The following is a 60,948-nucleotide window of genomic DNA, read 5'->3' as shown; positions in this document are numbered from 1 at the left end:
TAAACCCAGTCCATTTCAAGCTTGGGGAAAGTCAAATCCATTCCCATCAGAAAGCCCTTTGGGACCTGAATTAGTATTTTAACTCCTGCTAAGGCAATAGACCTAGTGAACCAGGGCCCCTAATTTGTGTTGTTCCAGAAAAAGAACCCAGAGGACCAGAGGATCCCAGCTGCAGTGTGAGGTGATGTGCAGGTTAGGACATTGAAATTTTGGCTTCAGGTTCTGTCTGATGGAAGGGGTGAAAGAGAGGCTAAAAGGCAAGCCCAGAAACAATCCTCACAGTGCTACTCCCAAAAAAGTGAAAATAATGGTGCTACTACCTTTCTCCAGGAGCCAAAATGGCACCAGGGAAAGGCGGAGTGATAAGACATTTGGAGAGTGCAACACGATATCTAAAATATCTCCAGTGGTTATTTTTGGGTGTGGGACTATGAGTAATTTTTATTTTTTTACTTCTCTAAATTTTCTAAATTAAAAGAAACAATATGTACATACATGAATTCATAATAAAATTCCTATCCTTTTCTTTTTAAAAATGAAAGCATAACATATTTAGTTAATTACATAACTTTCACTAACCTTAAGTATAGGTTTCATGATTGTGTGTGTGTGTGTGTGTGTATCCATGTAACCAGAATCTAGATCAAGATGGAGAACATTTCTGCCTCCCCAGAAGGCTCCTCCATGCTTGTAGTCAATATTCCCCGAGGGTAGCCACAGAGTCATTGACCTCTATCATTATGGACCAGCTTTGTTTACTATTGAACTTTAGAGAAATGGAATCATATAGTATCTATTTTCTATCTAGTCTCTCTAGCTCAATCTAATGTTGGTAAGATTTATCCAAATTGTCTGTAATAAAAGTCTACCCTGGCCAGGTGGCTCAGAGGTAGAGCATCAGCCGGCATGTGGACGTCCCGGGTTTGATTCCCATCCAGGGCACACAGTAGAAGTGCCCTTCTCCTTCTCCACCCTTCCCCCTCCCCTTTCTCTCTCTCTCTCTTCCCCTCCTGAAGCCAAGGCTCCATTGGAGCAAAGTTGGCCAGGGTGCTGAGGATGGCTTCATAGTCTCTAGCTCAGGTGTTAGAATGGCTCCAGTTGCAAGGAAGCAATGTCCCAGATGGGCAGAGCATTGCCCCCTAGTGGGAAGGCTGGGTGGATCCCAGTTGGGTGCATGCGAGAGTCTGTCTCTCTGCCTCCCCATTTCTCACTTCCAAATTGTTGTCTTCTAGTCAAGAAAAATACAAAAAAATAATAATAGTCTCTTCCATTTTATTGCTAATTATAATTCCAGTGTATGGACACACCACAATTTATTTATCCATTCTGTTGATGAACATTGAGTTTATTTATAGGTTTGGGCCAATGAATGTAGAGTAGAAAAGTTAGGATGCAGCAGTGGAAATTATAAACTTCCTAGTAGTAATAGCACCCTTTTATTGAATGGCTACTCTTTGCCAAATATTTCACATATATCTGATCCTCCTAACAACTGTGGGTGAGACAATGCCATTATTCTCCTTTCACCAGGGAGGAAATTGAGACTGAGAGAGACAGGTTGGGTTCTCTGGAAATCAGGTGCTTTGTTAGGAGTACAAATAGTTTAGTGAAAATTAATACCTGTAAAATAGAAGAGGAAAAAAACAGAATTGGGCAAGAAATCTGTCAGACCATGGTGCAGATTAATCAAAGTCTACCATCCCAAAGGGGAGCTCCAAAGCAGACTGCCTTCTAGAATAGTTTTTTGTGTGTGGTGGAAATAGGCCTTGGATCGCCTCCTTGATCAGTTGTTGGCTGGGGGCCACCCCAAGAACAGCATGACCTTGGCCCTAAAGCTGAGACAGTCCCTGAAGGAGCTAGCAGCTGGAGATGTCAACTAACCACACTCTTCACAGCTGGACAGCGGGTTCTTTCTTAACAGGGATTCTGAGAAGTGTGCCTCCATGTCTTTCACAGTAAATAAATAAAGAATCAAGGATTCAAACTCAAGTTATCTGGAGCACAGGTTTGTCCCCCTTTCCACTCTGGCACACTGCCTCTCCCAAGTCAAGGAACTCTTTTAGTCAAGAGGTAAAGAATATCTTCACAGCATGAGCCAAGGTCATCAGGTACTGGGTAGGACCAAAGCTAGGGGAAGGTCAAGTTACCTTTCTGTCCTCCACAGTCTGCTTCAACTGTCAGGTGCTCACTGTTAATTCGAGTCCCACCAGCAAAAGTGGAAAGGACATGTACAGAATAAATCCATTTCCACTTGCTGGGGTGCTTCTCAAAGTGTGCAGCTACATGTGAGGCAAATAAGGAGCATGCAAGAGCATTTTCCTTTAAAAAAAGAAACAAATCCAAGTTTCTGTGCTTTCTTATGTCTGAGGTCTAACTATAGCTTGAACTCAGAGTGGGCAGTATTGGGAGGGTTGACATTGGATCAAGTGTCCAGCTAAAGGAAAAGGGGCATCAGTCAGAGGAAAATACTTTTGATAAATTCAGGGTATCAGGCTCACAAAGAAAAATCAGGTCTACATAAAGAATACTTTCCAGAGAAAGGAAGGTTGATTATAGAAATATATGTAACTTTGAACATGATTTGTTCCCAGGTTGTCATTAAACCCAATTTCAATGACTACTGCTTCCCTGGATGCCTCCTTTCTCTACAGAGTAGAGGGATAAGAGATCTCTGAGTGTACTAGCCTGAGACATTGGTACTATTGTGGGCCCTCCATATACAACCATTCTTTTCTGCCAGTTAAAAATGCAATGGACCAGAAACAAACCCTCACATTTATGGTCAATTTACTTTTAACAACAGTACTAAGACAATCCAATAGAGAAAAGAATAGTCTCTTAAATAAATGGTGCTATAATAAATGGATATCCACATGCAAAAGAATGAAGTTGGACCCTTACCTTATACCATTAAAAATTAAATCAAAATTGTCAAAAGGTCTAAATAGAAGGACTCAAGCTATAAATATTTTAGAAACAAATGTAAGTGTAAATCTTTCTGAACTTGGATTAGGCAATGGTGTCTTAGTTATGACCCCAGAAATACAAGCCACGAAAGAAAAAATAAATGGGACTACATCAAAATTAAGAGCATTTATTTGTGCTTCAAAGCAAACAATCAAGAAAGTGAAGAGACCACGTACAGAATGGGAGAAAAATTTTTGAGAATTACAATTTGATAAGAGATTTATAACTAGAATATATATATATAGAACACTTACAGCTCCATCATAAAAACACAAATAAATCTAATATGATCAAAGCATGTGAATAGACAGGCTTCTAAGGAAGATATATACCAATAATGGCCAATAAATATATGAAAAGATGCTCAACATAACTAGTCATTAGGTAATTGCAAATCAAAACCACAATGAGATAGCACTTCACACCCACCAGGATGGCTATAATAAAAGGTAAGTGAAAAATAACAAGTGTTAGGATGTGGAGAAATTGGAACCTCTAGAAACTGCTGATGGAATAACACTGTGCAGCCACTTTGAAAAAAAACACAAGTTGGCATTCAAAAAGTTAAACCTAAAGTTAGTTTCCCTATAACCCAGATGTTCCACTCCTAAGTATATATCCAAGAAAATTTAAAACAGATGTCCACACAAAAATTTGAACATAAATGTTCATAGTGGTATTATTCACAATATCCATAAAGTGAAAACAACTCAAATGCCCATTTCAACACATGAATAGATAAACAAAATGTGGTATATCCACACAATGAAATATTATTTAGCTATGAAAAGAACTGAAGTACTGACACATGCTTCAACATGACAAACCTTGAACACATTATGCTAAGTGAAATAAGCCAGCCACAAAGAACCACATATTTGTAAGATTTCATTTATATGACATGTCCATAATATGCAAATCTATAGAGACAGAAAGTAGATTAGAGGTCACTAAAAGCTAGAAGGGAGGAGAACTGAAGTGACTACTAACGACTGCAGGCTTTCTTTTTGGAGTGATGACAATGTTTTTAAATAGTGATGATGGTTTCACAACTATGTGAATATACTATGGTAGGTGAATTATATCTCCATAAAGCTGCTATAAAAAATGCTGTGAAAATAATCACTTGGCACTCACATCCTTGGATTACTCTGAGCAGCCCTGAATGGGTGGTCAGTTTTATTCAATTTTAAATTTCTAGGCCTGTACAAACAGCCAGAAGTTAGAAATTAAGGTTGGAGCTGCTTTTATATTTTGCTCCCAAGCAACATTTTTCTAAATGATGTTAGTACAATGCAGCCTTTCTTCTGAAGCAGCTATTGTCAGAAGGCCAATTTGAGCATATGCCCCTTGGATATTTTTTTACCCTGAATGTAATATTTGCTTCAGAGGTTATGCTTGGGATGGTTTCCTTTTTAAAGATCCACATCTGGCTAGTCACAGACAAACTGAAATGATACTCATGTGTTACTATGTCTATAGCAACATAGATAAAGCTGTAGTCAAGAATACGCACACCAAAATGGGTAAAACAAAATAACTGATACTACTTAGTAATGGCAAGAATGTATAGAAAGGGTAACTGTCATACATTGCTGGTGGAACTTTAAATTAGTACAACCACTTTTATAATGGTTCACGAATACTTATTAAAGCGGAGAGACAAGATGGCGCTGGAGTAGGTGGACGTACCAGCATCTACCTCCCAGAAACAAAGTGGATTAAAAACTAATTTTATGAACTCTCAGCTGGAAAAACCAACTTTGGACTAAACTAAAAGGACTCTTCAACCAAGGAATGCTGAAGAAGCCACACAGAGACTGGTAGGAAAAGCGGAAATGCGGAGAGGGCTGCCCAGCTTCTCGGAGCGAACGGCAGCAGGGAGAGGCTCGCGTGGCGGGAAGTGAGTTTAGCAGAGGGGAAAGGGTCCTGAGCCCCAGGAACAAAGCCCCAGCCTGCAGCCCCAGGGCCCAGAAGAAGCGTAAGGACAGTATTTAGCTGGAAACAAGTCAGGATACTATTTGAGAAAGAGTCTGATTTCTCAGACCCAGGATCCTTCTTAAAGGGACCGCGCAGAACATCTCTCTCACAAACACTAACCCGGGGCTCCTGGGGACGGAAGGAGAGGGGAGAGAACCACAGTAACAGGAAGAGAGTGCAATCTAGGAGGCATAGGGAGAAACATTTTGGGAGATAGCCACCCTAGCCCCTGGGACGAGTCACTCCCCAAAGCTGAAGTGAAGATTTCCCCCGGAAACAGCAATACCAGCAAAGGGAAGCAGGAGAGCAGCCAAACAAGCTCCCCCGCAGCACTCAGAGCAGAGTCGCATAGAAGGAGGGAGCTTTCGGGTCTACAGTAGTGAGTCTTAGGGTCCGAGCTGCAATGCCCCCACCCACGCGGCTGAGGGCGCACTGGAGAGTGGGTGGCAGCCGGAGACAAAAGCGCGGTTCTGCTGGCAGGGTTGGAAGCCGGCTGGCCACCAGTGGGCTCAGGTGTGAGCTCAATCTTGCCCGGCTAGGGAGAAGGGGGCATGCAAAAGCGGCCAAGCTCAGCTGCCGGCAGCCTGTAATCCAGCCTCTGGGAGAAGGGCGGAAACCCAGAAAGGGTAGAAACCAGCCCTGGAGCAAGGGCAGAGGAGCACATCCCTGCCCCACCCGTGCAACCCAGGCTTGCGGTCTGACTTGGTAGCCGGCTCCTCCAGTGGGGGTGGAGCCAAAAACCCAGAAGAAGCGGAGTTCCGCTACGGAGCTGAGCTTGAGCACGCAGCCCTGCCCGACAGTAGAGCCAAGGCTAGCAGCTGTTCCTTGAGTGGGATCATCCTGCAAAGGCAGGGCGAAAGCTCGGAAACAGGCGGAGACCCGCAGCTGAACAAAGGTGCTCGCCAGTGCCCTCAGGAACAAGCATAACGTCACACACGGGGGCGGGGCAAAGGCCAAGGCCACCAACCCTTGTGCACCCAAGCACGTGATCACAGCCACTCCCGTGAAGAGAAAATGCGGAGGCAGAGAAATACAACACAAATAAACCAAGAGAAATCCCCAGAAAAGGACCTAAGTGAATCAGAAATAACCAAATTACCAGATGCAGAGTTTAAAATAACGATTGTTAGGATGCTCAAAGATATTAGAACCACCATAGATGGCCATTACAAAAACCTAAATAAAGAGATAACAAATATAAAAAAGGACATTGAAATAATAAAAAAGAATCAGACAGAAATGACAAATACAATATCTGAAATAAAGAATACAATGGAAGGAATTAAAAGCAGGATGGATGAAGCAGAGAATCGAATCAGTGAGTTAGAGGACACAATAAATAAAGGCACAGAAGCAGAGCAGAAAAAAGAAAAGAGACTCAAAAAGTCTGAGGAAACTCTAAGAGAGCTCTGAGACAACATGAAGAGAAATAACATCCGCATCATAGGGGTTCCTGAAGAAGAAGAGAAAGAACAAGGGATAGAGACTTTGTTCAAACATATTATAGCGGAAAACTTCCCCAATTAAGGCAGGAAAACATTTCACATGTTCAGGAAGCACAGAGAACTCCATTAAGGAGAAACCCAAAGAAACCAACTCCAAGACACATCATAATTAAATTACCAAAGCTAAATGATAAAGAGAAAATATTAAAAGCTGCTAGAGAAAAAAAGACTATCACCTACAAAGGAGCCCCCATAAGGATGACAACCGACTTCTCAACAGAAACACTTGAGGCCAGAAGGGAATGGCAAGAAATATTCAAAGTAATGCAGAACAAGAACCTACAACCAAGACTACTTTATCCAGCAAGGCTATCATTTAAAATTGAAGGAGAAATAAAAAGCTTTACAGACAAAAAAAAAACTCAAGGATTTCACTGCAACCAATCCAAGGCTGCAAGAAATGCTAAGGGACCTGTTGTAAACAGATCAAAGGAAAAAAAGAATATAGAAAAAGAGAAAAACAGTATTAAAGAAAAAAAATGGCAATAAACAATTACATATCAGTAATAACCTTAAATGTTAATGGATTAAATGATCCGATCAAGAGACATAGGGTAGCTGCATGGATAAGAAAACAGGACCCATGCATATGCTGTCTACAAGAGACACACCTTAAATCAAAAGATGGACACAGACTGAAGATAAAAGGATGGAAAAAAATATTTCACGCAAATGGAAATGAAAAAAAAAGCTGGGGTAGCAATACTTATATCAGACAAAATGGACTTTAGAACAAAGACCATAGTTAGAGATAAAGAAGGTCACTACATAATGATAAAGGGAGCAATCCAAAAGGAAGATATAACCATTATAAATATCTACGCACCTAATACAGGAGCACCTAAATATATAAAGCAGACTTTGATAGACTTAAAGGGCGAGATCAACAGCAATACTATAATAGTAGGAGATTTCAATACCTCATTAACATCATTAGATAGATCCTCAAGAAAGAAAATTAACAAAGAAACAGCAGACTTAAAGGACATACTACATCAACTCGATTTAATAGATATCTTCAGAACCTTTCACCCTAAAAGAGCAGAATATACATTCTTTTCAAGCGCTCATGGTACATTCTCTAGAATAGACCACATGTTAGGGCACAAAAGCGGGCTCAACAAATTTAAGAAGATTGAAATCATATCGAGCACTTTCTCTGATCACAATGGCATTAAACTAGAAATCAACCACAATAGAAAATTTGAAAAACATTCAAACACTTGGAAACTAAATAGTACTTTATTAAACAACGAATGGGTTAACATGGAGATCAAAGAAGAAATTTAAAAATTCCTAGAAACAAACGATAATGAGCATACATCAACTCAAAATGTATGGGACACAGCAAAAGCAGTCCTGAGAGGGAAGTTTATAGCATTACAGGCATACCTCAAGAAGCTAGAAAAAGCTCAAATAAACAACTTAACCCTGCATCTAAAAGAACTAGAAAAAGAACAGCAAGTAAAGCCCAAATGTAGTAGAAGGAAGGAAATAATAAAGATCAGAGCAGAAATAAATGACATAGAGGCTAAAGAAACAATACAGAGGATCAATGAAACCAGGAGCTTGTTCTTTGAAAAGGTAAACAAGATTGATGAACCTTTAACAAGACTCACCAAGAAAAAAAGAGAGAATACTCAAATAAATAAAATTAGAAACGAGAGTGGAGAAATAACAACTGACACAACAGAAATACAAAATATTGTAAGAAAATACTATGAAGAACTGTACGCCAAAAAACTAGACAACCTAGATGAAATGGACAAATTCCTTGAATCATATAATCTTCCAAAAATCAATCTGGAAGAATCAGAAAACCTAAACAGACCAATTACAACAAATGAGATTGAAACAGCTATCAAAAAACTCCCAAAAAAGAAAAGTCCTGGACCTGATGGCTTCACAAGTGAATTCTACCAAATATTCAAAGAAGAACTAACTCCTATCCTTCTCAAGCTATTTCAAAAAATTCAAGAGGAAGGAAGACTTCCAAGCTCCTTTTATGAGGCGAACATAATTCTGATTCCAAAACCAGGCAAAGACAACACAAAGAAAATTATAGGCCAATATCCCTGATGAGCTTAGATTCAAAAATCCTCAATAAAATATTAGCAAACCGGATCCAGCAATATATGGAAAAAATCATACACCATGATCAAGTAGGATTTATTCTTGGGAGGCAAGGCTGGTACAACATTCGCAAATCAATCAACGTGATTCATCACATAAACAAAAGAAAGGAGAAAAACCACATGATAATTTCAATAGATGCAGAAAACGCATTTGATGAAGTCCAGCACCCATTCATGAACAAAACTCTCAGTAAAGTGGGAATATAGGGAACATACCTCAACATGATAAAGGCCATCTATGACAAACCCACAGCCAACATCATACTCAATGGGCAAAAATTAAAAGCAATCCCCTTAAGATCAGGAACAAGGCAGGGGTGCCCCCTTTCACCACTCTTATTCAACATAGTTCTGGAAGTCCTCGCCACAGCAATCAGACAAGAAAAAGAAATAAAAGGCATCCAAATTGGAAAAGAAGAAGTAAAACTATCATTATTTGCAGATGACATGATATTGTATATATGAAACCCTAAAGTCTCAGTCAAAAAACTACTAGACCTGATCAAAGAATTTGGCAAGGTGACAGGATATAAAATCAATACTCAGAAATCAGAGGCATTTTTATACACTAATAATGAACTGTCAGAAAGAGAAATCAGGGAATCAATCCCCTTTACCATTGCAACCAAAAAAATAAAGTACCTAGGAATAAATCTAACCAAGGAGATTAAAGACTTGTACTCGGAAAATTATAAAACATTGATAAAAGAAATCAGGGAAGATATGAATAAGTGGAGGCATATACCGTGCTCATGGTTAGGAAGAATAAACATCATTAAAATGTCTATATTACCCAAAGCAATTTATAAATTCAATGCAATACCAATGAAAATACCAATGACTTACTTCAAAGACATAGAACACATATTCCAAAAATTTATATGGAACCAAAAAAGAACACAAATAGCCTCAGCAATCCTAAAAAGGAAGAAAAAAGCGGGAGGTATCACACTTCCAGATATCAAGTTATATTATAAGGCCATTGTACTCAAAACAGCATGGTACTGGCATAAGAACAGGCATATAGATCAATGGAACAGAACAGAGAACTCAGAAATAAACCCACAGCTCTATGGACAACTGATATTTGACAAAGGAGTTAAGACAATACAATGGAGTAAAGACAGCCTCTTCAACAAATGGTGTTGGGAAAACTGGACAGCTACCTGCAAAAAAATGAAACTAGATCATCAACTTACACCACTCACAAAAATAAACTCAAAATGGATAAAAGACTTGAATGTAAGCCGTGAAACCATAAGCATCTTAGAAGAAAACATAGGCAGTAATCTCTCTGACATCTCTCGCAGCAATATATTTGCTGATTTGTCTCCACAGGCAAGTGAAATAAAAGACAGGATAAACAAATGGGACTTTATCAAACTAAAAAGCTTCTGCACAGCTAAAGACAATAAGAACAGAATAAAAAGACAAACTACACAATGGGAGAATATATTTGACATAGCGTCTGATAAGGGGTTAATAACCAAAATTTATAAAGGACTTGTAAAACTTAATACCAGGAAGACAAACAATCCAATCCAAAAATGGGCAAAAGAAATGAATAGACACTTCTCCAAAGAGGACACACAGATGGCCAATAGGCATATGAAAAAATGTTCAACATCACTAATGATAAGAGAAATGCAAATTAAAACCACAATGAGATATCACCTCACACCAGTCAGAATGGCGCTCATCAACAAAACAACACAGAATAAGTGCTGGCGAGGATGTGGAGAAAAGGGAACCCTCCTGCACTGCTGGTGGGAATGCAGACTGGTGCAGCCACTGTGGAAAACAGTATGGAGATTCCTCAAGAAATTAAAAACCGAACTGCCTTTTGACCCAGCTATACCACTGTTAGGAATATATCCCAAGAACACCATAGCACTGTTTGAAAAGAAGAAATGCACCCCCATGTTTATGGCAGCATTGTTCACAATAGCAAAGATTTGGAAACAGCCCAAGTGTCCATCAGAGGACGAGTGGATTAAAAAGCTTTGGTATATATATACTATGGAATACTACTCAGCCATAAGAAATGATGACATAGGATCTTTTACAACAACATGGATGGGCCTTGATAACATTATATTGAGTGAAAGAAGTAAATCAGAAAAAACTAAGAACTATATGTTTCCATACATAGGTGGGACATAAAGATGAGACTCAGAGACATGAACAACAGTGTTGGGGTTACAGGGTGGGGGGAGGAGTGGGAGGGGGTTGGGGGAGGGGAGCGGCACAACGATCATGGCTTTTCAGCATTTGCCATATTCCCCCCTTAATCTATAGACAGACAGCAAATATTTACATATGGTGTTCCCACTATAAAGACTGCTGTCTTAGGGACAAATGCTGATAAACTATTTCAGCAGTTCCTCCTTCTTCAAAGACTTATATGTCAACATAGAGCTCCATGTTTCATAGGACATACTCAAGCTCACTCCATGCTCCCTGGAGCTTAAGCACAAGGGAATGCCCCCCCCCCTTTTTTTAGTATTTTTTCTTTTCTTTTTTTATTTTTTGTATATTTCTGAGGATGGGGATGGGGATGGGGAGGCAGTCAGACAGACTCCTGCATGCGCCTGACTGGGATCCACCTGGCATACCTACTGGGGGGAATGCTCTGCCCATCTGGGGTGTTGCTCTGTTAGGACCAGAGCCATTCTAGTGACTGGGGCAGAGGTCATGGGGCCATCCTTAGTGCCCAGGGTGGATTTGCTCCAGTGGAGCCTTGGCTGTGGGCGGGAGGAGAGAGACAAAGAGGAAGGAGAGGGGGAGGAGTGGAGAGGTAGATGGGCGCTTCTCCTGTGTGCTCTGGCCAGGAATCGAACCCGGGAATCCTGCACACCAGGCCAATGACTCCGACGGGTCTACCATATCATGCTTTTTACTTAAAAAAAAATACATTTCTTTTGAACAGTAGACACCAAATCTTTTTCGCCTGCAAACTACTACCTTCTTTATTAGATCTAGCTAATAACACTGTTCTGTCTTTTTTCCAAATAGCTCCAGATATATGGAAAAGATTTATATAGGCAGATGGGGATCCTCAAACCCCTCAGCGAGATCTTCTGAGAATGGCTTTTAAGATACCTAGAGGCAGAAAAAGCCCAATAGAGATCAGGGGAACTACCAGCTTTTAGGATACACCCTTAAAGGCTCCAATGCCCCAAAGGGGTCTCATAGGATGCCATCTGGGTCCTGCTTCAATAGTGGAAAGGAAGGTCATTGAGCTAAAGCCTACCAGGCTTACACGCCTCTGCTGTGAGGAAACAGGGACACTGGAAGGTGGGCTTCCCCCTTGCTCCTCTAAGGGAGGGTTCAGTCTCTTCCAGCCCTGCTCCAGACACCTATGACCTAACCTTGCCCAGAAAGCTGGGGTTTGCCACTGAAGGCTGAAGGTGCCCAGGGCCGTGGGCCCCATCTACGATACCGTGGACGAGCCTAGGGTATTTCTTCCAAGAAGCAGGTAAACTGATCTCATTCGCACAAGGGCCACTTAACTATAATTTGCCTGAATAGTCAGGTTTTTTATTCTTCCCTCAAAGATCTCTGTTGTGGGTGTTGATAGTCCTATTTTCTGCTGCTTTGCTTAATATATAGTGTTTCCTTTATCCCTCCTACCTCAATACCCCACTCATATTTCAGGCTGGGACCTACTCCTAATTTAGAGCTCTCTTTCCTCCTTTTGCCAACTTGTATTATGAATTTACCTTTGCCACCCAGCTTAGTGTATCCCAAGGTTCTCTTTACCAGGCCACAGTCACAGAGCTCCGGGGAAAAGCAACCTGGTCTCATCTCTCCAGGCAGAGGAGAACAGAAGCTCCATATCCACGCATGCTGCAAATGGCTTTTTCCAGTCTACCTGAATCATTACCAGCTAGAAGCAGCAGTCATTGGGACTTGGACATGAGCTGCAAAGTATAGAATGGTGACAACAATTCCAGTGCCATGAGGACTTTTCCTGTGGGGAACTTTCCTGGACTCCTGCTCCCTGTGACAGCTCCTAACAGACTGAACTGTGGTTGGGTTGCATTTTTCAGGGATTTGGCATGGTGATGGGGCCATCTTGGACTTGGGGAACATGTTAAGGACACTACTCTTTTAGGGATTCTTGCTGTATGGGCCAAGAGTTTGCTTAAAGGCTTTTAATCACTGTAAAAAAAAATAGAGGACTGGATGAAGAAGATGGGGCACATATACACCATAGTATATTATTCAGCTAGGAGAAATGGTGACATCGGATCACTTATAGCGGAATGGTGGACTCTTGGTAGCATTGTGCGGGGTGAAATAAGCGAATCAGAAAGAAACAGGAACTGCAGGATTCCATACATTGGGGGGACATAAAAGTGAGACTAGGAGGCATGGACAGGAGTGTGGTGGCTATGGGGGGTGGGGGGAGGGAAGGAGGGAGATGGGGAGGGGGAGGGGTACAGAGAGAACTGGATGGAGGGTGGCAGAGGATGATCTCTTTTCGGGTGATGGGTATGCAACAGAACTAAATGACAAGATAACCTGGAAATGTTTTCTTTGAATGTATGTACCCTGATTTATTGATGTCACCCCATTAAAATAAAAATTTATTTAAAAAAAATACTTACTAAAGCTAAATAGATGCATGTCCTATGACCCAGCAATTCCACTCCAGGGTGTATACTCAGTTTAAATGCATAAGTATGTCACCAAAAGACAAGTACAAGAATGCATATAATAGTCTCAAACTAGAAACAACTCGAATATCCATCAACTGGGTAGTGAAGAAATTGTGACAGATTCGTACATATGGTACATATGATAATACAAATACATCTCATTACATAAAGAGGTCAGACACAAAGACACTGCATGAGTCTATGATTCCATTTATATCAAGTACAAAAAGGGGAAGAACAAATCTAGGTGATGAAGGTCAGAATAGTAGACGGGAAGGGAGCATGGGAAAGCCAGCAACTTCTACATCTTGATACAAGTAGTGTATACAGATGTGTACATGCATACACATGTGTGCAATAAGTCACAGAAGTATACCATGAGGTTTAAATACTTAATTGAATGTAAATTGTACTTCAATGAAAGAAAAATGAAATATAAATTAAGATGGGAAAATATGTTGTTATAGAAAGTGAGGGCTAGAAGGGGACATAGGAATCACGTCCAACCCCTTCTATTATAGATGAGGAAACCAAGAAAATAAAAGATTTGCTCCTCCAAGATTTGAAAAAATTGCACCAGGCCACAAGCTAATTGGTGTAAGAACCAAGACAGATAATAATAGTTTGCATCTTTGAACATTTATTATGTGCCAAGAGCTGTTTTCAGTTAAGTGATTTAGTGCTCACATAAACCCTATAAGGCTAATGGGTGTTGTTATTACATCCAGTTTTATAGATGAGGAACCTAAGACCATGTAGTTGTCAAGTGATGGAGCCAAGACGCCAGTCTAGGCAGCCCCGTTCCAGTGCCTGCACCCACAGCCACTGTGCCCAGGGTTGAGTGCCTGATATATAATCCGATGCACTGGATCCTGCTTTTATCATGCTCCATTTTTCAGTTTTCCCAGCGATATCTGTTTATTTCTTCAAAAGGGCCTCTGAGGGTACGAGAAAGGGCTGGTGGTAGGTCTAAATCCAGTCATAATGGTTTAGTTCACACTTGTGTATAAGAATTCCACATAGGTGAATCCTTCACACAAAGACTTCAAGCTTGAAAACAGAAAGTTCTAAGATTTGGAAAGATTTTCTCCTGGCTGCCCCAAATCTCCCTGGGTTTGGAGCAGGATGGGCTAAGTGTAAATCTTCCAAATCAAGCCTTCTTCCACTCCCCCCACTTCCCCAGTAAGAAAGTGCATTGTTGTCTTTAACCAACATCAAATGAGCAGGCATTGTTACACTTATGGCAATGAGGCAGGCAGGCCCAGTGTAAATGGGTCTGCCTTTCATAAATGGCCTCCCAGACACTACCTCCCAAGGTGAAGCCTAAGGCCTGTGCTCTGGAATGGGAAGAGAGAGTTCACTCATAGACGGGTTTACTAAGCCTGGACATCTGTCCACAGGGGCAAGTGGAAGAGGTGCCATGCGGGGCACCTCTTCTTCTGGCCCTTCCCACATTTCCAATATGTCCCCCTTGGGCTTCGTGGTCACATGTCGTTCATTAAGTTCATCCTACATCTCTGGAGTCTTTACCCTAAGAATTCAGAGATGATTTCATTCACCTGTCCTCAAAAAGGTCATTTGCTCATGGGGCAGACTGCAGAGCCAGACAACTTGGGTTCAAATCCTGGCCTCATCATTCCCTACCTGTGTGACACTGGGAAAGTTCCTTAACCTCTTGGTTTCCTAGTTTCCTTGTCAATAAAGTCAGGATACCAACAATATTGTGGAGTTGTGAGATTCAATGTTAATACACAGGAAGGATTTAGAACAGTGCCAGTCACATCCTAAGTCCGAGAGAAGTATGAGCTATTGTTTATGTTTAGTGTGAGAAGGTACTGTGATTGGAGAAGGCAGAGGATTTCGTCGGAGCACTGAATCAGGGGATGCTTTCCAAAGGAGGCGACACAAGAAGTGAGTCTTGAAAGATAAATAGAAGTTGGGGTGGAGAAGCAGTGGGGAGAGAGCATTGTGGACAGGGGAAGCGCATGAGCAGCAGCAGCAGCGGCGGGGCTTCACACTGCTTGGCTCAAGCAGGGCACCAGAGAAACAGCCTGGTGTTACTAGGGTTGGAGGCACAGAGCAATGGTAATATGAAGCTGAAGAAGCTGATGGGGTGAGCTCCGATGGCAGAGGGCCTTAGAAACGTGACTATTCTCCGTGAAGTCTCCTTTTCCTCCCTCTAAACCAGGCCAGCCTGCTCTTGGCCATTGGAGCTTGCCCTAGATTTCGATAGAACCTTGGCTGGTGTTCACAGAAGGCTGCAACAATCTCCAGGAAATGCCGAGGTGATGAGGATGGCCCTGCATATGGCTAATGTAACTGTCACTCCAGTCTCTCCCTTTCCAGCACTCTCCCCCCACCAAACACATTTTTGTCTCTGTCTCTGGAAAACATGTGTGCAAGCAAAGTTTGGCTGGGTGGCAGATGAAACTTTTTTTGACACCAGAAAATTATCAATAGTCCAGCTACCTGAGAGCTCCCGACCTACCCTCATATGTTCACCTAAAAAACAAGTCTGAAAAGCCCAGCTCCCCTGGGTGGTCTCATTCCACCTTGGGGACTGTCCTTGATGCATCTGTTTCCCACTGACCTTACAGCAGCGATCCAGCAGGCAAAGGGACCCTACTGCCTCATGCTTAAGGAATGCCTCCTAAGCTCCCTCCCACCTCCATCCACCCTCCTGGCTTCCAGAACTCAACAGCTTGCCTCTTGTGGGCCAATGTTTGCAGAAAATGTTTGCAGACTTCATAGCATGCCACTTCCAGGAATAATTAGCAGTCAGGCAGCCAGTCTTTCACTCAGGTCTGGTGAACAAAAAGCTCAAGAATGTGGGTGGGAGGGGTGGAAGAGGTTAGGGGTGTTTGCCTAAGTAAATCTTGCCAACTTGCCTAGCTAGCTGAGTTTGCTAGCCCCTGAACCCTGGTGTCTGAGCACACATCTATCCATCCAAGCATACTACCCAAGGAACTGGCTTTGCCTGACCCCCACAGAACAGACGGTCATTGGTTAGTCTTTCTGTTGTCCCGTAAAACACTAAGTTATAGCGTAGCCTTCAATTCTGCCATACAAACAATGCGAGAAGTTGCCTGAGCTCGTACCAAGACTTAGTGGTCATGGGCAGTTTTCTCAATAAAGTTCCATTGCCTTGAATATTTCAAATATGAAAATCACCCTCCCCCACTGTCACTTAACAGAGACACTGCTGGATTTGGAGTTCACAGACTCATTTGTGTATCAACCACATGGTGAGCAGTTGGGGATGTTCTGAGAAGACTATGATCTGTTATGCTTTGTAGTTTCCAGCACTATTTTGTAGAATCAAAGCAGAATATGATTGCTTTGCTTCCTTGTTTAAAAAAAAAGTTAACCCTATGGGGTGAAACTCCTGTGACACATTGGTTTTTGTCAGGCATTCAATTTTTGGCTAAGACCCAGTTTTTCCTTGTGAAAATCCAGTGTCATTAGTTTTATATACAGGCCACTGAGTAAATTTTGCAAAGAACTTCCTATCCTGCTAAATTGCAAAGTAGCTGAATGGACTGGAATGACAGGGTATTTTCATAAAATAAAATTTAACAGAAATCCATGTAAAGTCTTGTAATTTTGTCTAAAAATCAATTGCACAAATATAGGGCAGGGAAGACTGGCTTAATGTAAAAGAGGAGTACTTAGGAGTTTCTGGTGATATCCACCTATTGTAAATCAATGTGTGATGGTGCCAGCAAAACAAAACAAAAATGTGGTTTTAGGTTGCATTTATAAAAGTCTAGTCTTCAGAATAAAGGAGCTCTGTCTGGCCCCAGAGATCAGCCAAACCCTCTTAAGTCATTGGATTCTATTTTGGGCATCACAGACTGGTGGGTAAGTGGATAGAGAGTGATAGCTGGGTGGGGAAGTTCAGCTCTTTTATTATCTATCTCCCCCTAGACTGTAAAATCCATGAGGGCAGGAATCACACTTGTTTCATTCACTGTTGTATCCCCAGTATGTAGTACAGTGCCTGTCATATAGTATGTGCTCAGCAAATAGAACTGAGAGAACATATATAGGAAAAGCAAATCTGTTCAAGTCATTGGTTCAAGATTGCCAATGCCCCCAGAGATGAGATTCCCACCATTGGAGGTGTGCAAAAAGAGGCTGGTTAGTCATCTGGTGTGGGAATTGTAGAGGGGGTTTCAAAAATCATTAGATGGCCTGGAAGCACCTCTCCCCTAATTTCCAATGGCTTAAAATAACATCCACTGTGGAAAACTCAGAGGCTGACATGTTGTCTCTGGTTGGTCCTAATACCCTAACTGACTTGTGTTCCCAGAGGCATCTGAAGCATGAGTTCTCCCATATACTTCCTTGCTCAATCCCGCTTGCTTTCTCTTACCTTCTATTTTGATGCTAAATGGTGTCTCTGGAGTGTCCTGTTGCTGTACTAAAATCACGCAATCCTCTGTTATCTGCCTCAAGGGCTGAGAATAGTGGTGCTGCCAGTCTAACTGCTTTTTGGAGGCACATCGTCACTCTGAGGAAAATATCTTTAATAACTATTGACCTTAATAAAAACTCGTGATTCTGATGAAACAGAGCAAAAAAAACTTCTTTAGAAATCATGAGCCTGACCAGGCAGTGGTGCAGTGGATAAAAGGTCGACCTGGGACGTAGAGCACCCAGGTTCAAAAACCCGAGGTCACCAGCTTAAGTGCAGGCTCTTTCCGGCTTGAGCGTGGGATTGCCAACTTGAGCACAAGATCATCAACATGATTCCATGATCACTAGCTTGAGCCTAAAGGTCACTGGCTTGAAGCACAAGGTTGCTGGCCTGAGCAATGGGTCACTGGCTCAGCTGGAGCCCCCCAGTCAAGTCATGTATGAAAAGCAATGAGCAGCTAAAAATGATGTAACTATGAGCTAATGCTTCTCATATCTCTCCCTTCGAGAGAGAGAGAGAGAGAGAGAGAGAGAAATCATGAGTGCTACCCCAAAAAGGGGGCTTCATTTAAAAACACCCATTTTATAATCTGCTAGAGAAAAATGAGGGGTGACTACTTACTGCATAGAAGTTGCTGTACTAACAATGCCATAGGTGACTGGCTCATGGATGAGGAAAAGGGCCAGGCTTTGGATTTCAGAGACTGGATCTGGTGAGGCACACCCACAGATCTTGTCATTTCAGAGGCTTCTTCAGGCATACTATTAGAGGCAGACTCAAGACTTACTAGGGCTGTGGGGAGGTTCAAATTCCTTATGTTAAGTCAGGAGGAGATGGATCTTTTCCCTCTGTATCTGTTTAAGTTAAAATGGCCCTTCTGGGGAATCCAATCAGTGCTGACAGGTAGAAAGGTGAGAGAGAGAAACATCCTAGGCTTGTGTTTTTACTAAAATTATACTGGGTGAGCCTGTGCAAGCTTATGGAAAGGAAGGAAGGAAAGAAATAAGGAAAGAAGGAAGGAAGGAAGGAAGGAAGGAAGGAAGGAAGGAAGGAAGGAAGGAAGGAAGGAAGGAAAGAAAGAAGGAAAGAAGGAAGGAAAGGGGGAAAGCGGGATGGAAAGGAGGAAGAGAGGAAAAGAGGGTGGGGAGGGGGGGGAGAAAAGGTTTAATGGATTTATGACCAGGATGTAAGAAAGGAAATGGTCCTTTTCCATGGTCATTTCTGTCCAGCCTACAAACTATCATGTGAAAGCCTCATCATAGTCCTAAATATTAAATTCTACAGAGAGATTTAGCGGATTAAATGATCCCAAATGAGAAATGGCATAGGATTCAGTGCCCATCCTGGTACCCAAACCCTCTGGCCTAATGAGGCTGTTCCAGAGTGCACACCTTGGTAGTAGAGAGATGGTATTTATTAATAGTGAGTGTCAAACACTGGAGAAATTTGTGGATAGTTAGGCTGACACTGCCTTTTTATCTCCATCTGCAGAGGGAGGAATGGGGTTCCTTAATCCTCTGACATAATTTAATCCCAGAATGAGGGTCCAAAGGACTTTGAACAATGTGACCTAGGCACTGCTGCTCAATCCACAAATGTTACTCATTTGTCTTTATTCTTTTGTTAATGAGAAAAAAAATGTGACTGTAATCGAGTGCAGGACTGGGCAGCATTGTTCACACAGTCTCTATCTATTCTAGAGATGAAAGGGAAAATGTTCAACAGATGGATATTTCTACAGTCTACCATTCTTTGTTTTCTTGAAGCTACACATCTGTTGGATGTGATTACAACAATTCTCCAGAGGGATAAAACACAAGATGCTTGCCTTGGACACCAAAATCTTGGCCCAAGAGCCCACTTGGGAGCCATTTAGGATATGGCCTTTCTGTGAAATTTCACAACTGTAATGAATATGAGAAGACATCAAAGTTGTCCAAATGGACCTGATATTATGGATTTTCTCCAGAATTCTAGCTTCAGGATGATATGTAGAAAAATATTCTAAACACTGAATCCAAAAAATCATTTTCTCAGCTTCATGCCTCAAAGTCTCTTGGGAAGCTTGAAAAGGACTCATGGACAAATCCTTAATCTTTGCAAAGCAAAGAGAGCCTTTGTCTCAAAGGTCATTCAGGAAAGAATTGCATGAGGCTGGGGTAGCAAGTGGGAAAGTCTCTGTACCTTCAGTAGACCCAAACAAAGAAAGCTCACATCCAGTAAAAGAAAGCCAAAGCAAGAAAGGACCATAGACAAAATAAACTTCAATCCTAGAACTTTCTTCCCATATTCTCAGTCACGTGCACCATGACTCCCAAGTTTCTGTGGTACACTGAAGTGGGTAATTTAGAGTTGTAAGAAACAAATATTAGTAGCCTCTCATATGGGTTGACTGGATTCTCCACTTTCCTATGGCTTACAGAGTGTCCTTTATATGGCTCTATTGGTTTCACTTACATGTGGCCCAAGATAGACCACACAAAATGCCTTAGCACTTCTAAGTTGTTGAAGAAATTATTTTGGCACATTCTAAGAAAACTTGAAAATGGGTTTCCTCACTGGTTTCTCATTTATTCTCTTCCTATCTCTATAGATTGCAATACAGATTCAACCCAAAATTTCAGCAGAATGGGGAAAATAAAACTTGGAGAAAACTCTGTGTCTGTAAAAAGGTCCACAGAATAGGAGTTTGAGGATGTTTGGTAAGGAAAAAATGATCAAGGAAACACCTGTTTACTCTCCTCAATTCTTGGTAGAGGGTCTTTAGGAAAATCATGAAACTACCTGGATCTCAATTACCAGATCCATAGTATGTGAAGAACAATATCAATTTGTCCAAGGGATTAATTGGAGAGCTGAATTGGTTATCACTTGAAAGCAGATCCAATTCTACAATCTAGGCTCAGCTAGCTTTGTTCTGAGCCCATAGACAACCATTGTTGCTGAACTCTGTTAATGAGCTGGTTTATGATCCAGAAAAAAAAGTAAGCTATCGTATCTCAGAAGAACCCACTGCTGCCATCTGGCCTCTTTCCCCTTTACTTTGCTGGAATTCTAGAAAACGCAACCCCACAACAAAAGCTGGTGAGGTTTGATTGTCTCCCCATAGGCCTCTCTAAACATTTCCTCTAATTGTGGTCTAGATAGAAATAAAACTGGCCTTCCCCACCCCTCTGCTGCCTCTATCCTCAGAGGATTAAGACACAGTTACAACTCACAGTGTGGACAATCAAGACAGAAAATCTGAGCTCACAAAATTTTCAAGGAAGAGATAAAGAGCCTGGATTCCCAGATGGACAAGGTCACCACACCATTGCTCAACCCTCTGTTGTTCTGAGTGAGACAGCCTAGCTTCTTTCTGTTTACCCCAAAGGTAGAATGTGTGCTAGCAGAGGTAGGAGCAAAAGGGGAGGCAGGAACAAAGGAGTCTTTCTTTAGCAGAGTGACCTTCCATAAGTCACTTAACCCTTCCATGACCCTTGCTGCCATGTGACTGAAGTCACAATTTATTAGTTACAAACGTTTCAGTTGCTCACTGAAAAGTAATGGAAAAAGGGTAAAATTATATAGTTATTCTACTAAGGAAACTTTGTTCATTCAAAGTCAGGTTACAGAGTGGCCTTTATTTTTATTAAAAAGCATCTGGAAATTGAAAAGCCTATTTGGCCCAGGGCCTCCTTGGAGAGTAATTGATGCATGTCATCTGGCTGGGCCATCCCATGGTTCCCTCCTTGCCACTGCAGAGGTGGAGGAGTGGAGGCTGCCTAGGCATGGTGCACTTTTGGAGACTGGAGTGGATAAACTGTACTGAACATACTACTCTCTCTGCAGACATTACAGGGTTGTTCCTGCATACCATTCTCTACTAGTCCACGCCCCAGAGATCTACGCTTCTATGTCTTTGGCTTTGCTAACTATGTTTTGAGGAAAGGGTATCTCTGATATTAAGCTTGTACTTATTCCCAGAGAGATGGCTAGAGAACTCCATGCTAGGGCGTGTTTCTACATTCCCTGACAACAACTCATAGCGAAAGCATTCTAGATAACCTCTTGTAACTGGGATTTTATGTGGGCAATGCACTTCGGGCCCTGCTCCTCACAGTACACAGAATGACTGGCCAGAATGGAATGCTCATTAGCTGGAGAGACACAAAACCAATCTCATTTCTGGCTGTGGCTTTAAAAAGGTCTGTCCTCTTGTCTGTGTTTCACTATCTCCATCAGAGAATATTTATCTGTGGGTCTCAATGAGAGCTCATCACAGAATCTACTGTGCAGTGACAACATACAATAGTGGTTAAGAATATGGATTGCCTGGGATTGAATTTTGACTGTACTCCTTCCTACTTGGGTGACTTTGGGCAAATTACTTCCTTTGCTTCAACTCTGTCAGTAACATGGGAATATTATTATTATTGGGAGGGTTAAATGAGTTAATATCTGCAAAGTACTTAGAACAGTAGCACTAAGGGGTATACACATGTTTGCTACATAAGTAAACTTGTTCAAAATGCAGACTTCTGAACCCTGTCCTGGGAGATTTTGTTTTAATGGGTATAATATATTATATCACACAGGATTGGGCAATGTAGGTTTACAGTTGTGAGAAGGTAAAACCCAGAATTAATTCTTGTATTATTATTTATTATTGTATATTTTTTTGCGAGAGAGACAGAGACAGAGAGAGACAGAGAGAGGAACAGATAGGGACTGGGAGAGAGATGAGAAGCATCAATTCTTAATTGTGGTACCTTAATTGTTCATTGATTGCTTTCTCATATGTGCCTTGATTGGGGGGCTACAGTAGAGCGAGTGACTCCTTGCTTAAGCCAGCAACCTCTGGACTCAGTCCAGAAACCATGGGGTCACGTCTATGACCCCATACTCAAAGCAGCAATGCCGCACTCAAGCTGGTGAGCTTGTGCTAAGTCGGTGATCTCAGGGCTTCGAACCTGGGTCCTCAGAGTCCCAGGCCATCACTCTATCCATTGCACCACCACCTGGTCAGGCTGTATTATTTTCCATATGAACAACTATAAACCTACTTTTGCCCAACCTTATATTATATTTTATATTATATCATTATGTTAATTATATCCTGGCATTGCATATATCTTGGCATTATATATTAAATAGCTATCCATTTAATTATCTATCACCCTATAGTATAGTGTAATTTCCTGAGATTAGGGACTTTGCTTTGTTTTCTACTGCATCCCTAGTGCTTATAATATCCCTGGTACATAAAAGTAGTGTTAGGTTGAAGGTTGAATAATAGTTCCTAAAAAGATATGTCCATGTTTTAACTTCAAGAACCTGAGAGAGTGACCAAATTTGAAAAAAGCATTTTTGCAGATGTAATTAAATGAAGGATCTTGAGATGAGATTATATAAATTATTTGTGTGGGCCTTCAATCCAATGACAAGTGCCCTTATAAAAGACATACAGGAGAGAGACACAAGGAAATGAGAAGGCCATGTGAAGACAGGCTGACTAGAGTGATGCAACCACAAACCAAGAAATGCTTGAAGCCACAAGGAATTAGAAGGCAGCTATGCTCACTACTATATCACCAATACCTCATGCCACCAGAAGTCAGAAGGGGCAAGGCTTTCCTCTCTCATAGAGGCTTTGGAGAGAGCACAGTCTTACTGACACCTTCATTTGGGACTTTTGGCCTCCAGAACTACAAGAGAATAAATTCCTGTTGTTTTAAGCCTTACCACATTTGTGGTAATTTGTTACAGTAGCCAAAGGAAACTGATAGAGTAGGTGCGCAATATTAAATAATGTAGAATGAATGAATGAGATGAGCAAAGGGCAGAGTCAAGAATAAGGAATTTGAAGTTGAACATATTGTTTGAGATACCTATTACATGTCCAAGGAAGATGTCAAGGAGACAGTGGATATATGAGACAAGAGTAAGTAGGAGAAGTCAAACCTAGAGACACCCATGTGGAAGCCATCAACTATGGGCTAGATGACATCACCACTGGAGACAGTAAATTAAGAGTTCAGAATATGGCCAAGGAGAAAGCTATGTTTACAGTGCTGTTACTATTCAGCAGTGGCTCCAACCTGAAGTGATTTTACTGCCTGCTCTCCCCACCCCCCATGCATGGGGCATTTGGCAATGTCTGGAAACATTTTTGGTTGCCTCATGGTGGGAGTGGGGGGGGAGAATGTTACTGGTATGTAGTGAATAGAGGTCGAGGTGCTGCTAAACATCCTACAATGCATAGGACAGTTCCCACAACAAAGAGCTGTCTGACCCAAAATGTCAACTGTGCTGAAGTTGAAACCCTGATGTAATAGCTTAGGTGTTCTGGATTGGTGGATTTTCTTAAACCTGTTTGTTCTGTACAAACTTTCTTTCTAAACTCTAATTTATAAAGAATCAAAAAAGATCAAGAATTAGAAACCAACCCTCCCTAGATTAATGTGTAACTTTGAGCAATACACTTCCTTTTTATGAGCTTCTGGGTCTTTTATTAGCTTCTGGTTATGCATGAAGGTGGTGAGGATGCTGATTGCATTAGCTACACTCTGAACTTCCTGTTGGGCCCTAGTGTCTGTGAGTCTCTTTTTCCCCCCAATAAGAGGTCAATTTGTACTTGGTCAAGCCATTGAGCAGAGTTTTCAGATATAGCTGGCAAAGGGCACAATGAAAGCTACCTCCTGGGCACAGAAACTGAATTTTCTAGGAAAGCCCCAATCTCAAACATTCTATCATCCTGAATCCCCCAAAAGGCGATATGTACTTTTGAGATCCAATATTTTTATTTAGAATTTCTCTCCTAACAGTGAGTGCCAGGTACTGTTCTAAGTGCTCTATGTGCATCACAATGATTTTGGAGGTAGTATCATTTTTATGCTGTTGGACAGATAAGGTTAATTAGGTAACTTGATTAAAGTCACATAGCCAGCAAATGACATAGCTGAGATGAAGACCAAGGTCTGACTGATGCCAGCTGCACCATCTTAGCTACTCCAATGTCTGGTGTTTCCTATCACATCTAAGTGCCCTGCTTCTATTTAGCAATAAAGGTAAAGAAAAGGAGAATCAGCCTGACCAGGCAGTAGCACAGTGGATAGAACATTGAACTGGGATGCAGAGGACCCAGGTTCAAGACCCCGAGGTCACCAACTTGAGTCCAGCTCATCTGGTTTGAGCAAAAGCTCACCAGCTTGAGCCCAAGGTCGCTGGCTCGAGGAAGGGGTTACTTGGTCTGCTGAAGGCCCGCGGTCAAGGCACAAATGAGAAAGCAATCAATGAACAACTAAGGTGTTGCAACGTGCAACGAAAAACTAATGATTGATGCTTCTCATCTCTCTGTTCCTGTTTGTCTGTCCCTGTCTACCCCTCTCTCTCTGTCTCTGTAAAACAAAAGAAGAAAAAAAAGTTAAAAATATTTCTTAAAAAAAAAGAAAAGGAGAATCAGGTCTTTCCTTAAATGTTAGCAATTTCTATGTCTTTGAAAGAGCTTTCGTATGAGCCAGTATTTTTTTCTAAATGAAAACAACTTCCCCTACCCCTACATCACTTAAGTGCATTGTCTTGAGAAAATGATGCAGTTCAGGGATTGGAAAATGTGTTCTATATGTGCGACATTGGCTCTAATTTTAGACTTTTCACTTGGTTACCTTATTTAAGGACAATATCCAAGTGTCTGTCACTGAACTTTTAATTAGAACAGGGCAGATGTGGTAGAGCAGAGGGCCATTTCAGTAGTCACTGCACCTTCACTTATGGCTATTTCCTCCTTTCTTTAAATCCAGAGGAATTAGGCCTAAAATCATAGAAAACTACAAAGGATTCTAGTGCCATAGGTTAAGTTCTTTACTCTACAGGTGAGCATATTGAGCTTTAAGGGCTGAAGACTTGCCCAGAATCAGACAGGTAAGTTGGGGAAAGAATTGCAATCAGATTCATGTGGCTAGGTCAGGAAAATTCTGCATGACAAGGGGTACTCATCAGAGAAGAAGCACTGGGTAATTCCCTCTTTTTAGGGCCTGAATTGCATTGGCTACCCTTTTGTTAGGGTATCTCTGTTGATTCCATTGGCTCCCTGGAAAATGATAATTACTCTACATTGGAGGAACCTACCCAAATTCATCAACGGCCATCAATAGAGTTTATTATTTTTTTTAATTTAGAAATAAAATTTAATGTAATATTTGTCCATAAGAACATATAGATTTCAAGTAAACATCTCCATGGCATTTGAACTATTGATTGTGTTGTGTGCCCATAAGCCAAAGCAAATCATTTTCCATCACCATATATTTGTCCCTCTTTACTTCCCTTCCTCCACCCCACCCACTCCCCCTGGCAACCACTTCACTTTTATCTATGTCCATGAATCTCAGTTTTATATCCAAGCTATGTGTGAAATCACACAGTTCTTAACTTTTTCTGATTTAATTTCACTCAATATAATGTTCTCAACGTCCATCCATGTTGTCATAAATGGCAATATGTCATCATTTCTTATGGCTGAGAAGTATTCCATTGTATATGTGTACTACATCTTCTTTATCCAATCCTGTATTGAGGGACACTTTGGATGTTTCTATGTCGTGACCACTGTGAATAATAATACTGAGATGAACATGGGGGTGCATGTGTCTTTATGTACCAGGGTTTTTGAGATTTTCAGGTAGATACCCAGTGGAGGGATTGCTGGGTCATAAGGTAGTTCTATTCATAATTTTTTGAGGAACCACCATAATTTCTTCCATAATGGTTTTATTACTTTACATTCCCACTAGCAGTGAATGAGGGTTCTTTTTCCCCACAGCCTCTCCAACACTTGTTATTACCTGTCTTGTTTATAATGCAACAGAGTTTAAAATAACCAAACTACAGTCCCTGAGCTGTCACAATACTGTGTGTGATGATAATCAAATGAGTGGTAAACACTTTGGTTGTTAAGATGAGAAGATTCTCTCAGAAAGATGTCATTGAGGAAATGAAGCTGCCTTAAAAGATGAAGAAGTGGACATGCTAATCCAAGCAGGGAGGATAGATTGAACTAAAGTGCAGATGTGGAGTTGTCATATATACACTGTATCAATACATGCACAAACATGTACACATGGACACATTCATTAATTCAACAACTATTAATTAAGCATCTACTCTGTGCCAGGTCCTCGAGATATATCCATGTCCCTAGGGGTCTCTGTGCAAAAGATCACAGATTTAAAAGATGGTGAATAAAATGAAATGACAGTGATGAGGATGGGGATGAGGAAGGTAATGATGAAAAATATGAAGATAAATATAAGCCCCATGAAGGCAGAAATATTTTGTTTATTCACTGATAACTCCAGAGTTCCAAGCAGAATACCTAGGACATAACAGGAACTCAGAAAAACTTTTTTTAAAAAAATGCATGTATCAGTAGCAGCAGCAGCAACATCACGGGTAGAACTAGATGGTGTGCTAAGAGGCCATGAGGAAAGGATTCTCTTTTTAATATAATATTTTTAAAGATTTTTATTTATTCATTTTAGAGAGAATAGAGAGAGACAGAGAAGGAGGGATGAGCAAGAAGTATCAACTCCCATATGTGCCTTGACTGAGCAAGCCCAGGGTTTCGAACCGATGACCTCAGCGTTCCAGGTAGACATTTTATCCACTGCGCCACCACAGGTCAGAAGAGAAAAAAAATTCTAATCTCGTTTTTATTAATTTTTAATTGAATTTATTGGGCTGACACTGGGCAACAAAATTATACAGGTTTCAGGTGCCCAATTCTACAACACATTTCTGTACACTATATTGTGTGTTCATCACCCCCTAAGTCAAGTCCTTGTCCATCACCATTTATCCCCCATAACCTCCTCCACCTCTCCCTATCTTGGAATTCACTAAAAACAAAACAAACAAGCAAACAACTAATCCCAGTTATTGATTTAGTTCCTTCTCCTTTTTAGTTATCAATTTCCCAATTTTTACAACAAGGTGCTTTTTTGTTGGCTTTTAATTTTAAAGATGCTACATAAATAATATTGTATCTTTATTGTCTCATTTCATTAGTAGCCAAATATATAAATTTACTCCATTGTTGGTGAAGTTAGATTTGCAATTTCAAAGGGGGAAAGATACACCGACAATGGAGAAATTGTGCAGACACCACCATAAACAAGAAATTAAACTGTCCCTGGCCTGTTACCTCAGTTAGTTAAGAGCACCGTCATGAAATGACAAGGTTGCAGGTTTGATCCCCGGTCAGAGGACACATGGGGAAGCAACCAATGAACGCACAACAGAGTAGAACAACAAATGAATGCTTCCCTTCCCTCTCCCCTCTCTCTCCCTTCCTCTCTCTAGCTCTAAAAATAATATTAATAATTAAATATTAATAATTAAGCCCTAGCAGGAAAGCTCGCATGGTTGCAGTGTTGTCCTGGAGTATGGAGGTTGCTGATTTGATTCCCTGGCCAGGGCACATACAGGAGCAGCTCAATGTTCCTGTCTCTCTCTCTCTGCCCCCCCCCTCTCTCTCTCAAAACAAAACAAAACAAAACAAAACAAAACAAAAAAACTAATATGGCCTTGTGCCCTAAAATTTCAGTAATGATGATCATTGCCTGAATCCATTATTAAGATCATGGTTGCAAAATGGTGATCTGCTAATTCTTATGATTTCTTCTATATTTATTTGTTCACATTCTTCTGGGCAAGGTGATTTTTTAGACCTTTTCTGGCCCAGATGTTTTGTGCTCCTAAAATTAAACTTGACTTAATGTATCTGGTAATGGGCACTTTGGAGAGTAGGGCCATTGACAAATAAAGCTCTTCATAGGGCAGCTGGATGGGGCATGGAGCCCAGGTCCTGTCAGGGAGGCAAGCATGCTCAGATTAGTTTTGAGGGACTCAAGGAGAAAGGAAAAACCTTTTGGTAAAATATCTCCTCCTGACCTGACCTGTGGTGGTGCAGTGGATAAAGCATTGACCTGGGAACACTGAGGTCACTGGTTCAAAACCCTGCACTTGTCTGGTAAAGGCACATATGGGAGTTGATGCTTCCTGCTCCCCCCCCCTCTCTCTCTCCTCTCTAAAATGAATAAATTAAAAAAAAACTTTAAAAATGTCTCCTCTTGTCTTGATTAGGCTTACTAAAGCCTTGCCTTGTCATAGGTAACTAACTTAAATGCCTTCCTATCTGCTTTTGACTATAAAATGTAAGCTAATCAGATGGCCTAGCAGAAGTGTCACATAAATCCCTTTAAAGACAAAGTCAGACAGTAAGTGGAGATAAAGCAACTCTTCAACTGTGAAACCAAGAAGTTATTTTCATCCCTCTCCAATTAACAATTAGTAGAGATAAATCCAGGAAATATGTATAATATTATTTTGTGGGTAATCTATTTGTTCAATTTCAATGTTTTCTTCTTCCCTTCCTCCACCTCCAGAATTTTCCATGAAGTTCCAGCCCAAACAATAACTCTCTATGTAACTTAAAAATACTAAGAAAAATCAAGGGTTACATAACTTCAAAGCTTTCACTTTTTCTGTAACTGAAAATTGATTTTTGTTGTATGTTTTCAACAATGAAATAAGAGTCTTAGTCCTAGTGGTCCTTGGAATCATCCTAGAACTTTCATGGCCATGTCTCCAACTATCTGCAGAAATCCTAGAGAAGTCAGCTAGAGTAGTGGTCCCCAACCCCCAGGCTGCGGACTGGTACCAGTCCGTGGGCCATTTGGGTCCACAGAGAAAGAATAAATAACTTACATTATTTCTGTTTTATTTATATTTAAGTCTGAATGATGTTTTATTTTTAAAAAATGACCAGATTCCCTCTGTTACATCCATCTAAGACTCACTCTTGACACTTGTCTCGGTCACGTGATACATTTATCTGTCCCACCCTAAAGGCGAGTCCATGAAAATATTTTCTGACATTAAACCGGTCCATGGCCCAAAAAAGGTTGGGGACCACTGAGCTAGAACATCCTTTTTCCATCATTGCAGGCTTACCCAACCTGTATCAGAAACATAAAAAATGGAGGGATAGGCTATGGCCAGTGCCTCAGTGGATAGAGTATTGGCTTAGTGTATGGATGTCCCAGGTTCGATTCCCAGTCAGGTCACACAAAAGAGGCAACTATCTGCTTTTCTCCCTCTTCCCTCCCCCTTCTCACCCTCTTCACCTCCTGTAGCCAGTGGCTTGACTGGTTTGAGCATAGGTCCAGGCACTGAAGATAGCTCAGTTGCTCTGAGTGTGTCAGCCTCAAGTGCTAAAAATAGCTCCGTACTTGAGCATTGGTCCCAGGCAGGGTTGCCAGGTGGATCATGGTAGGGGTGCATGTGGGAGTCTGCCTCACTGTCTCCCCTCCTCTCACCTAAAAAAAATGGAAGAGTAAACAGAGGCAGACTAAGGTCAGCTGAGGTCCCGGGCACAGAAGAAAATATTGGGTCCCTTAAAAAAAGGAGACGGAAAATAAAAATACACGTTAACCATATTTTTAAATAAACAAAGAATACTTTGTAATATTAATGTTAAAATTGCACATATGAAACCAAACTTGGTGTCATTAGAAAAAAAGTGTAAAGTTGAGGTTTTGTGTGGCCTTTCAGAAGTTGGGGCCCAGAGAACGCACTCGGTGATCCTGCCATTAAATCTGCCTCTGGGAGTAAATTTCACAAACTGTTTCAGATGGACCTACTTGAAGGAGACTATAATATAGATTCTTTATCTAGAAGAAATTCTGGTCAGCTTTCAAAACATGATGGTACAATGATCTGTGTGCCACAAATCTTTTCCACCATGGATTGCCAGAGGTTTGCAAGCAGTAGCCTTGTATCATTTATCTTTCTTTGCTTCCTGTCACAAGCTAATTCAGCCCAAGTTGAAAAGAGATGATAGGGTTGGCTTTTGGTAAATCTGGGATAGGTAGGGTTCTTTCAGAGTCCTGTTCATAACACTGAGCCCAAACAATGACTCTCTATTCAACTTTAAAAACACGGCAAAACCATTCATGCTAGCTATTTGTGGCAAGAGGTTTGGAAAGACACTTACTATGACATGAAAGGCTTTTGGAGCTGCCACAAGTCAATACTGGCTTTGTGCTCAATCCCTCTTGGTGCCCATATTTGTCTGTGTGGGTACCATATGTTGGGCCTGAAAATTGAGTTGGGCATCTGCAATCACATTGGCCTAGATCTGAAGGAAAAAGCTAAGTTGGCATGCCCCTCACTACAGACAAGGTGACAGAAGCCTCTTGTACACTGCCTGGATGGACTGACCTAGGTTGTAATGCTCACAATAAGAGGGGATGATCTTCTTGTCATCCAGCTAGGATGCTGGCCACATCTAGTGATGATCAATCTTGGACTAGAATTGGGAAGAGAGATGGACGGAGGTGGAGAAAACAACTAAGGATGAAACTTTAATATGACATGTAACAAATTGATGGGTTTCAAAAGGTTTATCAATAATTTAAATTGAATTACAAGGGAAAGGAGCTTACCTTGAGCTTTTCCCCATCACCCTCAACAGAAGGTATAGCTCAGCATGACCCCCAACTATTCAATATATGAAGTCAAATTAATGTCCCTTCAAAACTTCTAATGGGAGGTCAGGATTTGGCATTATTCAGAAACTAAGAGAATTTCTAGGAATTGAATCTCATCATTTCTTCAATAGCTAGACTGTTATGAAGTGTTCTTCCATTAAAAAAAAACACTGTAGGTGTTCTCTGCTTTGATCTAGTACCTTTTCCATTTATACTTCTGTTATCAATGAATTAAAAATCTCAGTATTTCCATACTTGTATTCCAGGTAGACAAAGCATGTGTCCTAGCTACTTCCCATTGTTCTACTGAGTATGGCTTTCTAAGTCTAGGTAAGCCACTTCATACAAAGCTCATTGACAGCAGATAGGGTGAGAGCCTTCAGGTCAGTTGTCCACCCATGACTAAAGAAGTAACCATTCAATTTTCAAAGAATAGTCTAGGACCTTTTTCTTCAGCAAGGAAATATGAGCCATGTAGTTTCCCTTAAAAGGAAATGGTAGATGGCAGAATCCATAATTTATATATCTAGTCTAAGATTTCTGTCAGCATAATGGCTGAGAAAGAGAGATAATAAGAGCCCTACTAGACAGCCATTATATTAGAATGTGTAGATTGTCACCTCTTTCAGCTTTGTCTAAAGCTGGTCCTAGACAAATCCCTTGAATCACAGAGAGTATATGCAAGACCATCCTTAATTTGAACAATGTAAGGAGATAGCCTCACCCAAGTTTCTTTTTTGATGGCTAAAGGTGATGGTAGAGAATAAATGGCTTTTCCCATCTTGGAAGGCTACCTAACCCCTCAAGACGGCCTCAGCAGAGAAGCTGTCAGCCTCTATGGAAGAGAAGATTTGGCCCTGCTGAGTGAGTGACCACATGCCATGTGCCCTTCCTGAGGAACATGCTCCAACTTGTGTCCCCTGCTATATTTGAGCTGTTGAAAGTAGACCCAGCAGGAATTAAGCATCTGTAGCATTAGGCGGCAACACCAGATGATTACTTTACTGAGTTGGGGCTTAGAGTGAAACAGAAGCTGAGCCTAGCACCAGAGACATAGGAGTCTCTTCTCAAATTCCTCACTTCAGTGTCACTGTCCTTTTACTTAGGTTAGGTCCAAAAATAGTGCCCATGCTGGGCCACAGACTGGTGGGATGGGGAGGAGAAGCATGCAAATATATGGAATAGTACAGGCTAAACCAAATGACATCTTTTTTTTCTGGTCAGCACTGGGGAAATACTGGCTATTTCATCTGAATAAAAAAACTGTTTCAGGAGTGTAGTGCCTGGTGGAAGGACAGGTAAGGTCTTTTGAGAAGAGCTGAAGCTTAAAATTAAAAGCAAATTTTCCAAAAAACAAGCCTACCAAGATGTTTCAAGTAGAAGGTTCTGTTCACATCTTTGACAAGAAAAATTCAACATTTTGTACATTTGGATAGGTGGGGGAGAGGAAGGGAGGCAACAGCAACTCTTTGACACTATAAAAGCTTGTGTTCCCTTATCAAGACTTGTAACCAATATTTCCCCCTGCTCAGAATATAGTCATTTTGAGACAGACATCTGTTCAACAATCTGAGAGCCCCAGAGAAAAGGAGACATTTATTTTCCTTTACTCATAGTGCAGAGGCCAGAGGGGCTGATTTTGTGGCAGTGTTCCATCCTGGCCTGGATTGCAGCTGATCTGGGAAGAACAATCCAGGATGACACTGAGGCACTATCCAAATGGCCTTGGATTGCCAAGTGAGTTCCAAAAGCCAACTAGGAGGATACTTTGGAACCTGAAATGGATGTAAGCCAAGAGGCTCTAATTGGAGGTCTGCCATTGATGAGGTTACAATGTGGTGGAGTGGAAGAGTACTCATCCTGGAATCAGGACATCTGAGTTTTAGCCCATAACTAACTCATTGCATGACGTTGAGTAAATTTATCTCCTTCTCTGAGCCTCTCTGTCCCCTATTTTATGCAACGAAGTGTGGAACAATATGAGTTAGGAGTCTTCCTCTAACTCTGTCATTCTATGGTTTGAAGATAAAGAAGTTAGTGGCCAAGAGTTTGTATTGCATGGTATAGTGTCAAACCTAGTGTATAACAAGGAGGGCAGAATCACTGGTTTGACTCTTGTGTGGGATGCTTAGTTTTATTGAAAAGTAAATCAACAAAGAGAAATGTATTTTTTTTCTAACTAGATATCCCACTTGTTCTCAGTCAGTCACCTTGTTTAGCATAGGGAGGACCAAGCACAAGAGTGTAAAATACTTGGTATAAGTCCTGTTCATGGCAGCACAACAACCTTGAAACTCAGCCTTTCCCAGCGTGGTTCAGCAGGGGTCAGCTTCCGCAGTATAGGATACCACTTGCATTATTATTATAATTTTTTAAAGATCCTCCTTCAACCTTTTACAAATCATAAGCAGAAGAAAATGGGTCTTAGTTTGAGTTCTACATTGATCAGCCATACCGAGATTCATGTGTTGAGAGCCAACACTGACCCTCACTGAATTTGAGGAGTCTAGGCTTCTCTTGGTTGCGTCCTTCCAGAATTCCAACTGAAGCTTCTCTTTTGCCCCTTTTCTTCATCCAGCATTACCTAGAATCATAGCCTTCATGTTGGAAAACAATGGAATGAACTAATCACAATAAGAAGTCAGGAGATTATTCAAGAAGTGATAAAAGCCTAGCCTTTCAGAGGACTTGCAATTTAACAGGGGTCTAAATACAAATCCTAAAGCTTTCTTAGTGCCCCTCAAATCTTAAGCCACTCTTAAGACTGATATAGCAGTAAAGAGATTATGAAAAGGATGTTGGCATTAAGGCTTTGTCACAGATAAATCATAGAAGGGGCTAGATAGCAAGAAAGAGCAAATTCAAACTCACTAGAGGAGGAGATCCAAGATGGCAGCAGAATAGGTGTGTATTATACTCACCTTCTCCCAGGCCCAAACTAGAGTTACAGCTAAGTTTAAGAATGAGCATCCTGCCTGACAAGTGGGGATGCAGTGGACAGTGTTGAACTGAGATGCAGAGGACCCAGGTTGTTCAAAACTCTGAGGTCATCGGCTTGAGTGTGGGCTAACCAGCTTGAACACGGGGTCACTGGTTTGAGTATGGTATCATAAACATGACCTCATGATCACTAGCTTGAACCCAAAGGTTTTTGGCTTGAAGCCCAAGGCCATTGGCTTAAGCCCAAGGTCACTGGCTTAAGCAAGGGGTCACTCACTCTGCTGTAGCCCCCCCCCACCTGGTCAAGGCACATATAAGAAAGCAATCAATGAACAACTAAGGAACCACAGTGAAGAATTGATGCTTCTCATCTCTCTTTCTTCCTGTCTGGACCTATCTGTCTCTCTCTCTGTTTCTGTCACACACACACACACACACACACACACACACACACACACAAAAGATCATTCTGAATAACCAACTCAAGACTAAATGAAGAGGAGTCTTATAATGAAGGATTCACAGAAGAAGGCATATCAAGACTATTCATGCTGACACCTTGACCATCTGCTGCTTCTCCTATATGTCCAGGAAGATTCTGCCTAAATTCATAGCCAACTATTTTGAGATCATTAGCCAGTGCTCCAAGACTGGTGCCATCTTCCAAACCAAAAGAGGCCAATAGGTCTGGGCCAACACCAGTGAGACCTGGGTCCAGGAATATGTCATTGATCTAGAGCTGTATGCCTGAGTGGCCTGGAAGCTTTGAGGAACCCATGGCCTTGGTGGGTCAATGGGAAGCAGGGGCCTGAGCCTGGGAAACACCCCTGTTACCTCCACAGCTATCAATCCTGTGGGTTGGTTGTTGTCAAACACCCATACTCTGGGGATCTTCTTAACTTAAATTTCAACGTATTTATACTACTTAATTTTTATAATTTATTTTGAATGTCACGCTGTTTTGGGGACTATTTGGTCCAGGAGATCTCAGGACACCTTCTTCACTACCATCCCCTCTCTCTTCATTTTCACTGTGATTTGTAAAAATTGAGTGACTGTCATCAGTTTCTTCTGGGCAGAGGTGTTCTCAAGGCCATCAGACAGATATGTGTGTATTAAAAGTTTCCGTTCAGTGCTGTGTTCAGTTTGAAGAAATAATAAAGATGTTATTTTAAAAAGCAAAATCACTTGAAATGCCCATGGAAAATGTGTTATAGTTTCTTCATCTAAAAGCTTCTACAAACATTGATATGTAAAGACACATGCAGCCCCATGTTCATTGCAGCATTGTTCACAGTGGCCAGGACATGGATACAACCAAAAAGCCCGTCAATATATGACTGGATAAAGAAGATGTGGCACATATACACTATGGAATACTACTCAGCCATAAGAAATGATGACATCGGATCATTTATGGCAAAATGGTGGGATCTTGATAACATTATACGAAGTGAAATAAGTAAATCAGAAAAAAACAGGAACTGCATTATTCCATACGTAGGTGGGACATAAAAGTGAAACTAAGAGACATTGATAAGAGTGTGGTGGTTACGGAGGGAGAGGGGAAAGGGAGAGGGAAAGGGGGAGGGGGAGGGACACAAAGAGAACTAGATAGAAGGTGACAGAGGACAATCTGACTTTGGGTGATGGGTATGCAACATAATTGAAAGACAAGATAACCTGGACTTGTTATTTTGGAATATATGTATCCTGATTTATTGATGTCACCCCATTAAAAAAAATAAAATTATTATAAAAAAAAAACTTCTACAAACTTCTTGTCAAACCCAACACTCTCTTTACCCATATCAAGGATAGAAAAACATCTGTCCAGTTTCCTTTGGTCCACCAGTGGAGTCTTCTTAGGGTTAGATTTAAGAGCTTCTGGGAAGTTCATTGCTTAAAAATATGAGAATCTGCTGTTTGCTAGAGTTGATATGGCTGCTTTGGCTGTTTAGGGCATGGCTTTTTTATTTCTTATCACTGTATGACAAAGAGTGATGTTATAGAGTGATAAGAAAGAATAGAGTGATGATTTTTCTATGGAAAAAGCACCTGGATTTGAGTTTGTGTTCTTAATGGAACCTACTTAACCTCTTTAAAGTTTCACTTTCTTAATCTATACAATGGGAGAAAAACAGTACTTAACTCATAAGTTTGAGGTATAACTCAGATAATGCATATACAAAGCAATTAGCACATTGTCTGGCACATTGTTAGTTCTCAATAAATAGTAGTTATTATTAGTTTTAGTGAGGCCTCACAGTGGAAACTTGGAGCTGTCTGATAGCTCTGGGCACTTGGAGGTAAGCCTGTAGACTAGTGAAAGTAGTTGTAGTCACCATTACTTTCTAAGGACAGAATGGTCAGTAGAAGGGTACAAAAATGTAGAGCAATAAAACCTTTAACTTGGAGAAGTAAAATTATGCTCTGAGGAAGCATTAGCATACCCACCAGCAGCAAGAGCAGCAGCCACTGCTGCCACCAATACCTGCAAATGGTCAACAAGCCAGCAGCCAAAATGAAGGTTTGACTACTGACCTGAATAATTTTAGGAAACCAGGGGAGAAGACCTTCACCCAACATAGCTGGCTATTTGTGGGCAACCTCCGTCCTGCCATCAGTAAGGATGGAATGCAGAAACTCTTTGAGAAATATAGAAAGGGCCCTGGCTGGTTGGCTCAGCGGTAGAGCGTTGGTCTGGCGTGTGGGGGACCCAGGTTCGATTCCCAGCCAGGGCACATAAGAGAAGCGCCCATTTGCTTCTCCACCCCTCCCCTCCTTCCTCTCTGTCTCTCTCTTCCCCTCCCGCAGCCAAGGCTCCATTGGAGCAAAGATGGCCCGGGCGCTGGGGATGGCTCCTTGGCCTCTGCCCCAGGTGCTAGAGTGGCTCTGGTCTCCGTAGAGTGATGCCCCGGAGGGGCAGAGCATCGCTCCCTGGTGGGCAGAGCGTCGCCCCTGGTGGGTGTGCCAGGTGGATCCCGGTCGGGCGCATGTGGGAGTTTGTCTGTCTCTTCCCATTTCCAGCTTCAGAAAAATACAAAAAAAAAAAAAAAAGAATAAAAAAAGAAATATAGAAAGGCAGGCGAAATCTTCATTCATAAGGATAAGGATCTGCTTGGAAACAAAACCCTAGTGGAGATTGTTAAAGTGGAGCTAGACAACATACCACTCCGTGGAAAGCAGCAGCTTGGGTGCTTTGCTAGCCATAGTGGATTCCTTACAGTACTAAACATTCCACAGTATGTGTCCATCAAATTGCTGGAGGAAGCCTTTTCTGTGTTTGTAGGTTGAGCAGACTGTAGTCATTGTACATGATTGAAGAAGACCCTCAGGAAAAGGCATTGTTGAGCTCTCAGGGAAGCCAGCTGCTTGTAAAGCTATGGACAGATGCAGTGAAGGCTCCTTCCTGCTAACCACTTTTCCTTGGCCTGCAACTGTGGAACTAACGAACCAGTCAGATGATGAAGAGAGACTTCCAGAGAAGCTGGTTATAAAGAACCATCAATTTCACAAGGAGTAGGCACACCTACCTAGATTTGCACAGACTGACTCCTTTGTGTATAAGTATACTATGTGCTGGAAGGGACTCTCTGAGATGGAGAAATAGCAGCAGGACCAAGTGGACCACAACATCAAAGAACCTACTGAGAAATGAGATGGAGATGGAAGCTACTCACCATGAACACCAGGTCATACTAATGAGACAGGATTTGATGAAGTATCAATAAAAAATTCAGAGGATGGGCCCTGGCCGGTTGGCTCAGTGGTAGAGCGTCAGCCTGGCATGTGTGGGACTGGGGTTCGATTCCTGGCCAGGGCACATAGGAGAAGCGCCCATTTGCTTCTCCACCCCCCTCCTTCCTCTCTGTCTCTCTCTTCCCCTCCCGCAGCCAAGGCTCCATTGGAGCAAAGATGGCCCGGGTGCTGGGGATGGCTCCTTGGCCTCTGCCCCAGGCGCTAGAGTGGCTCTGGTCTCGGTAGAGCGATGCTCTGAAGGGGCAGAGCATCGCCCCCTGGTGGGCAGAGCGTCGCCCCTGGTGGGCGTGCCGGGTGGATCCCGGTCAGGCGCATGCGGGAGTCTGTCTGACTGTCTCTCCCCGTTTCCAGCTTCAGAAAAATACAAAAAAAAAAAAAAATTCAGAGGATGGAAGAGCTATACTACCAAGAAGTTCAAATACTAAAGCAACTGGAATTCAGGCCAGAGGAGGAGCACAGGTGCCATGAGGAAGACATACAGGGACAGAAGGAAGGATTCAAGGCAACTTTCCCTGATGTGAGTGAGCAGGAGATATGGATAGGCCAGATAGCTATGGGAGGTACTCTGGTCATGAACAACATAGGCATCATGACCCCTGCTCCTGTGTCTCTGGTACTCCAGCTCCTCCAGGACCTGCCAATTATGATGCCAGATGGAACCTTAGGATTGACACCAGTAACTTCTGAATGCTTTGGCCAAACTGTTACAATAAAAGGAATAGGGGCAATTGGTGGACACCCTCCTGCATTCAACCAGGCAGCTCCTAGAGCTGAATTTGTTCCAAACAAAAAACTGATACTAATAAAATTGCAGTGTCTAGTTTCCTAAAATCCTTAACAGAAGGACCCTTTCTGGATTAGCTGCAATTCTACCCTGAAAAGTTGTTAGGGATTCCTCCCAATACTTAGATCTTTCATGCCTGTACTATCCTAGGAAGTACGTTGGAGCCAGAGGACAATATTATACAGTATATTGTTTAATCATATCTCTGTGGTGCATTCGTGAATTCTCATGTGATTATTGAGGGCCTAGGATGAAGGAAACAATGGCAAAGTAGATCAGTTACATTCCCCATTAATCTTGATCATTCCATTCTTTGTTTATCCTGTTCTCTTTATGTTCTCTTTCTTAAATTCTCCAACCCCAGAGACACTGCCACATACACCACAAAACCCACAAGCATCTCTCAATGGCCTTAGCCACATCACTCCATTCATTACCAGGTAGGAATTCAGGCAAATGTCCTCAGAGGTCACAGATAACGTACATACTATTTTGCTATATCCCATATATTATTTCTTCATGTCCTAAGAAAGACATTTTCAGACATTTTCTCTTAGATATTTTCATTTTAATGTGTGTGTGTGTATTTAAATCTTGTGTTAACTCACCTCTATCTTTTTCTTGAGTAAGGATGACTAAGGAATGTCCCTTTTGTGTTTGATGTTGTTATTCCCAGCTTTTCTTGATAGGCCTAGTACAATCTTGGAAATAGGGTTGCTGTATACTGAAGGTCAGACAGTAGTTCTTAGCCTTGCTTATCTTTGGCAGTCACATGGTGCAATTTTTTTTATTAGTGTACAATGCTTGGCTTGTCCCTGATACCTTTGGAGTTTTTTCTGAGACATAGAGCAGTAATGTAACTTCAAATTATTAAAATATATTATAAGTCTATAAAAAAAAAGAAACTAGTTGTGAGGAAATACACAAAAAGACATGAAGAGAGGTGAAAAGACTAAAATGAAACTTTGTATGTTTCCCTGATGACCAGCCCTGATTTCTTCCCTGTTTTCTAAATCAGAAAACAAGTTTAGAAGGAAAGGCTCCCACTGTCCTCTCTGTAAATGTGTCTGGAGCAAACCATTTCTTTTCTTGCTCTCTATAAAGCCACAGCACACCAGAACATCTGCTAAACCTGCTGTTTTCAGACATTTTCCATTAGTTTGGCTCACAGAAATCAGAGATGAGATTTTTGGGGATACTAAGTCCAATAATTTTATCAGTCACGCTTAAGGGGATATAGCCTTTCATATACTGAGCAAGTCTGTAACAGAAAATACAACAAATATTGTCAAACTTCCCATTCTCTCTTTGTCAAATGAGGTGGTGTTATTTGATACCTGATATGAATCATTCAGGCAGCTGCCATACTGCATTAATTGCAGAGGAGCTGGATTCCATACAAGGTGTTCCCAAAGGTTCATTACTAAATACTCATCCAGAAGTTCTTTGAAAGTTTGCATTGGGTGACAAGAACACTAAATCCTTCTATGCGTTAGAGCTCCAAGAAAGGACAACTGAAAATTACACCACATTTTTTTTCTCTTTTCTTTCCAAAGGAGAAAAATTTTAATTGCTCACTTGGGCCCTTCCAACCCTTTTCTTGATGTTTTCTGGCTTTGAAAGCACTTAAGTGCTTTTCCCCTTGCATTCAATGTCTTACACCATAATTTCTTTATGAAAACAATATGTAGTTTAAATAAATGCTAAATAAAAATGAATATATTACTGGAAGACCATCCTTGTGTAAAGTATCCAGTATTGAAATGAGATTAACAACTTTTAACCTCTAACCCAAGCTCCAATCTCATATTTCAAGCTACTTGGAGATCATCTTTACTTGGATATTCCATCATTACCTCAAACTCCCTATATCCAAAACCAAATATTTCACCTTTGCTCTAAACCACTTCCTCTTCCCACTTTTCCTTATAGTTGAAGGCACTACCAAAACCCTATCATCTAGGTTTAGAAACCTTGGAGTCATCCTGGATTCCTCTTTTTTTCATTTGCCTTTCATAGATGACTAAGTCCTGGTTGTTTAGTCTTTGATTTGCCTTTCAATTGGCCTTTGATGTATTGTTGCCTCTTAATTCCCACTACCATCATTTCAGATCTGGTTCTTGCCACTCAATGGCTGGATTCCTGGAAGAGCTCACTCACTGGTTTGATTTTTCTATCTATCCTGTTGGCCACTGCCGGATTAATCTTCCTATAACCCTGCTCTGAGAATGTCACTCCTTTGCTCAAAATTCTACAAGGGCTGCTTATCGCTTATTGTATCAAGTCTAAATTAACCTATCATTCAAGAAGTTTTTATTATTTTAGAATACAAACCTACTTCCCCAGCCAGGGTTCTAACATTACTGTTTCAGCATAAACCACAAACCACACTCATTCTTGCTTTAAGGCCTTCGTTTGTGTTCATGCCGACTTCCATCTCCTCTGATTTACAAAGCATTCCATAGTTTAGGGTCTATGTTAAGTCCCAGTTCCTCCATCAAGCTCTCCTTGATTTCTCTGGCATACACAGACTACCTCCTGTGTCTGTTGCCTATACTATAATATTTTAGCAGCTAATCAGATGGTATAAATGAAAAAAATACTAACAGTCAGGAGAACTGAATGCAACTCTTGGCCTTCCCTGTGACTCAGTAGATGACATTGAGAAAGTTCCTCCCCTTCTCTGGGCCCTGATATCTTCCCAAGTAAAATAAGAGTTAAACAACAGATGACATCAGAGTAATGGCAGTGTGAGAGATACTCCTGATCTCTTGACATTTCAACTATAATGCAGTGAAGTAACCCCACCTGGGCTCACAGGCCTTCCTGAAATATCTGTCCACCTGATTAACTAAAGGTGGGAAGAATTAAAAAGGGGGAGCAGAAGATAAAATGCATTCTCGGTAGGTTGGCTCCTGAGAGAAGCCTACAGTGACTGGGTTTTGTTTCTCTGCTGGGACTATGGGGAGAAAAGAAACTCAGGCTGCCTGAGTTTTTAAATATTGTTCTTTTTTTTAATTTTATTTATTCATTTTAGAGAGGAGAGAGAGAGGGAGAGAGAGAGACAGAGAGAGAGAGAGAGAGAGAGAGAGAAGAGAGAGATGGGGGGAGGAGCTAGAAGCATCAACTCTCATATGTGCCTTGACCAGTCAAGCCCAGGGTTTCAATCTGGCGACCTCAGCATTTCCAGGTTGACGCTTTATCCATTGTGCCACCACAGGTCAGGCTGCCTGAGTTTTGACTGCCAGGGATACAGAGAAGAAGGCTAGAGTGACTAACTAGGTCTTCTGCCAGGAGGAGCAGAGAGATTGAGGAGTAGAGGGGGAGATAACTAAACCAAACTGGCAGCAGAACGAGGTGTCACAGCCAGTATTCCCATACCTGTCTGCAGCTGCACTCAGGGAAGAGACAAAGAAACCAATGTGTGGCCCCCCAGCCTCCCAGATCCCACCTCCCTCACCTTGCTGGGTACATAGAGTGGCAGTGACAGACCCTACAGCTAACTCTTCAAAGATACTCTCTCCCCTGAAGAACAGTGGTACTCTGTGTCTGGTCCCCTAGACTGCAGAGACACAAGGGGGAGCACCCAGAGGCCTGAGGTCACCATTGCTAAAGCCATAAAGCTGCAAGGTGCTAACAACATGCCTCATCCACCAATATGACTGCAGCTGCACCTATATAATTGGCAGCAACATCTAAGTAGAAGTCAACCCAAGAATTTCACAGAGCTCAAAATTGTTACACAGCAACACCTAGTGGAACAAAACAGTAACCTCTAAAAACTGATTTCTTTTCCTTTTTCTATTTTTTCTCTTTTGAACTTCATTTTATTTCACTTTTATATTTTTATCCTTATCTTTTGAGGGTATTTTGTTTATTTATTTCTTTTTTGGTTTTCACTCTTCATTTTCTATGGTTTTTCTTTTTTACTTGCAATTATATAATATTTTAAAATTTTACAGTTTTCATTGTATTTTTTCAATTTTTTCTTTTTCTTTTTTTTTTAGTTTTTTTTTGTTAGAGTTTTTTTTTTCTTTTGTGAAAAAAGTCTTTATTGAGATATAATTCACATACCACACAGTTTACCCATTTAAAGTATACAATTAAGTGTCCTAAATATATGCAATCATTACTACAATCAAATTGTAAAATATTTTTGTCTCCCTAAAAGAAACCTCATCTATTAGAAGTCAATCCTTTTCTCTTCTCCCACCCTCTCCTCTGCCCTAAGAAACCACTAATCTAGCCTGACTGTTGGTGGCACAGTGGATAGAGTGTTCACCTGGGATGCTGAGGTCCCAGATCTGAAACCCCAAGGTCACCGGCTTGAGTGTGGGATCATCAACATGATCCCATCATTGCTGGCTTGAGCAAGGGGTCACTGGCTTGGCTTGAGTCCCCTGGTCAAGGCATGTATGAGAAGCAGTCTGAACAACTGAAGTGCCACAACTACAAGTTAATGCTTCTCATCTCTCTCCCTGTTTGTCTATCGAATCTGTCTCTCCTTGCCCCCTACCCCCCCCCCCCGCCCCATCCCCATGAAAATAAACCACTAATCTACTTTTAGTCTCTGGATTTTCCTATTCTGGATGTAGTGTGTAAATGAAATCATGTATGCAGCCTTTTGTGCTGGGCTTCTTTCATTTAGTGTTCTCTAGATTCATTCATGTTAGAACCTTGATTAGAATGTTCTTGGTTTTTAAGGCTGAATAATGTTTTATTATATAGATATATACCACATTTTGTTTGCCCATTAATTTATCAGTTTATAGACATTTGGGCTGTTTCTACCTTTAAGCTATTGTGAATAATGCTGTGACTATTTGTGTACAAGTTTTTGTGTACATTTTATATTTTCAGTTCTTTTGGGTATATACCTAGGAGTGGAATTACTGTGTCTTAGGGTAATTCTGCTTAACATTTTTAAAACTGCCAAACTTTTTCACAGTGGTTGCACCATTTTACATTCCCAACAGCTGTGATTGAGGATTCCATTTTCTCCATATCCTCACCACTGCTTATTGCCTCTTTTTGCTTATTGCCATCTTAGGTGATATGAAGTGGTATCTCATTATGGTTTTGATTTACATTTCCTTAATGGCTAATGTGTTTGAGCATCTTTCCATGTGCTCATTGGCCATATGTATGTCTTTACTGGGGAAATGTCTGTTTAAATCCTTTGCACCCCCCTTTTTTGTTGTGTTGTCTTTTTATTATTATGAGTTCTTTATACTTTGTATACATTCCTTATCCAATATAATGCACAAATATTTTCTCCCATGTTATGAGTTATCTTTTAATTTCTTGATATCATTTACAGTCCAGTTTTATAATTTGATTTAGTCCATCTTTATAATTTTTTTTTATTTTTTTTTATTTTTTATATAATTTTATTTTTTTAATGGGGTGACATCAATAAATCAGGATACATATATTCAAAGATAACAAGTCCAGGTTATCTTGTCGTTCAATTATGTTGCATACCCACCACCCAAAGTCAGATTGTCCTCCGTCACCCTCTATCTTGTTCTCTCTGTGCCCCTCCCCCTCCCCCTTTCCCTCCCCCATTCCCCCCTCCCCCCCGTAACCACCACACTCTTATCAATGTCTCTTAGTTTCACTATTATGTCCCACCTACGTATGGAATAATACAGTTCCTGTTTTTTTCTGATTTACTTATTTCGCTTCGTATCATGTTATCAAGATCCCACCATTTTGCTGTAAATGTTCCGATGTCATCATTTCTTATGGCTGAGTAGTATTCCATAGTGTATATGTGCCACATCTTCTTTATCCAGTCATCTATTGATGGGCTTTTTGGTTGTTTCCATGTCCTGGCCACTGTGAACAATGCTGCAATAAACATGGGGCTGCATGTGTCTTTACGTATCAATGTTTCTGAGTTTTTGGGATATATACCCAGTAGAGGGATTGCTGGGTCATAAGGTAGTTCTATTTTCAGTTTTTTGAGGAACCACCATACTTTCTTCCATAATGGTTGTACTACTTTACATTCCCACCAACAGTGGATGAGGGTTCCTTTTTCTCCACAGCCTCTCCAACATTTGCTATTACCTGACTTGCTAATAACAGCTAATCGAACAGGTGTGAGGTGGTATCTCATTGCCGTTTTGATTTGCATTTCTCTAATAGCTAAAGAAGGTGAGTATCTTTTCATATATCTGTTGGCCATTTGTATTTCTTCCTGGGAGAAGTGTCTATTCATATCCTCTTCCCATTTTTTTATTGGATTGTTTGTTTGTTTGTTGTTGAGTTTTATGAGTTCTTTGTATATTTTGGATATTAAGCCCTTATCTGAGCTGTTGTTTGAAAATATCATTTCCCATTTAGTTGGCTTTCTGTTTATTTTGTTATCAGTTTCTCTTGCTGAGCAAAAACTTCTTAGTCTGATGTAGTCCCATTCATTAATTTTTGCCTTCACTTCTCTTGCCATTGGAGTCAAATTCATAAAATGCTCTTTAAAACCCAGGTCCATGAGTTGAGTACCTATGTCTTCTTCTATGTACTTAATTGTTTCAGGTCTTATGTTTAGATCTTTGATCCATTTTGAGTTAACTTTTGTACAGGGGGAGAGACTGTAGTCCAGTTTCATTCTTTTGCATGTGGCTTTCCAGTTTTCCCAGCACCATTTATTGAAGAGGCTTTCTTTTCTCCATTGTGTGTTGTTGACCCTTTATCAAAAATTATTTGACTATATATATGTGGTTTTATTTCTGGACTTTCTATTCTGTTCCATTGGTCTGAGTGTCTATTTTTCTGCCAATACCATGCTGTTTTGATTGTCGTGGCCCTATAATAGAGTTTGAAGTCAGGTATTGTTATGCCCCCAGCTTCATTCTTTTTCTTTAGGATTGCTTTGGCTATTCGGGGTTTTTTATAGTTCCATATAAATCTGATGATTTTTTGCTCTATTTCTTTAAAAAATGTCATTGGAAGTTTGATGGGAATTGCATTAAATTTGTATATTGCTTTGGGTAATATAGCCATCTTGATTATATTTATTCTTCCTAGCCAAGAACAAGGTATATTCTTCCATCTCATTATATCTTTTTCAATTTCCCTTAACAATGGTTTATAGTTTTCATTATATAAGTCCTTTACATTCTTTGTTATGTTTATTCCTAAGTATTTTATTTTTTTTGTTGCAATCGTGAAGGGGATTATTCTTTTGAGTTCCTTCTCAGTTGTTTCATTGTTGGCATATAGAAAGGCTATTGACTTCTGTATGTTAATTTTGTATCCTGCGACCTTACTGTATTGGCTTATTGTTTCTAGTAGTCTTTTTGTGGATTCTTTGGGGTTTTCGATGTATAGGATCATATCAATTGCAAAAAGTGATACCTTTACTTCTTCTTTTCCGATATGGATGCCTTTTATTTCTTTGTCTTGTCTGATTGCTGTGGCGAGAACCTCTAGTACCACATTAAATAAGAGTGGAGAGAGTGGACAACCCTGTCTTGTTCCTGATTTAAGGTAGAAAGTCCTCAGTTTTATGCCGTTTAATAGGATGTTGGCTGATGGTTTATCATATATGGCCTTTATCATGTTGAGATATTTTCCTTCTATACCCATTTTGTTGAGAGTCTTAAACATAAAATTGTGTTGTATTTTATCAAAAGCCTTTTCTGCATCTATTGATAAGATCATGTGGTTTTTGTTCTTTGTTTTGTTGATATGGTGTATTACGTTAACCGTTTTGCGTATGTTGAACCATCCTTGAGATTCTGGGATGAATCCCACTTGATCATGATGTATTATTTTTTTAATATGTTGTTGTATTCGGTTTGCCAGTATTTTGTTTAGTATTTTAGCATCTGTATTCATTAGAGATATTGGTCTGTAGTTTTCTTTCTTTGTGCCATCCTTGCCTGGTTTTGGTATGAGGGTTATGTTGGCCTCATAAAATGTGTTTGGAAGTATTGCTTCTTCTTCAATTTTTTGGAAGACTTTGAGTAGAATAGGAACCAAGTCTTCTTTGAATGTTTGATAAAATTCGCTGGTATAGCCGTCAGGGCCTGAACTTTTATTTTTGGGGAGGTTTTTAATGGTTTTTTCTATTTCTTCTCTACTGATAGGTCTGTTTAGGCTTTCTGCTTCTTCTTGACTCAGTCTAGGAAGGTTGTATTTTTCTAGGAATTTATCCATTTCTTCTAGGTTGTTGAATTTAGTGGCATAAAGTTTTTCATAGTATTCTACAATAATTCTTTGTATATCTACGGTGTCCGTGGTGATTTCTCCTCTTTCATTTTGGATTTTGTTTATATGAGTTCTTTCTCTTTTTTCCTTGGTAAGTCTTGCCAAGGGTTTGTCAATTTTGTTGATCTTTTCAAAGAACCAGCTCCTTGTTCTATTAATTTTTTCTATAATTTTTCTGTTCTGTATTTCATTTATTTCTGCTCTGATTTTTATTATCTCCTTTCTTCGGCTGGTTTTGGGTTGTCTTTGTTCTTCTTTTTCTAGTTCCTTAAGGTGAGAAGTTAAGTGGTTCACTTGGGCTCTCTCTTGTTTGTTCATATATGCCTGAAGTGATATGAACTTCCCTCTTATCACTGCTTTTGCTGCATCCCATAGATTCTGATATGTCGTATTGTCATTTTCATTAGTCTGTATATATCTTTTGATCTCTGCACTTATTTCTTCTTTGACCGATTCATTTTTTAAAAGTATGTTGTTTAGTTTCCACATTTTTGTGGGATTTTTTTCCTCTTTTTTGCAGTTGAATTCTAGTTTCAAGGCTTTATGATCAGAAAATATGCTTGGTACAACTTCAATTTTTCTGAATTTGCTGATGTTGTTTTTGTGGCCCAACATATGGTCAATTCTTGAGAATGATCCATGTACACTGGAGAAAAATGTATACTCAGTCACTTTGGGATGAAATGTCCTGTAGATGTCTATCATATCCAGGTGCTCTAGTGTTTTGTTTAAGGCCACTATGTCTTTGTTGATTCTCTGTTTGGATGACCGATCTAGAGCCGTCAGCAGTGTATTGAGGTCTCCAAGTATGATTGTATTTTTGTCAGTTTTTGTTTTAAGATCAATAAGTAGCTGTCTTATATATTTTGGTGCTTCTTGGTTTGGTGCATATATATTAAGAATTGTTATGTCTTCTTGATTCAGTGTCCCCTTAGCCATTATGAAATGGCCATTTTTGTCTCTGACTACTTTTCCTGTCTTGTAGTCAGCATTATCTGATATGAGTATTGCTACACCTGCTTTTTTTTGGATGTTATTTGCTTGGAGTATTGTTTTCCAGCCTTTCACTTTGAATTTGTTTTTATCCTTGTTACTTAGATGAGTTTCCTGTAGGCAGCATACAGTTGGATTTTCTTTTTTAATCCATTCTGCTAATCTGTGCCTTTTTATTGGTGAGTTTAATCCGTTTACATTTAGTGTAATTATTGATACTTGTGAGTTCCCTATTGCCATTTTATATCTTGCTTTCTGTTAGTTTTGTGTCTTGTTTGATCCTTCTCTTTCGTTTTTCTATCTTTTGTTTTTATTTGGTTGTATTCCATACATCTTTCCTCTGTTGCTATCTTTTTTATCTCATGTGCTTCTGTGGTGGTTTTTTCAATGGTGGTTACCTTTGAGTAATGAAAAGGGTCCCTACCCTGTTCATTGTAGTGAACTATTTTGTGAGTACTTTTGCACTCCATCGTCCTTTGCTACTGTTAATCTCCATCTTCTCCCCCTCTTTCTTTTTGTTGTTGTCACAGTTTAAATTTGGTTTTATTGTGTTCTTCTTGGAGCTTTTACTTGTGGCTCTGTTTTTTTTTTGTTCTTTGTATCTGATTGGAGAACCCCCTTTAGTAATTCCTGGAGTGGGGGTTTTCTGATGATAAATTCCCTCATCTTTTCTGTATCTGTGAATGTTTTTATTTCTCCTTCGTATTTGAAGGATAGCTTTGATGAGTATAGTATTCGTGGCTGAAAGTTCCTCTCTTTCAGGACTTTAAATATTGGGGTCCACTCTCTTCTAGCTTGTAGAGTTTCTGCTGAGAAATCTGATGATAATCTAATGGGCCTTCCTTTATATGTTGTATTCTTCTTTTCCCTGGCTGCCTTGAGAATTTTTTCTTTGCTGTTTGTTTGTGTCAATTTCATTATGATATGCCTTGGAGTAGGTTTGTTGGGGTTAAGAAAACTCGGAGTTCTGTTTGCTTCTTGAACTTGAGGCTTTAGTTCTTTCCACAGGCTTGGGAAGTTCTCATCTATTATTTGTTTGAGTATGTTCTCCATTCCATTTTCTCTCTCTTCTCCCTCTGATATACCTATTATTCTTATGTTATTCTTTTTGATGGAGTCAGATAATTCTTGTAGGGCTATCTCATTTTTTTAATTTTTGAGTCTCTTTCTTCTTCTCTCTGTTGTGCCTCAAGTTGCTTGTCTTCTATTTCACTAATCCTCTCTTCTATCTGACCTGTTCTATTAGCTAAGCTTGTTATTTCGTTTTTCAGCTCATGAATTGAGTTTTTCATCTCTGTTTGATTTGTTTTTATAGTTTCAATTTCCTTGGACATATATTCTTTGTATTCATTGAGTTGTTTTCTGAGCTCCCTAAATTGCCTTTCTGTGTTTTCTTGTATATCTCGGAGGATTTTTAGTATTTCTATCTTGAATTCTCTGTCATTTAGCTCCAAGGTTTCCAATATATTAAATTTTTTCTTCATAGATTTTTCCTCATCTGGCTGTGTTACCTCTCTTTCTTTTGTATCCATGATATTCTATTTTCTCTTCCTTAATTGCATCTGAGGGTGGTTTTGTTGATAGTATTAATGAGATTTAATAAAGAATAAAAAGTTAAAAAAAATAACAATAAAAAAAATAAAAAATCGAAAAGAGTTGTTTTTTTTTTAAAAAAAAATTAATAATGAAATAAAGAAAAATAAAATAAAAATTAAAAAAAGGAAATTATTCCCCCCCTCCTTTTTTCCTCTCCTCTCCTCTCCCCTCTTTTTTGAGAAAATCTTGTGGTGGACTGTGAATTATAACAAACAATTCCTGTGATGGAGGGCCTGAATTGGGGAAAAGTAATAAAGGGGCAAAAAAAAAAAAAAAAAAAAAGGAAAGAAAAAAGAAAAAAAAAAGAGCGTATGGACCCACAAAAAGCAAATACGGAAAAAATTTGGGTCAAGAATGAAATGATTTGCTTTTAGGTGTTGGTTGTCTAAGAGTTATGATGAGAGGAATAAGAGGAAAACGGAAAAATGGGGGGACAAATTAAAAAATTACTATTGTATTTAGTGGAACAAGAACTAGATAATATGGAGAGCCAGGGATGAGAGCACTGCTAGTGATTTAAAAAGGTGAAGTAAAAACCCCCCAAAATGCCCCAAACATAGGTTTGAGTCCCAGATAAGATAATTTGTTTGTTATTGAGGTTTGAATGAGAGGAGATGTAAAGGAGAAAGGAAGAAACTAATATAGAGGGAGAAAAGACAGAGAGAGAAAAAAAGAGGTAACCACTAAAAGAAGAAAAAAGAAAGGAGAGAGAGAGAGAGTTAAGGGTTTTGGAGTGCAACCCTCATAGAGAGAAAGGAAGAGAAGAGAAAAGATAATGGGAGATGTAACACTTATGGGTAGTGTAGTTCAAGGAGAGGAGAGAGTAAGACCGGTAGAGAGTTAATCGGCCAAATTGGAGGAGGAAAAAAAAGTATCAAGAATGAAGATAAGAGAAACAAACGAACAAATATAATAAAATGGGATAGGTTATAAAGTCTGCAGATTATTCTTGATTTTGAGAGGTTATCTTCTTGCTTTTTCTTTTCTCTCCCTCTTCCTGGTCGGTGACTCTGTACCCAGGGTTCTACCCCTTTGGCACGCTCAGGTAGAGGTTTGCAGTTGATAAGTCTCTATGGCAATGTCATGTATTGTGCTTTAGTCTCGTTGGCAGTCGAAGCTCAATAGCATTTATAGGCTCTGACAGTGAGAGAGTCCGTGTTCCTGGAGCCTTTCTCCTAGTCTTTCCTTCCTCAATTAGTAGCCTGATAATCCAGCTAGGGGTTGCTGCTGCCTCTGCCTGGATAGTAAGAGGCTCAAAGAGCTGGCAACTCCCCACTCTATTTCCACTCAGCACAGGGCTCTGGGTAAGGCTCAGTCAGTCAGAGCTGCTAGCATAATCAGGCGGGCTTTCTGCCCACTCAAAGACCTCTGGCTCTGCCACTCTGTCCGGTAACACAAGCGGGCGCCCACTTCTGGGGCACTTGGAGGAAACTCTCACTCACTGTCTGCGACCAGGATATCCGGCCAGCAGTCTCACGCTCTGAGTGAAACCCCCAACCGCAGGGAAAAGTTGTAGCGTTGGAATTGAGTCTCACTCCGTCCCCGTGCGCGGCTTTTGCAAGGCGCTGGGGCGGCTCGAGATTCCGCTTTGGCCCACACAAAGGCCCCTGACTCTGCCCCTCTGTGCGATAACACGGGCGCGCACTGCCGAGGCACTCGGAGGAATCGCTCACTCCTTATCTGCGCACGCAAACCAGGATATGAGGCCGGCCGCGGTTCCCTCTGAGTGAAACACCCTCCAGCATGGAAAATCTCCACCGTTGGAATTGAGTCTCGCTCCGTCCCCGTGCACGGCTTTTGCAAGGCGCTGGGGCGGCTCGAGATTCCGCTTTGGCCCACACAAAGGCCCCTGACTCTGCCCCTCTGTGTGATAACACGGGCGCACACTGCCGAGGCACTCAGAGGAATCGCTCACTCCTTATCTGCGTGCGCAAACCAGGATATGAGGCCGACCGCGGTTCCCTCTGAGTGAAACACCCTCCAGCATGGAAAATCTCCACCGTTGGAATTAGTTCTCCCTCCCTCCCGTGCGTGGCTTTCCCAGGAAGAAATTCTCGCCCACTAACTGCGCACCGACCAGGAGACCGGGTAAAATGGCCGCTCTGCTTTTCTTTCTTTGTTTGGGTTTGGCGCGAGTGTTAGCTTGTATTGCCCGGGTTGCCACAGGATCAGATTTTCCTCAGCTTGGATCTCTGTGCCACAGCCTGGTTCAGCCATTTGTGCTGCGGCGGCCTGGATCTATTCACCCCCTTTGCCCGCCTCAGTTTCTATATTCACAGTTACCAGAGAAAGCCGCCCTGTTTAGGTTAGTGAGGAAGGAGGAGCATTTCTTACTCCCTATTTCCTTCGGGGTTTGGTTATATATTTAGCCAATTTTTCACTCAATCATACCTTTGGGTGTATTGCAAAGCATCTGGAAGCTCCAAGTATACGTTTTTCTGTTTCTGGTTGAAGATCTTGTTGAGTTTTGGGGGAGATTTATCGGTATCGCTTCCTACCCCGCCATTACTCTGACGTCATCCTCTTGTTAGAGTTTTTAACAATACCACTCTCAAATGTCATAAAGGAAGAAGAAATTAGATACCATGGCTAAACAAGGCAGAAATGTAGTTCAGAAAGAAAATGAAACAAATCTCTAGAACGAAATTTCAATCACATGGAAACCTTGGAGATAAATGATAGAGAATTCAAAATTAGAGTTCTGAAAATAGTCAATGAGATGAGAGAAAAAATTGATAGGCAATTTAATGAGCTCAAAAAACAAATTAATGAACAAAATGAGTACTTCACCAAGAATACTGAAACTTTAAAAAATAACAAAAAAAAGATGAAGAACTTGATACATGGATTGAAGAATGAGGTAGCAAGTTTAACTAATAGAACAGGCCAGCTAGAGGACAGAATCAGAGACATCAAAGACAGACAACTAGACATGCTACAGAGAGAAGACAGGGAATCACAAATTTAAAAAATGATAGAGCTCTACAAGTATTGTTTTACTGTATCAGAAAACACAATATATGAATAATGGGTATATCAGAAAGAGAGGGAGAAGGAAATGGAGAGCCTATTCAATCAAGGAAATGATGAGAACTTCCCAAGCCTATGGAAAGAGTTAGATACTTGAAACCAAGAAGCAAACAAAACACCAAGTCATCTCAAACCTAACACACTTTCTCCAAGGCACATTGTAATAAAATATTCAAAAATCAATGACAAAAACAGAATCCTCAAGGCAGATAGGGAAAAGAAGAACATACATATAAAGGAAAGCCCATTAAGTTATCATCAGATTTTTCAGCAGAAACTAAAAATGAGAAGAGAGTGGACCTAAATATTTAAAGTATAGAAAAAGAGGAATTATCAGCCAAGACTATTATATCTGTCAAAGCTATCCTTCAAATATGATGGACAAATAAAAACTTTTGCAGACATACAGAAGCTGAGGGAATTTACCACCAGAAAACACCAACTGCAGGAAATACTCAATGAGGTTACTCAACCAGACACAAAGAACAAAATAAATAAAAACTACAAGGAAAATCTCCAACAAGGCCACAATGAAAACAAAGATAATCTGTGACAGCAATAATATAAAAAGGGAAAGAATAAAGATCTGCAGTAGCAAAGGAGGATGGAAAGCAGAAACACTCACAAGACAAAGGACTCATACATAATTATAATTTTTCTCTTAATAACATAATGGTAACCAACCACAAAAAAGATACTACTGAAACACACAGCTTAAAAAAAAAAAAGAACAAGGGAAAGAAGTATGGCATACCACCAAACAAAAACAATGGACAGAAACACAAAGGGGGAGAACAAAACAAGTCATAGAGCTACCAGAAAATAAAACATAAAGTAGCTAAGGAAATCCTCAAGTGTCAATAATTACCCTAAATGTAAATGGACTGAACTCACAAATAAAGAGTCACAAGGTAGCAGATTGGATCAAAAAGCAAAACCCAACCATATGATGCCTTCAAAAGACACATTTAAGTTGCAAGTACAAAAGCAGACTCAAAGTGAAGGGCTGAAAACTGACTCTCCAAGAAAATAATATCCAAAGAAAAGCAGAAGTAGCCATACTCATCTCTGATGATCTCTGATGACACTGATTTCAAGACAAAAATGTAACCAGAAACAAAGATGTGCATTTCATAATGCTAAAGGGGATATTGCATCAAAAAGACATAACACTTTATTAATATATATGCACTGAACCAGGGTGTACCAAAATATATAAGACATTTACTAACTGATCTAAAAATAGAAGCAGACAATAACACAGTCATACTTGGAGACTTCAACATATCATTGTATGCTTTAGATAGATCATCCAAACAAAAATTCAATAAAGAAATATCGGCCTTAAATGACATACTGGATGAAGTGGACATAATAGACATTTAAAGGACATTTCATCCCAGAATATCAGATTACACATTGTTTTTCAGTGTGCATGGAATTTTCTCAAGGAGAGACCATGAGTTGGGTCACAAAACTAACATCAACAAATTCAGTAAAATTATAATTATGTCAAGCATATTTTCTGACCATAACTCTTTGAAATTAGAATTTAACTGCAAAAAGAAAGTACGGAAACCCATAAAAACATGGAAATTAAACAAAATACTTCAAAAAAATGACTGGGTCAAAGAAGAAACAATAGCAGAGTTCAAAAGATATATACAGAAAAATGAAAATGACAGCATGACATATCAAAATTTCTGGGATGCAGGAAAAGCAGTAATAAGAGGAAAGTATATATTATTATAGGCTTATATCAAGAAACAAGAGTGGAGGAGAAGACAAGATGGCGATGGAGTAGGCGGACGTACCAACCTCTACCTCCAAGAACCAAAGTAGATTACAAACTAATTTTAAGAACTATCATCTGGAAAAACCAACTTTGGACTAAACTAAGAGGACTCTTCAACCAAGGAACACTGAAGAAGCCACATTGAAACTGGTAAGAAAAGCAGAAATGCAGAGAGGGCTGCCAAGCTCCCTGGAGCAAATAGCAGCCGGGAGAGACTCGCGTGGTGGGAAGTGAGTTTAGCAGAGAGGGGAGGGTCCTGAATCCCAGGAACAAAGCCCCAGCCTGCATCCCCAGAGCCTAGAAGAGGCGTATGGACAGTATTTAGCTGGAAACAAGTCAGGATACTGTTTGTGAGAAAGAGACTGATTTCTCAGACCCAGGATTCTTCTTAAAGGGACCGCGCAGAACACTTCTCTCACAAACACTCACCTGGGGCTCCAGGGCACAGGGAGAGAGGAGAGGACCAGAGTAGCAGGAAGAGAGTGTAATCTAGGAGACACAAGGAGAAACATTTTGAGAGACAGCCACCCTAACTCCTGGGATGAGTCACTCCCCAAATCTGAAGTGAATATTTCCCCTGGAAACAGCAATACCAGCAAAGGAAAGCAGGACACCAGCCAAACAAGCTCTCCCGTGGCACTCAGAGCAGAGTCACTTAGAAGGAGGGAGCTTTCGGGACTATGGTAGTGAGTATTAGGGTCTGAGCTGCAGCGCCCCCACCCACATGGCTGAGGGCTCGCTAGAGTGAGGGCAGCAGTGGGACACAGAAGCACGGTTCTGTAGGCAAGGGCAAAAGCTGGCTGGCCACCACTGGGCCCAGGTGTGAGCTCAGTCTTGCCTGGCTGGGGAAGAAGGGGCAAGCAAAAGTGGTCAAGCCCAGCTGCAGGCCACCTGCAATCCAATTTGTGGGGGAAGGGCAGGAACCCTGGAAGGGGTTGAAACCTGCTCTTGAGCAAGGGCACAGGAGCACAGCCTTGCCCCGCCCACAGAACTGAGGCTTGTGGCCTGACTTGGGAGGCACCTCCTCCTGCGGGGGTGGGGCCAAAAACCCAGAACAGGCAGAGTACCACTACTGAGCGTGGGCACACAGTCCCACTCGGTTTCTGGAGCCAAGGCTTGCAGCTGTCCCACGAGTGGGCTCCTCCTGCAAGGGTGGGGCAAAAGCCCGGAAACAGATGGAGACCCACAGCTGAGCAAAGGTGCTCGCTACTGCCCTCAGGGCCGAGCATAACGCCACCCATGGGGGCGGGGAGAAGGCCAAGGCCACCAAGGCTTGTACACCCAAGCACGTGATCACAGCCACTCCCATGAAGGAGAGGCAAAACCCACAGCAACAGCCCCAGTAGGCAGGCAACGGCAACGCCCATATCCAAATGCCCCAGGCAGCAACAGCAGAGAGGGTGGTGGGCTTGTAAACAGACCATACCTAGGGAACAGAGACCACACCCAGTGGACTCCAGTGGCCAAAACCTTCCTTTACACAGAGAAAATGAGAAGGCATAAAAATGCAACACAAATGAATCAAGAGAAATCCCCAGAAAAGGAACTGACTGAATCAGATATAACCGAATTACCAAATGCAGAGTTTAAAATAATGATTGTGAGGATGCTCAAAGATATTAAAAGAACAATAGATGGTCATTATGAACACCTAAATAAAGAGATAACAAATATAAAAATAATAAAAAAGAATCAGTCAGAAATGAAAAATACAATATAAGAAATAAAGAACACAATGGAAGGAATTAAAAGCAGGATAGATGAAGCTGAGAATCGAATCAGTGAGTTAGAGGACAAGATAAATAAAAGCACAGAAGCAGAGCAGAAAAAAGAAAAGAGACTCAAAAAATCTGAGGAAACTCTAAGACAGCTCTGTGACAACATAAAGAGAAATAACATCCGCATCATAGAGGCTCCTGAAGAAGAAGAAAAAGAACAAAGGATAGAGACTTTGTTCAAGCATATCATAGCTGAAAACTTCCCTCAACTAAGGCAGGAAAACATTTCACATGTTCAAGAAGCAAAGAGAAATCCATTAAAGAGAAACCCAAAGAAATCAACACCACGACACATCATGATTAAAATACCAAAGCTAAGTGATAAAGAGAAAATACTAAAAGCTGCTAGAGAAAAAAAGACTATCACCTACAAAGGAGCCCCCATAAGGATGACTTCTGACTTCTCAACAGAAACACTTGAGGCCAAAAGGGAATGGCAAGAAATATTCAAAGTAATGCAGAACAAGAGCCTATAATCAAGACTGCTTTATCCAGCAAGACTATCACTTAAAATGCAAGGAGAAATAAAAAGCTTTCCAGACAAAAAAAAAAAAAAAACCTCAAGGAATTCACTACAACCAAACCAAAGCTGCAAGAAATGCTAAGGGGCCTGTTGTAAACAGATCAAAGAAGAAAAAGAATATAGCAAAAGAGGAATACAGTTTTAAAGAATAAAATGGCGCCTAACCGGTGGTGGCATAGTGGATAAAGTGTCAACCTGAAAATGCTGAGGTTGCCGGTTTGAAACCCTGGGCTTGCCTTGTCAAGGCACGTATGGGAGTTGATGCTTTCTGATACTCCCCCTTCTCTCTCTCTCTCTTCTCTCTCTCTCTCTCTCTCTCTCCCTCTCTCTCTCCTTTCTAAAATGAATAAATAAAATAAAATAAATAAAGAATAAAATGGCAATAAACAATTACATATCAATAATAACCTTAAATGTAAATGGATTAAATGATCCGATCAAACAACATAGGGTAGCTGCGTGGATAAAAAAAGAGGACCCATACATATGCTGTTTACAAGAGACACACCTTAAAACAAAAGATGCACATAGACTGAAGATAAAAGGATGAAAAAAAATATTTTACGCAAAAAGAAATGAAAAAAAAGCTGGGGTAGCAATACTTATATCAGACAAAATGGATTTTAAACAAAGACTATAGTTAGTAATAAAAAAGGTAACTACATAATGATAAAGGGAGGAATCTAACAGAAAGATATAACCATTATAAATATCTATGGACCTAATATAGGAGCACCTAAATATATAAAACAGACTTTGATGGATTTAAAGGGAGAGATCAACAGCAATACTATAATAGTAGGGGATGTCAATACCACACTAACATCACCAGATAGATCCACAAGAAAGAAAATTAACAAAGAAACAGCAGACTTAAAAAACATACTAGATCAATTCAATTTAATAGATACCTTCAGAACCTTTCACCCTAAAACAGCAGAATATACATTCTTTTCAAGTACTCATGGTACATTCTCTAGGATAGACCACATGTTAGGGCACAAAAGTTGTCTCAACAAATTTAAGAAGATTGAAATTATATCGAGCACTTTCTCTGATCACAATGGCATGAAACTAGAAATCAACCACAACGGCAATATTGAAAAACACTCAAAGACTTGGAAACTAAATAGCATGTTATTAAATAACGAAAGGGTAAACAATGAGATCAGAGAAGAAATTAAAAAATTCCTAGAAAGAAGCGATAATGAGCATACATCAACTCAAAATTTATGGGACACAGCAAAAGCAGTCCAGAGAGGGAAGTTCATAGCATTACAGACATACCTCAATAAGGTAGAAAAAGCTCAAATAAACAACTTGACCCTACATCTAAAAGAACTAGAAAAAGAACAGCAAGTAAAGCCCAAATGTAGTAGAAGGAAGGAAATAATAAAGATCAGAGCAGGCCCTGACTGGTTGGCTCAGTGGTAGAGGGTCGGCCTGGTATGCAGAAGTCCCAGGTTCGATTCCCGGCCAGGGCACACAGGAGAAATGAACCATCTGCTTCTCCACCCCTTCCCCTATCCTTCCTCTCTGTCTCTCTCTTCCCCTCCCGCAGTGAAACTCCATTGGAGCAAAGATGGCCCGGGTGCTGGGGATGGCTCCTTGGCCTCTGCCCCATGCGCTAGAGTGGCTCTGGTCTCAACAGCACGACGCCCCGGAGGGGCAGAGCATCGCCCCCTGGTGGGCAGAGCATTGCCCCCTGGTGGGTGTGCCGGGTGGATCCCTGTCAGGCGCATGAGGGAGTCTGTCTGACTGTCTCTCCCCGTTTCCAGCTTCAGAAAAATACAAAAAAAAAAAAAGATCAGAGCAGAAATAAATGAAATAGAGGCTAATGAAACAATACAGAGGATCAATGAAACTAGGAGCTGAATCTTTGAAAAGGTAAACAAGATTGATGAACCTTTAACTAGACTCACCAAAAAAAAGAGAGAGAGGACTCAAATAAATAAAATTAGAAATGAGAGTGGAGAAATAACAACTGACACAACAGAAATACAAAATATTGTAAGAAAATACTATGAAGAACTCTATGCCAAAAAACTAGACAACCTAGATGAAATGGAAAAATTCCTTTAAATATATAATCTTCCAAAAATTAATCTGGAAGAATCAGAAAACCTAAACAGAACAATTACAACAAATGAGATTGAAACAGTTATTAAATAACTCCCAAAAAAGAAAAGTCCTGGGCCTGATGGCTTCACAAGTGCATTCTACCAAATATTTAAAGAAGAACTAACTCCAATCCTTCTCAAGCTATTTCAAAAAATTCAAGAGGAAGGAAGACCTCCAAGCTCCTTTTATGAGGCGAGCATAATTCTGATTCCAAAATCAGGCAAAGACAACACGAAGAAAGAAAATTATAGGCCAATATACCTAATGTATTTAGATGCTAAAATCCTCAACAAAATATTAGCAAACTGGATCCAGCAATATATGAAAAAAATCATACACCATGATCAAGTGCAATTTATTCTTGAGAGGCAAGGCTGGTACAATATTTGCAAATCAATCAATGTGATTCATCAGATAAACAAAAGGAAGGAGAAGAACCACATGATAATTTCAAGAGATGCAGAAAAAGCATTTGATAAAATCCAGCACCCATTCATGATCAAAATTCTCAGCAAAGTGGGAATACCGGGAACATACCTCAGCATGATAAAGGCCATCTATGACAAACCCACAGCAAACATCACACTCAATGGGCAAAAATTAAAAGCAATCCCCTTAAGATCAAGAATAAGACAGGGGTGCCCCCTTTCACCATTCTTATTCAACATAGTTCTGGAAGTCCTAGCCACAGCAATCAAACAAGAAAAAGAAATAAAAGGCATGCAAAGTGGAAAAGAAGAAGTAAAACTATCATTATTTGCAGATGATAGGATATTATATATAGAAAATTCTAAAGTCACAGTAAAAAAACTACTAGACCTGATAAATGAATTCAGCAATGTGGCAGGATATAAAATTAATACTCAGAAATCAGAGGCACTTTTTATATATTTTTTAATTTATTTATTAAATTTAATGCAGTGACATTGATAAATCAGGGTACATATATTGAGAGAAAACGTCTCTAGATTATTTTGACATTTGATTGTGCTGTAAACCCCTCCCCCATAGTTAAATTGTCTTCTGTAACCTTCTATCTGGTTTTCTTTGTGCCCCTCCCCTCCCCCAACCCCTCTCTCCTTTTTCACCCCCTCCCCCCTCCCCCCACCCCCCACCCCTGTTGCTATCACATTCTTGTTCATGTCTCTGAGTCTCATTTTTATGTCCCTTCTATGTATGGATTCATATAGTTCTTAGGGTTTTTTTTCTGATTTACTTATTTCACTCCGTATAATGTTATCAAGGTCCATCCATGTTATTGTAAATAATCCGATGTCATCATTTCTTATGGCTGAGTAGTATTTCATAGTATATATGTACCAAAGCTTTTTAATGCACTCGTCCTCTGACGGACACTTGGGCTGTTTCCAGATCTTCGCTATTGTGAACAATGCTGCCACAAACATGGGGGTGCATTTCTCCTTTTGGAGCCGTTCTATGGTGTCCTTGGGGTATATTCCTAAAAGTGGGATAGCTGGGTCAAAAGGCAGTTCGATTTTCAGTTTGTTGAGGAATCTCCAAACTGTTTTTCATAGTGGCTGCACCAGTCTGCATTCCCACCAGCAGTGCAGGAGACTTCCCTTTTCTCCACATCCTCGCCAGCACTTATTCTGTGTTGTTTTGTTGATGAGCGCCATTCTGACTGGTGTGAGGTGATATCTCATTGTGGTTTTAATTTGCATTTCTCTAATGATTAGTGATGTTAAGCATTTTTTCATATGCCTATTGGCCATCTGTATGTCCTCTTTGGAGAAGTGTCTATTCATCTCTTTTGCCCATTTTTGAATTGGGTTGTTTGTCTTCCTGGTGTTGAGATTTACAAGTTCTTTATAAATTTTGGTTATTAACCCTTTATTCAGACGTATTGTCAAATATGTTCTCCCATTGTGTAGTTTGTCTTTTTATTCTGTTCTTGTTGTCTTTAGCTGTGCAAAAGCTTTTTAGTTTGATATAGTCCCATTTGTTTATCCTGTCTTTTATTTCCCTGGCCTGTGGAGATAAATCAGTAAATATATTGCTCCAAGAGATGTCTGAGAGCTTACTGCCTATGTTTTCTTCTAAGATGCTTATGGTTTCTCGGCCTACATTTAAGTCTTTTATCCATTTTGAGTTTATTTTTTGTGAGTGGTGTAAGCTGGTGATCTAGTTTCATTTTTTTGCAGGTAGCTGTCCAATTTTCCCAACACCATTTGTTAAAGAGGCTGTC

At 40.5% G+C, this 60,948-nt stretch overlaps 1 pseudogene; it reads left to right on the top strand.

The window, feature by feature from the left end:
- The first annotated feature begins 5,350 nt into the window (after positions 1-5,350).
- Positions 5,351-38,734, top strand: LOC136317357 (non-POU domain-containing octamer-binding protein-like; annotated as a pseudogene).
- The last annotated feature ends 22,214 nt before the right edge of the window (positions 38,735-60,948 follow it).

Source organism: Saccopteryx bilineata, chromosome X (genome assembly GCF_036850765.1).
Source record: "Saccopteryx bilineata isolate mSacBil1 chromosome X, mSacBil1_pri_phased_curated, whole genome shotgun sequence".
Taxonomy (NCBI): Eukaryota; Metazoa; Chordata; class Mammalia; order Chiroptera; family Emballonuridae; genus Saccopteryx; species Saccopteryx bilineata.
This window is presented reverse-complemented; position numbering and strand designations above follow the sequence as displayed.